Source organism: Adiantum capillus-veneris, chromosome 22 (genome assembly GCF_014529385.1).
Source record: "Adiantum capillus-veneris isolate H3 chromosome 22, ASM1452938v2, whole genome shotgun sequence".
NCBI lineage: Eukaryota > Viridiplantae > Streptophyta > Polypodiopsida > Polypodiales > Pteridaceae > Adiantum > Adiantum capillus-veneris.
In genome coordinates this window covers 21,406,727-21,478,815 of record NC_140952.1, presented here as the reverse complement: position 1 = coordinate 21,478,815, position 72,089 = coordinate 21,406,727, and the positions used below count along the sequence as shown (strand labels likewise).

General features: G+C 41.8%; 1 protein-coding gene across 2 annotated transcripts; it reads right to left on the bottom strand.

The window, feature by feature from the left end:
• Positions 1 to 26,969: 26,969 nt before the first annotated feature.
• On the bottom strand, positions 26,970 to 47,665 carry LOC147429011 (ubiquitin-conjugating enzyme E2 36). Of its 2 annotated transcripts, none has more exons than XM_086494877.1 (9): positions 47,510 to 47,665; positions 47,400 to 47,427; positions 46,708 to 46,794; positions 30,053 to 30,111; positions 29,520 to 29,561; positions 28,965 to 29,038; positions 28,782 to 28,879; positions 28,623 to 28,701; positions 26,970 to 27,019 (listed from the first exon to the last, which is right to left on the bottom strand). In XM_086494877.1, exons 1-8 carry the CDS (start codon positions 47,546 to 47,548, stop codon positions 28,664 to 28,666), a joined length of 465 nt encoding a protein of 154 aa, XP_086351003.1. In that variant the 5' UTR covers positions 47,549 to 47,665; the 3' UTR covers positions 26,970 to 27,019; positions 28,623 to 28,663. The 2 variants fall into 2 exon arrangements, with proteins under 2 accessions (XP_086351003.1, XP_086351002.1); XM_086494876.1 differs by lacking the exon at positions 26,970 to 27,019 and adding an exon at positions 27,959 to 28,104 and having other exon boundaries at positions 47,510 to 47,664.
• Positions 47,666 to 72,089: the final 24,424 nt, after the last annotated feature.

The window sequence follows — 72,089 nt, the reverse complement described above, 5'->3', positions numbered from 1 at the left end:
TCATGTACGCAGAAAATGAGCTTTTCATTAATTTGTCAAAAGCAGGAGAATTTACAAAGGGGTATGGTACAACCACACTCACTAGCATCTATATACATGCTCTTTCCCCTGTAGGTGAAGTAGATACTCCTTTCAGGGAACTTCATGTTGGCAGCCATGTGATTGAACCTTGGTACCCCTAGGATTGCATCCTCAGTTGGAGAGGAGAGATGAAAAAGTCTTCTTTATCGACATAGATTTGGACATGAAGCCTCAACTTCCCATTCAAGGGAGCAATGGAGGCTTGTTGTCCCTTGAAAGTGGTATCGGCGTAACAATATCTCCCATCTCAAAAGCTTGAATGCCCGACTTGGTGGCCAACTCCATTGATATGAAGTTATGAGTAGAGCCAGGGTCGAACAAGATGAAGACATCATGCTCCCTTACCTTTCCCCAAGCATAGGAGAGAGGTGATCCTTTGCAATGAGCATCCTCTTTTGGAGCTTCAATAGTGGAAGCTCTAGAAGTCTCATTGCAGGCATTTCTTTTGGGGCAAGAACTGTAGCCATGTCCTTGCTTCCCACACTTAAAACATTTGTGGTCCTTGCAAAAAGCTTTAAGCTCTTCATGAAGAGAGTTTATTATTTTTAACTTTGTAAACTCCCTTCTCCTTGGACCGATTGTTGTTGTTGTTGGAATTACCTTGGGAAAAATTTTGGGCATAGGTTTTCCTCTTTGCATCACTCTTGTCTTTGCTTTCCATGGGCTTGACATTCCATCTAGCCCCTTGTTGGAAATTGATGTGCAAAGCAACCATAGTGTGGTGGATTACTTCAATCATAGAACTAGGCCAATGGGAATTTACGTACTCGGCCATTTCTTCAGGTAATCTCGCACATAATTGTTGCTTTTGCTCGGTGAAGTCTATCTTTTGAAAGACAGTAGCCTTGAGATGTAAATCCCAAAACTTGTCTACATATTTGTGGATAGACTCATGAGAGAGAAGCTTCAAACTCTGCCATTCGGTAAGCACTTTGTCCTTGCATTGCTTGCAAGGGATTGCTTCATAATGGAAACTCGTAAAGTTTTCCATGTCTTTGGGGCTTCCCGTTGCCATGAAAGCTAGCCCACCATTGATGAGCCGATTTCTGGAAGTGCATAGCTACATGGTGTACCTTGGAGGACTCCACGAAGCCCTCGTTTCCAAAGGCCGCATCAAATTGTTGGATGAAGGCCAACACTTTGTTGGTAGCACCAAAGGTGCCATCATAGGTGAGAAAAGAGATACTCTTTCCTCCCTCTTTGAACTTCTTGAGCTTTTGTGACCTTCACCTTGCAAGGTAAGATTTGCGATGTCCTCCCCTCTTGTATTCTCTGGGAGAATATCCATAGCTTTCGTCGAAAGAGGAGGAAGGTAAAGAAGAAGGAGAAGAGGGTGACCTCTTTCTTGCCCTTTTCTTACTTTGTTTCCTCTCTTCCCTTTTGGAGTGATGAGGAGAGGGATTGTGGGTTATCGTTTCCTCTTGGGAGGAGTTGGCGACCGTATAAACCACCGTCTTTGTGGAACCACATCTTCATAGGAACTTAGGGATTCATTACTTTCTTGTTCTTTGGATTCCTCCTCTCGTATGGGAGAAAGTCTTCTTTTGGGGGTCTCATCAAGAGACCTCCTAATTTCTCTCTCCTGTTGGAGAGGAGGGGAAATCCCATAAGCACGAAGTTGTTGAGTAACTTCGGCTTGCAAAGCAAGATTTTCCATAGCTTGCTACAACCTAGTAACAAGATAATTGACAAACATGGGGGCATCATCATTAGCAGCTTCATGTGCAAAATCAAAGTTATCAATGTTCATTCTACTCTCGTGGTTATTGTTAGTCATGCTAATTATACTTATGTAGGGAATTACTTTGTTTGGTACCCTCAAAAACCTTAGTCACTACTCTTCTTTACCTTTGAAAAATCAGTTTAGACACTATTGATTGCAAAGACTAGTGGAGAGGGTTTAACATTGCTCGGTTGATTATGGTTCATGTTGAGCTTGCTCGTAGCTCAATAATGATAAACCCAAAGGGAAGCCCCAAGAGGCTCCATTATGAAGACTATAGTTCCCAACGGTGTACCTCGAACTAAGTCCTAATGGAAATGGCCTATGAACTTTGAGAATAGCGGAATTATAAGAATTAAAGAAAGCATTTTTGTGAGACTACTTTGAGAACATAGAGGGTGAACTTAATTGATAGTAGCGACATAATCTAAGTACTTAATTAACTTGGCATGAACAATACTTTTGAAAGAGAGAGAGAGTTTAGAGAATTTGACAACAATTTATGTGGAGCCAGTCCCCCCTCCAATATCTCCCATCAAGAGAGACTTGGTACAATACAATCTTTGGGTTCCTTGTGACCTAGGTGATGCAATGAAGATGGAAAAATTCATCCATCACGAGCATCACATAAACTTTGTAGAAAGCATTAACTCCCCCAACCTCAGCCCCAAGGCCTCAAACACCTTCAAAGGTGGAGAGAGCTAGCGGGGAACGAAGATAGGGAAGAGGAAGGAGAAACATTCATAGGAGAAAGAAGTAGTTCCTCACTTATCATTACTCTTCTTGATAGCATACATAATAACATAGTAATGAAGATGGAGAAGATGGCAAGCTTAAGCATTGAAGCACGGCTCTTGGTTGGATTTGCATTCCATAGTCAAGAGTGTTGGTGTAGGCTCTTAGCTTCTCTACTAGCTTGGTGAAGGAGATGTAGCTCTTGCACTTTGCACTTCACAAAATGAGTGTGTGTGGGAGAGTATACCCCCCAAGCAACCCCCCTTTTTGCTTTGGTCGACCCCCTCTTCTAGCTCAACATGGAAGCTCATTGGACCCCTGCAAGCCTGGCCAATCACATGCATAATGCATAACAAGCAACAAAGGTAGCCTTGGGACAAGTGTCCCCCTTTCCCCTTATAGAGAGAGAGAGAGAGAGAGAGAGAGAGAGAGAGAGAGAGAGATTGTAATATCCTACTCAAACTTTATGTAAATCTAATTGTAGGGGGGCATACTCTATGGAAGGCCTAGGGTAATAAACCTAAACATTATATGGGACCGACTCCATGGAGGGGTCACTCGTCCTAGGCATCACAATGTGTATATATATATATATATATATATATATATATATATATATATATATATAGAGAGAGAGAGAGAGAGAGAGAGAGAGAGAGTTTTAGAATAGAGTTTTACAAGCACCTATAGAGTCATAGGATCACAAACATGCCTAAGAGAGTCAGGATCAAGATCTTAGGAAGCATAACATAGAAAAAGATGCAAAAAAGGACTAGTATTCTTATGTAACAATAGCTGATGTACCGCCTACTAGATATATAGGCTAAGGTCATAGAAGAGGATTAGGTTGTGGATTGACTACTAGGTTGCATATAGCTTAGTGCAAATGCTTGTTAAAGTTTAGTGATACTTAAATGAAGCCAAATTTTGAAGTTTTGGTTCATCTTGTCCTATGTTCAATTTTTGCGTTTATGCAACTGTTGTTGAAAGTCTCAAAGTTAACCCCATTTTGTGGCGTGAAAAACGAATTAAAATAGAGAGATAGAGAGAGAGAGAGAGAGAGAGAGAGAGAGAGAGAGAAGAAGAAGAAGAAGAAGAAGAAGAGAGTTTTAACGTCGTAGGAAACTATCCCAAGAGACCTTAAAGATCTAGCCGACGAAAAGAGTTGAACTCAAGACCTGTTATTCAAGAGGGAAATGGCATAACCAATCTACCACACTTGGGTGATAGAAAGGTCATACGATTTTCCTCTTTTTATTAGCACACACACTCACACCCACACACACACCCGAGAAGAAGAGAGTTTTAACGTCTTGGAAATGGCATAACCAATCTACCACACTTGGGTGATAGAAAGGTTATACGATTTTCCTCTTTAGCACACACACTCACACCCACATACACACCCGAGAAGAAGAGAGAGAGAGAGACTCTGTATGTTGATTTGTGCACGTGTGTGCACCCGTTAGAGAGTGAAAGAGAGACTTTGTATACCAATGTGTGTGTGTGTGTGTGTGTGTGTGAGAGAGAGAGAGAGAGAGAGAGAGAGAGAGAGAGAGAGAGAGAGAGAGAGAGAGAGAGAGAGAGAGAGAGATTTTATTATCATCCTCAAATGTCAAATATGACCTATGGGACCAAAGTTACATGTGATGTAGTATGTATGTGGTCGACAAGTGATTCTTGATGCTCCAAAATTGTGGTGATGAGAGTTGCAATGCAGAGCAAACATTGTGGCCGGGAGAGGAAAGTGTGTAGGTCTAAGTCATGGCTAAAAATGTGAGGAAAGCAAGTTCGGATGTGAACAAAAGCTGAGCACTTTAGTAGTGTGGTACTTAGACTCTTGAATTGCAGTGAGCATAATGTGCACAATCGATTTGACTCTTCTCCATTGCCTCAACACCCTGTTTGCATCGAAGGGAGTGGGAGCTAAGCCGAATGGCTGCAATAGTGTGTATCACTGACAAGGGGATAGGCTCAAGCATGTAAGGATGAGTACGGTTTTCTCTTTCAGTGAAGAACATGGTTTTGTAGTTTGGGGCAATATGGGTGGTGTAATGTATGAAGTGTGACCCACTAGATTCCTCCCAAGTTGTAAAACATTGGATTTGTAGAAAAGCTTCATTCACTTGGGAGTCTATTGAGGCATCATTTAGCAAGTGTAATGCATCCCATCTCCCAAACCACATCTTTATGTCTTGCATCTACTCCATGTTCAAGATCTTGCTTTTATACATCTTCTAAATTTTTTTTGCTTGCTTCCCATGCAATTGTAGGAAGTCGATGTGTGGGGTTTTGATGCATTTTTATCATGTACTCCACAACCCTTTCCATGACCATAACCTCAATTAGAAGAGATCCCAACTCAAGAAGTAGGAGCATATATGGTGTTTTTGCCTTAACTTGGATAAATTTTGTAAGAAAATGCTTTTGGACATTCTCAAACGCTTTCCAAGTAGACTTTGAGATGCTCTCGCCCCACACTTCAAATCCATAAAGAAGAATTGTGTCACCAATGTGTCAAAAAGGTACTTCTTGAGAACCCACCACTTGATGTTTCCCACATTACACATGTTCTCAAATGCATAGTATGCTCTCTTTTCGATTCCAAATGACGCATAGCACATTCATGCCACTTGTGATTGGCCGAAACCTCAAGGCCAAGGTACTTAAAGCTCTCAACAACTTCAAGCCTCTCATTGTTGTACACAATGCACAACTTCTCCTTATGGTTGGTTTTCACAAGCATAACCTTTGTTTTAGATTCATTCACAATCAGCCCACTATGCAACCAAAAATTCTTGATAACCATAAGCTTTTGTGCATCCTCTACAGTGTGTGCTAGAAGCACTATATCATCCGCATACAATAAAAGCATGATTATTGCATTGCAAATAGTGACCTCTTCAATGCCTTCTTCTTGCATAAAGTCAAGTACCATTTGTTCCAATTGATCGGTGCATAAAACAAAGAGAGTTGGTGACAATGGACATCCTTGTTTAACCCAATAGTGCTTGCAATTTTTTTTGAAATTCCTCTTCCCATATGCAATTGGCACATCACCTTCTCAGAGATTTGAGAAATAGCAAGCATAAACTCACTTGGCACTTGGAGTTCTTCCATCCTTCTCCATAAATTGTTACGTGCAATCATATCAAAGGCTTTCTTAAAGTCCAAAAAGCAACAATACAATCGCTTGCCTTTTAACCAACTTTCCTCCACGAGAACACAAAGAGTGACAAGATGATCAATTGTGCTATGGCGTTAACATAAATTGCTACGTGGAATCATATCAAAGGCTTTCTTAAAGTCCAAAAAGAAACAATACAATCGTTTGCCTTTCAACCGACTTTCCTCCATGAGAACGCGAAGAGTGACAAGATGATCAATTGTGCTATGGCATTAACAAAAACTTGCTTGGCCTTTTGCACTCTTTCCATTCTCTTCAGCCCAATCACTCAATTGTATCTCCATTATGCACCCAAACAACTTTACCATAAGAGATCCAATCGTTATAGTCCGGTACCTATTTACATTCTTTACATCCCCTCCCTTATGCGGAGGCTTGACCCAATTAGTACTCCAATCACAAGGCATATCATGTTGAAGTGGAAGGTTGAACATATCACACATCCACTCATGTATAAAATCTCCCGTCCATTTAATCATTTCCAACTTGATACCTTGAAGATCTCCCGCTTTATGAGTGACCAACTTTTGGAGGCCGCCACACACATCCTCCATAGTAAAAGAAGAGGACATACATGGGAGTGAACCATAAAATGACATTTTTCAGCATTTGGTTGCTCATATAGTTGCCTACAATGCATGTACATATCCACAAGACTCAAGTTACCAAAAATCTTAATCCGCTTGCCTCTCAAATTTCTCCAAAATCTTCCATATGCAGGTGCCTTTTTTTGGACTTGAAAAAATTGATGCTTTACTTCCCATCTTCTTCTCTTCTTTTGAATCACTGCCTTGTATGTATGCAAATGACTTTGATAGTTGTTTTCTTCTATAGTTGCATCAAGCTTTATCAAGGACTTCCGAGCATCTTTGCATTCTTTATCAAACCACCTTTTGCATGATCTATCTTTGTTGATACCATGGACATGCTTTAAGGCAAAGCATTCTTCGGCACAAGAACAAATAACGTTCTTGAAAGCTTCCCATTTAGTTCAATGGTGCATCATATTGAAGATTTGTCATCCATAACTTTTATTGAACCATGTCAATGTACATTGGTGCTCGTTTGAAATGCATACAAAGTGATAACTTCTCTTCGCTTTGGCTGAGATTATCATACTTAGCTGCTTCTCCACATGCAAGCTCAATACATAAGGTCCGATGGTCTGATTTTTGGGGGTCCACTGGCCAAACGTAAAACTCTTTATGCAATACATGATGGCTTTGGAGAGTAGCAAATAGTCAATCACACTATCCCCATTATATTTTCTACATGTAAATCTATTGGTTACACTCCACACAAATGCACCATTGGTAGCAATGAGCATACCCTGCTATTGCACATGTGTAAAAGTTACTTTCCATAGTGATCTGGCTCTTTCTTATCCATTGAAGTACAATCATACAGGTGAACTTCCTCCAGCTCCTTTGCAATGTATGGCATATCAATTTTTTTAGTATCGTGTTGCAATGTTTTTGTGCAAGCATTCATATCCCCTAAGACAATAACATCACCTTTTCCTTTAATATAAGCAATGTCCTCCTCTTTAAAAAAAAAAGTCCAATCTCTATCCATCAAGCATAAAAGAGGGAATCACGACGAGGAATGTAGCAACCGGCTACAAAAATGGGTGCTCTTTTTGGTGTCATGATTTTCAACCATACATAACGTTTGTGCTTATCATATTTCACATTTGATACAAAATCTTCCAATCCTTTCTTAACCATACATGCTACCCCTCCTTGCCCTCTTCATTGCTTGAGATTGTTTGACCACATCAATGAATGTACATTGTAACCCTCCAACCTGTTAATCCTTTTTGTATCATGCTCCCAAGTTTCAACAAGAAGTATATTGGTTTTGCTTGTTAGTTCATCTATGCCAACTCCTGCATTCCATGGGTATCCATTGCAATTCCAAAAGCATACTTTCAATTGTAACTCGGTCTCATAGGTCGCACATTCCTATTTTCTTGAGTGACTTGTCTCCTCCTTGGGCACATTTTCTTCATGAGAGATCTTCTTGTTTTTCTTATTCCTCTCCTCATATGCCTTGCAACACATATTTTGTTGCTTAATAGTGCGATCTTCATGTATAAAACATTTTGTATCCCTCAAATAGATCCAACTATTATCAAGGATAATCTTTCATTTGATCGCATCCGGCATGCTGTATACAATTGGCCATTCGCTCGAGCGAGGAGCTCCTTGCACCTACCCACTCTATGTGCTCCGTAAACCATAACTCCATCTTGTCCTATGTTCAATTTTTTTTGGTTGATGCAAGTGTTGTTGAAAGTTTCAAAGTTAAACCCATTTTATGGCATGAAAAAATAATTAATTAAATAAATAAATAAATAAATAAGAGAGAGAAAGAGTCTATATGCCAATTTCTGTGTGTGTGTGTGTCCATGAGAGAGTGATACTTTGTATGCCAATTTATGTGTGTGTGTGTGTGTGTGTGTGTGTGTGTGTGTGTGAGAGAGAGAGAGAGAGAGAGAGAGAGAGAGAGAGAGAGAGAGAGAGAGAGAGAGAGACTTTGTATGCCAATTTGTTTGTGTGTGTGTGTGTGTGTGTGTGTGTGAGAGAGAGAGAGAGAGAGAGAGAGAGAGAGAGACTTTGTATGCCAATTTGTGTGTGTGTGTGAGTGTGTCTGTATGTGTGTGTGTGTGTGTGTGTGTGTGTGTGTGTGTGAGAGAGAGAGAGAGAGAGAGAGAGAGAGAGAGAGAGAGAGAGCCTTTGGGCAAACACATGCTCCATGGAAGGGCCCATATGTAGGTGTAAACTTGGGCATTATCGGACACACAAAGAGAGAGAGAGAGAGAGAGAGAGAGAGAGAGAGAGAGAGAGAGAGAGAGAGAGAGAGAGAGAACTTTTATGCAAAGCCATTAATAAAAACCTTCAAGCAAAGTCATGTACAATACGACATTAACAAAATTTGCAGACTCTTTCTCATACAAAACACGACAACACTCATGTCATCCAAAACATAGCAACAAATCAAGAGATTTAATACAAAAAAGCTTCATCAATGCATTTGACCTAAACCAACTTCATTAATGCAAGGACAGTTGCCGCCCCAAGGGTGCCACCATTGCAACTCAAGTGTGATGCAGAGTCCTCATCCGTTGACACCTCCTTGCCTTTATCACCTTCCCTGTCCCCATTTGTTGATGCCTCCTCACCTTTATCACCATCCACATCCCCTTCATCACTTCCATGTGCATTGTCCCCATCATCCCCACCACCATCGTCCTCTTTATAACTATCACTCCTGCTACTATCTCCATCATCCCCGCTACCCTGAGTCCCTTTGCCACTTCCCTCTCCATCTCCCCCTTCTTCTTCATCCTCTTGACCTTCTGCATCCCTCCCTAGGTCATCATCATCTTCTTTATCATCCCCACCATCATCATCACTGCTACCATCTTCCTCTCCTTTATCTTCATCCTCACTTGGGGGACTTGAGCCCCAAACACGCCGAGATGTGCTCTATCTACAACAGCGTATGGGCTAATGGGCATAGAAATGTATGTGCCCTTGAGCTCATCAGTATGAACTCAATTGAACTAATGTGATGTCTATGAACTCTGATTTCTTGTTGTATCAAAGGGTCAATGTCATTGGAGAAGGTGACTCGGATGTAAGAATGTCCATCAAGGTCAACAAACTAAGGCATGACTCCTTTATAGATTAAGAAATGTAGCACAAACTCAATATGGTGCTCTCAGCTTGTCATGGAAACTCTATCCTAATGTGGTACTTGCGTGGTGTCTTTTGGTGGTGATCTATGTTTTGTCAGCGTACTTGATGCTTGTGATCTAGTAAGCTCCGTGTCTAGTGTGCTTGTGGTATGTGGTGCGGTCTCTACAGCCTCTCTAGCATGTGTACTATTCGTATTAGAGATCAAAGCACATGATGTGGTTGTCTCTAGGCATGGTAACTCTGATGGTGTGATGGTAAAGCTATGGCTCCTACGCTCCATATCTTCCATCACCTTTTCTATGATCTCAACAAAGGTTTGTCTTTTAGATGGTCTCAATGATGTGAATCCTGAAGGTGATCTAAATCGTGTTGGGTGCGTAGGTGGTATGGTCATAGGGTTTACTATAGAATCAACATCACTCCTCCGAGGAGGGAAATAGCATAGTCCACACGAAAATGTATAGGTAGCCTCATCATAAACGCTCATATAGGTGTCTCGTAAGGAACCTGGTGGGATAGCACTAACTATGTCGTAAGGAGGGTACCCTCCAGGTCTAGCTATATCTCTCATGTACATCCTGCGATTCTCATACAAGGGCCCAATGTCAAACATGTGCAAAGATACATTTGTGGCAACTCACATGTGTCTATGAAATAAATAAAGAAAAGCAAACAATAAATGCAAAAATAAAAAAGAGATTAAAGAAAGAAAAAAAAGCCTCAAAAGAAAAAGAACAATATGTTTTTTCTTAAATTTTTTAAAAGATTTTTTATTTTCTTTTGGGTTTTTAAGATTTTTTGGTATTTTGGATGTTTTAATTGATATTTTTGTAGTTTTCTATAGTTTTTATCCTATTTTTTATGATTAGATTTGATATCTTTTCCAACTTTTTTGGTCATTTTTATTTGAATTTTTGGTTTTTATTTGTCTTTTTCTAATTTTGATAAATTTTTTGTTTTTTTGAAATTTGGATTTTTTGAAGTTTTGTGAAATTTTTGGGGGGGTTTAATAAATAATAAATAGATAAATAGATTCTAAACAAAATGGAATTGAAAATTAAAATAAAATGAAATAAAAAAACAAAATAAAATAAAACTAAATTATAACTCAAAGAAAATGAAATGAAATGTAAATGAAACTAATAAACAATCTAAAAACAAGATTATATTAAACAAAACTAGAGTGGTTTTTAAAAAAAGTCAACATGGTGCCATTAGTAGTGCCCAGGCGAGTGAAATCAGGCACGCATAGAGGAGGGAGGGGAGTGGGGCCACACGGGAGAGAAGAGGGAGAGCCGGCATGTATGCAGACGTTAAGGAGAGAGAGAGAGAGAGAGAGAGAGAGAGAGAGAGAGAGAGAGAGAGAGAGAGAGAGAGAGAGAGAGAGAGAGAGAGAGAGACCCCTCCCCAGGGGTCTATGCACAAAATATACAATTTATACTTTTATACAATTTTCAGTATACATCAGAGTTGCGGAAGCATTTGCATAGGGGAGGAGTTCTCAGCGCCCGACCAAGCATGGAGTTTAGGCCATGAGCCGGACTGCACCTAGAGGTACCTAGCAGCTAGTGCTACCCCTTAATAATGGGTGTTATGGATGAAAGCGTACTCATGAAAAAGTATAACATTGTGGAGGGTGAATATATGTGTACACCACGTTGCGGGAAGAGAGAGAGAGAGAGAAAATATAGTGGAGGGTGAATAGAGTACACAGAGACATGAGAAAATGACAACAGAGAATCTTTAAATGCCCTGTTTAAGTGGAACAAGCAACCGTGTATTAATGCAATGACAAAATCTGGGTATACCATAACATCAAAAAGTTTATGACATAATAACTAGCAGAGCACCGGACCGTGTGTAGGGATCGACCGGCGGTCCACCTATCCACATCGGCTCTACTATAGACAGAGAGAATTTCACTTTGCCAGGAGCGAGCCAGAACACCTCCAACCTACTTGAGTCAGACATAGCTTGAGGCCCTTCGCCTCTCGCCATGAACGCGAGCTCTAAAAGGATCCCAAGTACCAGTAGGTGGTAGGGTATCAACACCAATCATACCAATTTAGGTGCCACGCCTCTTGGATGCCTAGCACCTGGTGTTTAGGCAAAGCCAAGGCAAAATCCCCCACGTGTTAGTCGTGTAGGTCATTCAACCCCTGATGCACTAACCTTGTAGATGAGATTAATAAAAAGAAGAAGACCTAGGCAAACACCCCGATCCAACAAAGCCCTAGGTCAACGACCCTTGAGTCTAAAGCTAAGCGATGGAGGTGATCGTACTCTTGTAGCGACGCTACCATGAGAAACATAACACATGAGTCCAATCACACTTCCCATATGCACAAACAATCTTTTCCAAAAGCAGTTAGACTGTACAGGGTCTCTACCCTTACACGTCTACCATGAACCATCTAGATCACTTCATGATCCAATCCCAAAAACCATAGACCATAATCCAATCATATCACACGGGTGAGCACTCCACCCAACTTGGGTGAGGCACGACCAATCCTGCATAACCACTTTAGAACATAACATGGCTGCAAAAATTTTGGCAGCATAACCATATCCAGAAAAAAAAACCATGAGCCACACTAGCTTCCACCATAAAACCACAACCATAACCATGAGGGAATCTCAGTCCTTAACCACCAATCATAATCACACTGAACCAGCTCCCACACTTGGAGTTTGACATAACCTTGCAATCAATTGGAGTCCACACACATATGACCCTTAAGAAATGATTCTTTCATTCATAAAAAGAGTCCGACCAGCAACTAATCATGATATAAAGATCCAATCTTGACTACATCCAACCATACAAAATTGATGCATCACATCTGCACTTCACCTCCCTAGCACATAAAGCTAATTTTTGACCTAGAAAGATGGAAAGCAGTCATAACCATGCATATGAGGCATCCGCATCAATCCATGAGTTCTTGTACATCATATGATAACATTCCATCACCATAAACATGATGCAAAACAGTTCCAACTTTTAGGTCAACCATAAACCATAACTTCACACATATGCAAAAAACAGCTTTTTGACATTTTTGGGAGCGTGAAAATGTGCAAATGAGAGTACCCCAAACCAATGCATCAAGCTCAGCTCCATAATATGGACTACCACTCTATCACATCACTTCACCCATATGGTACTCACACAACAAACGGTAACCCAAAAAGAAAGCCACTATAATCAAATCTGCCTATGCGGTCCGGGATGTATACCTTCATATAAGTTTATGAGTATCTAATAACTAAAATAAACTCACCAAAACAACCCATATTCATACATAAACAACTCCATTAACTCACAATGTCATATGGTACTCCCCCTTGGTAGCACCCCTCTATGTGTAGGCAAAACCGGTTATGAAATGATTAATAACTCGCATTCCCAAGTGATAACGGAGACCTAAATTCATTTATCATCAAGTTTCATCAAGCTTTTCAATTGGTTAAGTGAATTTGCCCATCCGGTGAATCTATATAGTGGTTCTCCAAGGAGCCTGGAGTCAAAAAAATTTGTTGTGTAGTGGGCAGCAAGATATTTTTTGACCATATCTCTTAGCCCATGCGTGATTTTCACATGATACCAAAGAGAGAAAATGTTGTAAATGATGTGTTTTATCTCTGGTACAAAGGGTTCGGGCTGATTCATAACGGTTTGTGAGTTATGACCAAAACAGTGTTCCTACTGCCTTTATGACGTGAAACAAAAAGCGCTTTTTATGCATGCACGTGATCATAAACGCATCATGTGTACAAATCAATGTGTTAAACATGATGAAATAATCATGGGGCAACTTCATACGTACTCGGTTAATCCATACATGTACTCATATATGAAAAAACAATCACCGAGAGGATGACTACTTAGAAAAACGACATAGAGAGAGAGAGATGATGGCTATGGAGTTTAAAGCTTCTCACCATGCTTTAGAATCGATTAGGGACTGTCGAAAGGCTTCTTGCTTTGCCGCAAGAGAGTGGTGATGAGAACTACGTAGAGGTATTCACTATGAAAGCTTTCGAAGAGCGCGTATACCGTGAAACGAGAGAGAAGATAGTAAGCAAGTAGAGAGAGAGTATCCTTCTTCTTCCTCTTCTTCTTCTTGAGAAAGAAGAGGTTATAGGGATGGTTATGAAGAGCTTGCACCACTCCGTATAATAGATACGTATAGCTTTGCAGTAGTACAGGCAACAGACGGCACTGAAAATTGAGCACTAATTGGCAATTTATAGATTTTTCAATTGCCCGGAGTGTGCCCCAAGCTACAAGTAGCGGTATCTTTCAGCCAGGATTAGCTTCTTGCTTTTGGGAAAAGACTCCAGTCTTTTCTAAAAACATGGTACAACTTTTGGTGGTCAACTCTCTCACTTACCATTCAATTTTTCCAATAAAACTCACCAATTGAACAATATCTGGCCAACTAATGGAACCTTAGCTAGACTATGCCACACCGTAATGTCCCGACATAATTATGACTTTCTCGTACTGCCCCGACGTATTTACGGTACCACTTTTCATAAAAATAATTTTTGTAAAAATCTCGTTTTGGTCCCGTTTTTGCTATGAGCGATCATTTTTAAATCCGATGGAGACTAAAATTAATATTTTTTATATTTAGGTCATCATAAAAGCACATTGCTTTTCAAAAACGTCCAAAAGCACAAAAAGCTAAAAATAACGTAAAAAGAAAAAGAAGCAAAATTTTTTAAAAATTGAACCGCGGATTCCCCTTGTCCCACTGGAATAAGAAAGCGTACTCGCTTTTCACTAAAAAGTATTAAAAATCATGAAAGGCTAAAAATAGTGTGAAAAGCATCAAAAAACAGATTTTTACAAAATTGAACCATAGCTTTTTTGGAACACGTAGATCAAGGATCCGACCTTGCTTTTTGCAAAAAAGCACCTAAAAGCATAAAAGTAATAAAAAGCATGAAAAAAGGTAAAAATAGTGGATTTTTCAAAACTGAACCAAACGTCCGTCTAAACTATTGGAACATGAAAATGGCATCGCTTTTTACTTTAGAACCTTCCAATACTGTCAATTAAACATCTTATATCAAAATTTGACAAAATAGACGTTGAAAGCTAATTTTTCTTATTTTTAAAAGAGGCCCAAAAATTGGGGATCGCTCACACACACACACACACACACACACACACACACACACATACACACACACAAAGAGAGAGAGAGAGAGAGAGAGAGAGAGAGAGAGAGAGAGAGAGAGAGAGAGAGAGAGAGAGAGAGAGATGTGCCTGTGTATTAGAGTGTGTTGGTGTGCGTGTCTTTTATTTTTATTTTTTTCTTTTTTTTAGTTCTTTTATTTTTTATTTTTCATGAAAAATATTTAAAAATGCTTTTTAGAGGGGAGATTTTTTTAAAGCAATACAAATCTAAAAATAAAACCAAAAATATAAAAAATTAGAAAAATATTTTAAAAATGCGAAATAAGAAGAAAGAGATTGGTGGCTATGGGTTTGTTTTCTGAATTTTTTTTTCAAAAATCTACAAACATGCAAAAAAGTTAAAAATTTTTACTTGAGAGTGAAAAAACTATCCAAAAATGCCAAATTAATCAAGTTTTTTGAAAATCCATTGATTTGTAATGCATGCTCTAGATTAATTATTCATATCAATTTTTTTTCACTTGCATTATTTTTTAGTTTTTAAAAGCAATTTTAGACAATAAATTACCAAAAATATGTTAAATTTTAAGAAAACATAGTGAAAAAATTACCAAAAAATTTCTAAAAATTATGCAATCAGTTTAACTCAAAATGTAGCACTTATCAATGTAACTACACCTTTCCATCAATCATTTGTTAAAGCTAATCAAAATTGGATAATTTGGATTGTTTTTATAAAATTTTCACCCCATTTTGATCGAAAAAATTGTTCAATTAAGGGTTGGCACAATTGTAAAAATACTATCAAATTAGCGTATCAATCAAGTCCATTTTTGACATCAACTCACACATACAAATCAATTTTCAAGTGTGTAAACATGCACATCAAACACAATCACATAACAAGCTTACGTGCGCCCGCATACACACAATTCTATCGCAATTTTGTTGGAATTAGGGTTGCAGGGAAACATACACAGGTTGAAGAAGATGAAGGTAGCTCAAGGCACACAAAAAAGAGTGTATTACTTAGTGTGCAATGGAAAGATAGATAGCCCTAGAGTGATGGGCGTATATACAATGCACGAGGGAAAAAACCTCCTAAAGAGGGAAAAAATGCCCTGGCAGTCCTAGTGTGTTCACACACATCACTACCACATGTATATGGTAACAAATCCCTCCTGGGAGTGATGCGGTTAACGAGGGCTGGCACAAAGAGTAAAGGGGAGTGCCATGCCATGAGGAAAGGATCAATCCACAAAGGGGAGCAAGCCCAAAGCTTTGCGGAAAGCTTCGAACTTCTTACAACATAATACCTTTGTGAAAAGATCTGCAAGGTTGTCCTGTGTTGGAAGCAGCATTCAAATCACCTTTAAATTCAGCAATATGTGTCTCATTGGGACTAGTGATCAACAAATCATCCACATAAAGAACAACAATGAGAAGTACATCGCCCTCACTCTTGACATACAATGTGCTTTCTGTTGGACTGTTACGAAAGCCTCGTTTGACCAAATGAGTGTCAGCTTTCTCATACCAAGCACAAGGAGATTGCTTCAACCCATACAAATCCTTCCTACATTTGCACACTTTGTCCTCTTGTCCTTTCTTGACAAAACCACGAGGCTATGTTACATAGACTTCCTCAAGAATGTCACCATTCAAGAAAGCAGTAGTAGCAATATCACATTGATGTACATCCCAACCAAAATGAGTTGCCAATGCACATAGAAAATGAACACGACAAGTGGGAGAAAAAGTTTCTTCATAATATATGCCTTTCTGCTGCACATGGCCTTTTGCAACAAGTAGAGCCTTATGGCGATCAACCTCACCATCCGGCTTGCGTTTCAATTTGTAAATCCACTTTGTACCAATGGCATTTTTGCCAAGAGGCAAATCACATAAAGTCCATGTGTCATTTTCTATAAGTGCATCATATTCTGATTGCATGGCAGCCTTTCAATTTTTTGAATTTTGTGCTTCATCAAAAGACAGGGGTTCCTCTATATCACATAAGCTAGACATAGCCAAAGCATAACAATCTGATGCATAAGAGGCATGGTGAGAACCTGAACGAGTACGACTAGACAAAGGTGCATCCAATTTACGGTTATGCAAAGTGTGCACAAGCCATTTTGGCATACCTCTAGCCTGCTCATTTTCAACCCTTTCCTCATCAAGTACATCATGTACATCTGCATCAGTAATAGGCTGATCAATAACATTTTCAAAAACCCCCATAGGCTGTACATTTTCCTCATTTGAACTTACGCTCGAACTTCCACCACTGAAAAGAGGCAATAAACTATCATAAATGTCCTGTGAGCTTACATTACTATCTCTAGTACATGACAACAAAGGCTGAACAGAATCTTCCACAAACACAACATTACGTGAGACCAAAATATACGTTGTCTGCAGATGGTACAACTTGTAACCTTTGCTTTCAATACTATAACCAACAAAAATACATTTGACAGCCTAATCATCCAATTTTTTCCATTGCGCTTGTGGCAGTAAACCATAAGCCAAACAACCAAAAACAGGCATGTGCTCAATAGATGGCTTTCTATCATGCCATGCTTCATATGGAGTCATAGAATGCAACACTTTTGTAGGACACCTATTGAGTACATAAGTGGCACACATGACAGCCTCAAGCCAAAATGAATGTGGTAAAGCTTGACTCTTGACCATATATCGTGCCATTTTCTTAAGCGACGTGTTTTTCCTCTCAGTAACACCATGTTACTGAGGCATATATGGCGCTGTACATTGGTGTTTTATCCCACGACTAGCCAGAAATGCATTAAATTCATAAGATATATACTCCCCCCTCGATCCGAACGAAGGGTACCCATAGTACATTTCGAGTCATTTTCAACCATAGCAAGAATTTGCTTGAAGCACATAAACACTTCAAACTTGGCTTTCAAGGATATACCCATGCATGCCTGGAGTAGTCATCAATGAAAGTTACGAAGTACAAGTAATTTCCCAAGGACGCAGTTTGCATGGGGCCACAAACATCACTATGCACAAGCTGCAATCTGCATGTAGCACGAACCAACCTATCCTTTGGAAACTTAGCACGCTGCATTTTACCCAAAATACAACCTTCACAAACATGTTTGACAGGTGCTTCAAGAGGCAGCAAAGAAGCAACCATATCATATTTCTACAAATGCAGCAAACTGGCAAAATTCAGAGGCCCAAAACGTGCACGCCACAGTTTTGCATCTGAAACAGCCCTTGAATTTGCAACTGCATTTGCAAAATTTTGTCCACACTTGTCATACAAAGTGAGCTTATACAACCCACAACACAAAAGGCTAGATGCAACAATTTCATCACCAAAACTGAGATCATGAATTGTACATCTGTCATCCACAACTTTGACTACGAGACCAAGTCTAGCAAGTGCAGATATAGACAAAAGGTTCTTTTTGATCCTAGGTACATACAATGCATCAACAAGTGTGAAAGAACTGCCATTTGCAACAATAAGCACAATCTTTCCAGCCCCTTGAACAAGATAAGAGACATTGTTGGCACAAGTCACCGTATTCCCATGAGGAACAGACTCAATAGAGGTAAACAATTCATGATGTGAGGTAATGTGCTTTGTAGCACCACTATCAAAATACCACACATTTGAATCTGCAGCAACTGACAATAGGATCATGGACAATAGGATCATAAGTGCACTCTGCACTAAATGCCCATTCTGCATAAACATCAGCATCACAATCTCCTTTGACAAAAGACTCTACAATTGTTGCACTTGTATTGGACCCTGTAGTGGATCCAACCTCTTTCTTCTTAGCCTCTTTTGCCTTGAATTTCGGACACTGCTTGATCAAGTGATCATTAGCTTTACAATAATGACAACGTATTTTTGTTTTGCCCTTATCACCAGAATTGCCAAACGAAGTATTGCCAACAGAAGCATTAGGAACAGAAGTTTTGCCACTCGCAGCAGAAAACTTCACAACTTCAGGATTTCCTTGGGTCATAAGTCTCCAAGTACTAGCAAAAGTCTGGTAAGAATCTGGCAAAGCATCAACAACAATCTGCACAAGTGAATTGTCAGAAATGACTTCTCTTGCAGAAATTAGTTTCTCATTAACATCCATGATACTAGCAAGGAAAGTGTCCATTTCATCTTCCTCTTGCATAATCTTCAATTTTAGCTCTTTATGCAACAATTTTAGCCTCATTGCGGCTTGCATAAAGACCTCCTAGAATATCCCAAGCTTGTTTTGTAGATTTTTTTGAACGGATGTGAGGAGTGATAGTGCACTTCACAAACAATGTAATCAATGCATGAGCCTGTGCATCTCTTACATCCCGACGAGCCTGCTCAGCCATAGGCAAAACAGCTCTGACAGCAACAACCCTGGTAGCAAAACCTGGAGCACCCTCAACATCGCATGCATCCACTGGACCAGGATGTACATCAATGCCCTGCACAACGTTCCAAACTCCCTTTGATACAAGTACATGTTGCATCCTATTGTCCTCGGCAACAAACATCTTGAACACATCTGTGTTGTTGTGAGCCATGGAAAATGCATGCACCTGATGTAAAAACTGCCCGAAAATGAGGAGAAACTGAGTGAGACCAGCACGTGCTATATAGAAAAAGCCTGTATGGGACCTATTATGCAATAATAGGAACTGACAAAAATTTTTCACAAAATGACAAAATTACCTTTGCAGACCTGGATGTAGTGGAAACGGAGCTCGAAATGAGCCCGAAATGAAATTTTGAGCAAACATAGCACTATGAGCTATCCTAAATTTTTTGTTGACCTGTTGATGCTCGCCAAAGCTTGTTGAAATATGAACAAACAAGCAAGGGTGTTCTGACGACGCTCACGACTAAGCCCGAGAGGACGTGACCTGCTCTGATACCAATTGTTCGAATTAGGGTTGCAGGGAAACGCACACAACTTGGAGAAAATGAAGGAAGCTCAAGGCACACAACAAAGAGTGTATTACTTAGTGTGCAATGCTTACGTGTAGCATCAATCCATGAAAATTAAAAACATATCATTGATGGACACACATCCAATTTTTGATTATCTATGGATAGCATTAAAAGTACATGCAATGAGTGAGTAATTAGAGAGGATAATTAGTGAAAAATCCCTTAATTACACACTCAAAATCATTCAAATTTACATGATTTTTTTGCAATTTTTTTTCTTCAAAAAGTGATATTTCGTCCTCTAATTAGGCATACACACATGTGTAGCACTCAAATTGTTAGTAAACTAGTAACAAATTAGTGAAAAATAGGGGGTTTCTACACCTAAACCTACTCTTAAATATTTATTCTTACTAAAAAAAACTCCTCTAGCTTATGTTATTGTCCCCAACAATGGTGCAAAATGCTGGCTTGCTTGTAGCGTAACTCCAATGAATCAACACAATTGTCAATCCGGAATTGATGGTGACTCGGCTAGGGCATGACAACATCACACATGGGTGAGTGTGTGAGAACAATGAGTAGAGAAAGTGTGGAAAAATCATGAGAGGCCATCTAGAATAGGAAGAAGAGAGAACTAATGGAAGGGATTAGTGGTCACACACAAATTAACCCTTATGCTAATCATGTAGTGCTTCTCATTGTATTCTCAAATCTCTACTAATCCTTGTAGGCACATCTAAACACAAGCTCACCCAAGCTCATGGGGTGATATATACACAAATCCTAATGTAAAACACTACACTAATCATGTACACAATAGAGACTAGAGAGCAATTAGTCCTTACATACACATCAAGACACTAGCACACAACTTTGATGAAAAGAAAGAGAGAAGCAAGAGGACTCAACTTCAATGCATGCATTAACCAATTTGTGAAGCAAGTACATGTGGCTCCAGGCTTCCACCTCCATAGCCTCCTTCTTCTCCTCCTCTAAAAGTTATCCTCATAGAATGATCTCTCTCCTTTCACATGACTGACAATTCACTTATATGCCTAGGGTTTTAAATATAAATGGCTCGCCCCCCAAGGCACATAAAGTAGAATAGGAGATAAAAATCAAAACTTGCAGAGAGCCCATCTATCTAAGCATAGAAAATGGAAATTTGTGCTCATAGAGAAGATGAAAAATGGATACTAGTGTTGGATGATTCGAACACTACCTCCATCTCTTAACAAGCACACCACATGACAACAAAGTCCTAGTCCAAAGAAAACTTGCTTTTGTGTGTGTAACCGATTTCAAATCTTGGTTGAAACCTTGATCTTGATCATGTATGTGTGTGAAATCTTTATTTGTGTGTCCTAGTTAATCATTTTTCCAAATCATGCATCAATACCACTTGTGTTATAGTCACAATTGTATGGATAAAGCACAAATCAAATCTGATTCTAGTCTTACTTCATTTGGGTTGGACTTCATTTAAAAAAAAAAAAAAGCTATCAAGGGGTCACGTTTTAGGAGAAACAAGTAGCACAACTTTTTTGGTGGTTAATCAAAGGTACCTTATAGGCAAGGTGGCATTCAATCTACAATCAATGGAATTAGTAGCCAACAACTGATGCATAATCGTATTTTGAAAATTACTTTGCAAAAAAAAAAAATCTGCATATTTTGGCTCCATAGCAATGGGCATGGATCTTGGAATTCTCAGCTATGTCTAGGGCATACACAATTTGCTTATTTGGGACATATTGAAGGCACACAATTTTTGCTATTTATAGGTTAGCTCCTAATCTTGGCAGCTAGCACAATTTTTTTAATGGGTGTACTTCTCAATAATGGGAAATCAACATCTGTGACAACCTATTGCTTGAGGGAACCTGCCTCTCCTACTCAGCAACAATGTTCACAAAAAACTGGGGAACACCATATTAGTGAATTTTGGAATTTTCCAATTCCCACTTTTAACAAGAGATGAAGATTTGACCGCATGGTCTAATCTTAGCCAAAGTTTTGAGAGCATGGCATGGAAGATCTTTTTAAGTACTACCTTGCGAAAGGCTTTGCTCTTAAAAATTAGTTTGAGATTTTTCCATATGGACAAATCTCAAAGACACTATTGATTCCCAAATTGGCTCTAAAGTCTCAAACTCTCTAATATGGTGTTGGGGTTCAGTGTATCTTTTATTGGCTAAAAATACAAAATCCATGCTAGATTGAACATCAAGCAAGATATTGGGTTCTCTCAAAATTGGTGCTCACAACTATTTATGGGGAAGCAGTTTGGGATCTACAAAACTGCCTTGCTAGTAAGCACTCTCCACACTATTTTGCTACCAGCAACCCTATTAGGCTACATCGGACCTTCAAACTTGGTGCACTTATTTTGATGGCTATCGTAGCACACACTAGTCCACTGAATTTGATGCACATAACTGCCTAGCTAGTAAGTACTCTCCACACTATTTTGCTATCAACAACCCTATGCGGCTACATCAACCCTTCAAACTTGGTGCACATATTTTGATGGCATGCACAACTTGGTATCTTGATAAAATTGATATCCTTATTAGCTACATGGGCATCACCTTTCAACTTGCAAATTGCCAATTCAATCGACACGAGTGATATCAGCTCCTCAAAGATTCCACCAACATTCGCTAGCATCTTGTTGCCCCCACATCCCACACATTAGTAGCCATTTTATCAAAGAGACGGTGGACCTTTTGGCATCATAAAATTTTCTTATCAAGTTTTTATTCTAAGAGGCTCCCCCACAGGACCTCCAAAGGTACCTTTGGAGGGCCCTCAAGAAGCCACATGTTTAACCCATAGACATCCACCTACAGGAAGAGCCACCAACCTAATCGGTAAAGAAGTGCATATTTTTTGCTCGAGGAAGATTCAACCACCCCTAACATGAATCGAATGCCTTTTGACCAGATAGTAGCCAGTATTTGCAACAAGGGTGCGAGGTGCTAATCAAAATGCCAGTGTGTAGGCAAAAGGGCCCTTTATCTATGCATGTCTATGGGCGAGTGCTCTAAAGGTGCCAGGTAAGAGGCCTTTCACACCCTTGGAGCAATTTGACACAAAGTTTTCTCTCACACACTCCACAAAAATTAAAACACTAAGCCAATTTTGTAAAGAATGAAGTCACCATCAAAAGACAAGACCCTCTCTCACACACACTTCAAAGTGATTTGAATGTTATAAATGCAATGGAGCAAGAATATCTTGACAAGAGTGCGACATACAAGGAAAAGGTTAGTTATATGCCAAAGAAAGATTCATTTGAGTACTTATTGGCCCTTGTTGACTACACCTAAGATTATGAAAATGTGCTCAAGGATACTAAATCTCTTTTTTGTAAAGCCGGGTTAGGAGCTTGCACATATCGCCAATCCTAACAATGGCGATGACTTATTTTGCAAAGCAATTTCTTATACAAGCTGGAATGAGAAAGCAAACAGGTTCACCCTACCAAAACTTGCGGATATTGCATGAGCACAAATGTACAAATGAGGAGCAAGTGTTCACAAGTTGCAACATTGTCTACATTATGTAGCTTTCATTTCTCTAATGATTGAAATGTTGAAAATGCAAAAAGTGTTGATTGCTAGATATTCTATCTCAAGGTGATGAGGAAGCAATCAAAGACAAAATCCCTCTCGCAAACAAGAATTTCTTTTTATGGCTTCAAAGCCATACAGATTGTTGGCAACGACTAGAGTTTACTCTAGAGCTTGTTGCAAAGCAAAAAAAAAAAGGATTATTCTTGTGTCCACCTTAAAGACCTATCATGTACACTATTTTGGGAAGGTCTTCAACAAGTGGAAGGGTCATATGTGTGCCACCAATGTCCTAGAGGAACAATCACACATGGCATGCACAATAGGCCGTTTGCTTTGCAGGTAAGTTGTGAATGAAATGTTGGTACCCTAAACTAACCTTTCTCAAAATTTTCTTCAAGTTGATTGCAAATTATGTAGATCCCATAGAGAGTTTTTAGCAAAAGAAGCCACCAACTGCAATGCTTAGTAAACATACCAAGAGTTGGTCATCTTTATTTTACTTGAGTCAATTTCCTCACTTCACATAAATAAAATTTTGCAATGTTTCTGCATTACAAATTTTAGAAAAAGACTCACCAAGAAAAAAGCCATAGCATAGTGAGAATAATCGAGAAGCTGAGGACCGTTTAATGGGAAGCACAAGAAGGAGACAAGATGCGAACAAGATACTGACACCGATGAGGATCCAATAGTGGGCCATGGAGGAGACAACAAAGAGAGTACCACCATAGCACAAGCTAACATGTGGAGATCGATGAAGATGGGAAAGTGAAGTTACATGATGAGGAGGGTGGTTATACAACATCGCATGCTAGTTCCTAGGAGAGGTCTTAGTCACATGCCTCCTAGCTAAGCATAATACACACCATTGCCAGCCGGAGCACGATGATGAACATGTCCATAGTCCACTAACGAATAATAACATTGAGGAGATGTTTAATTTAAGTAAATGCAGAGTCTCTTTTGCCCAAAATATTTGCTATTGGCATGTATCTGTCAATTTGGTTCTGATATAGTTATATGTTTGTTTTTATTATAGATGGTAGAGATTGTGGTGCAACATCAACTACATGCAATTACACTTGCAGGGTAAGAGGTCACTAACTAAGTAAAATTTTGTCTTCGAGTGTAACATAAAACACATAGCAATGGATGCATATTTGATACGTTTTTCACATGATGCAAGCAAATGAGTTTGTAATGATTTTTGGGCTCCTTGACTTCCATTAGTGCTTACATTGGAATGTGCGGTTGGTGTAGGAAAAATTTTCAGCTCATTGTGCACTATGTCCACTAAATCCGCTAATCCCTGAATGAATCTTTTTTCTCTAGGGACCATATTACACTATAGTTGCGATGCTTTGGACAGAGTATTTAGCCATGGCTAAAGTAGAAGTGGATCAATGTGGATTCAAGCTTTGTTTCACACTATGCTTAGCTAAACTTTATCCTTATTTCTTGGCGTGTGATGATGGACGAGAGCATGTGATACACCATTGTGGATGCTATATATGCATTGACAAGCAATAAGTTCATTGATTATTACATATGTCCTTTCTCACCGTCACCGTGTTTACTTAAGCCAAAAGCGATAGACATGTCCATACTCATTTTGATTGAGAAGCTGACGACATTGTTGTCAATGATAAGGGTTTTGAGTTAGAGGAGGACATACTTAAGAAGTCAAAGCCTGTTGTTGGGACACAACCATATAACAAATACAACACTAGGAATCCTATTTGGTTCCTGATCAAGTATAGTGAGATTTTCTGTCTAGCACAATCATTCACACGGGGACACAAGAATTTGTTCAATTTTGTCTATGCTATGTTTTGGATATATATGTGAGTGGATGCTAGGCACTTTCACCCAAAAAGAGAGATATAGTACCTGATTCTTTTTCCAAGATGGACACTATGATGAGGGTGTGCAAAATTCTCAACTGGCATTGCATTAGCATAGACATGGAGAAGAAATGTTTCTAGAAATGCATCTCTCTCATCATGCACTACCCTACATTGGGAGAGTAATCTCATATCAATGAGGTCTCGTGCTCTATATCATAGCAACCACCATTGGCTCTGCGCTTATATGCCCATCCACCCATGTTTCCTGGTGGCCATTCATCCATGAGTCCTCCACGTCCCACCATGCTACCCGATGTTCCATTGAATCCTACACTTGCAACTCAGTACCACATAACTGGATGTTTCTTCTCGCCTCCATCAAAGAGTGTTCCTCCCATTCCATTTTTGCATGGATATGGAGGTTTTGCCCCATAATACCAATGACCATATGGCATTCTGTCGCAAATATTGCCACCATTTCCTTGCCCCTCACTGTTGAACCCATTGTATACATGGTTTAGATTCAATGGGTATTTTCTTGTACTCATTGTTTTGCTCTCTTTACGGTCAATACAAGATGTCTTTGTAGAAGAGATGAGAGTAAAAATCTGTCTTTCATTCATTCATGGTCTTCAATGTACTTGGGATATTTTTTAAAAAAGGAGATAGTATTATGAACATAATTTCTTCCTATTCCTTGTTGTTGTTTGATATTCCGACATTGGCTACACGTAAGACCTCAATTGAAATATTAGTCCACAAACAATGTTTTTCATGTATCAAAGTTTCATTGGTAGTGTTGTTGTTACAACAATGTAGCATTCCATTTAGTTTGTTTGAAAGTTCATAAGATAGAAACAATGAGGGAGGGAGAGAGTTTGCATGAGGGGGAAAGAGAAATATGAGAGTCAGAGAGAGAGAGAGAGAGAGAGAGAGAGAGAGAGAGGAGGGGGGGGGGGGGGGGGGGGGGGGGGGGGGGGGGGGGGGGGGGGGGGGGGGGAGGGGGGAGGAGAAAGACTTGGAGAGAGAGAGATGTTCACAATAGCCAAGTCAGTTTATTATGTAATGCCACACCCCTTAAATATTGGAGCATAGGCGAACAAATTTGCTCAAAATAAACGAAAGTTTTGAATAAAATAGTTTAGTGATATTTTTGCTACATTTAAAGGTTCTAGCATAAATTTACACCAAAATCTTCCAAAATTTGCAAGTATTTTTACCTTTGAATATCTTTATTTAAAGAGGTAAAACTTAAAGATGTGAGGACACTAAATCTAGGACCACTATGATTCTAAGACCCTCGCTTTGCATATCTGAAGAAACAAACAAGCGTCAAGATTCTTTTCGCGTTCTCCACCCCCATTTCAATACAATAGGCCTTTGGTGGCAGCCCAACTTGCCCCAGGATGTACGCCTCGTCGTAGTGGATGTGGCTACTTTTAAAGCAATTCCAATACAATAGGGCATTGGTTGCAGCTCGACTTGCCCCATGATGTACACCTAATCCTAGTGGATGTGGCTACTTTTACAGCCACGCATCAACAAGTCAACGCCAGCAAAAATGCCTAAAAGTAATGCATAGTATTTAGAAATAAAATTGCTATATATAACCTATGGGGGTGTGCCATTCAACATTACCTAGAAGGTTTAATATTTTAAAATACGCCCATACAAATTTCTACCAAAGAATGTCGCAAGGTGTTCAAACTCTAGTGTCCAACAAAGTTACATGAATTTATCTCCCAAAGCCAACAGTATTAAATGTAAGACAACAGTAACACACCCCTCTGTAAGAAAAAGCAGAAAGTCAAACGAACAAATTTGCTGACAATTTGATTTGCACAGCATCATAAATACAAAATATATGCACTAAGTGTTGGCTTTTCATATGGTGATATGCTTGCAATAAAGCAAGCCTGTGTTGAGCAAAGGAATGCTCTTGATTTGCTGGTAACTTGGGGAGCTATAAAGATGTCTTACATAATTGTGCTTCTAGGAAAAAAAAGTCTTGCGATCTGCACGTATTTTATTGAGCTATTAAAATCACTTGCCTGTTTTGCAGAGAGCATCCTGTGCCAGCAAACATGAGCATCTTAAGTTCATTTGTTATATTTCCCTGAAAATGTGCAATGCTTTGGATCCTCCTAAGTGTTAGTTTAGTAAAGGTATAATTCAATCCAACGCCACAAAGACCTATCCAGCGGCTTCATTCATTGTTCTGGCTGTTGCAGAGTAGAGAACCTGAGTTCAAATGATGCTTTTGAGCAGCACTTCTCAGATGTTGTTTTCATATCCAATGTTGTTTGTTCAAGTTTCAACACAAGTGCCACCTCAAACATAGAATGGCTTTTGGTATGTCAGTTCAAAATTGTTGCAACCACGTGCAAGTGTGAAGACTGAGTGCTACATTAAGTTCCTTCTCAGAGAGGAGGAGGAAGGAGAGGCCGCACTCCGCCTATGACAGCACACAATAAATTTGACAGTAATAAAAAATATTTGGCCAGACTACAAGGTTATTCTCAGCAAACAAGCTTGGCACTGCCATGCTAACACTGTCCATTCGAAGAGGGTAGTACATGAATGTGACTCCCTACAGAACAACGAATTTGTTGCCCCCCCAGTGCCTTCGTATTTAGTATATGTATATTCAAACTTGCATATAATGAGAAATTAATAGTATACTCAGAAATCCCTTCACACTCACCACACACACACACACACACACACATACAAACCTCAATTACATGTAGCACCTCCAACAGAATTCTGCCTAGCCAACGGGGTTGGGACCTAGAAAGTAAGAGGGATTGGGAGACCCAGGTTGTTCGATATTCAGTGACATCTTTCAAATTTCAATCGTATCTCAAAACAAAAAAGGAAGTCCTGAATATAGCCTTTGTACTCAATTGATACAAATACCCTCCAAACAACTTCTACATGCAGGAATTTCTCCATAATACCTCCTTCGAGAGAAAGGTCTGCCTATGGAACGTCTTGCACCCCTCTAGGTTTTTGCACCCTCAATCGCTGTTTCCATGCCATGCTCATTCGGAATGGACCACAACACGCACATATAACTTTGAATCTCTTTTTGTCAGAATTTATTGACTAGCATCATACTATTCGGCCATACAATAATTGCCGTATGACATACCCTGTGGGCAAATAAAGCACAAGAGAGCATGCAAGTTGTAAGTCACAATAAATAACTAATTGAAGCATTGGAAGCCAAAGATAAGGGGCTTCTGTATGTATAATCATAAAAAGGTTATACTATGCATCTGTTTAATAATGAGAGAGTTTCATGATGGAATTTGGGAGTGAAGTCAGAGTTGAAGCAGGTGCGTAGCATCAATGTTGTTGTGTGACAAGAGCGCACAAACATGGCAAAGATGTAGCTATTTCCTAATTCCCATACCAAAAACATCAATGAATTGGGGATGCGTCCTAGAATACAGATGTAGAACTCCTTTCTTTGGTAATGTCTATCCATTTCCCTATGCCCTCAAGTAACTTAAGATTCCTTTCCATTGAAAAAAAGTACAAAATGAATTGGACGTCGAGACCCTTTCTCAAAAACACTGCAAGCATCAGCTTTGTGCACAAAGAGCATAATGAAATGCAAGAAGCTGCAAAGATCTTCTAAGAGAATACATCAAGCAGCACGGCTTACATCATAGAACTCGAGTTCTACATCAGGTGATTTCCATAGCTCTACGCTCCAGATGCGTACAGCCTCGTCCACTCCTTAGCTGCTTTGTGCACATCATATCCAAGTTAGCAAGCATCCAGATTAGCTCCTCCAACAGAGAAAAATTGCTAACTTTCTTGCCTGTTTCAACTGCCTCGCTTTCATTAGTTTTCCAATGCTTTGCAATGTTCTCGGAGAGTGGGTCCTCAGGATTAGGAGCGCTCAATAATGCCTGAATGCTGATCACAACACTCACAAACGGCACGGTTAATAGCATAAACATTACACAGAAAATAAATAGTACCAGAAAAGACCATGGAAAACCTCAAGAGGACAGTCCGAATCTGCAGAGCAGGGCTCCACTTGTCCTTTAGAATGTCCAAACAAATTCGACCCAGCTGACCATAGCAGATAAATTTTAGAACAAGCAGCAGAGATCTGGCAGTTAAACCCCCCCCCCCCAAACCTCTCCACACACTCCGACCTCTATGCACTAGCCTTACTCGAGCACTTTCAGAAAGCCCCTGATGCTGTTGATTACTGAGGTTCTCACTCTTTATCAAGGTCTCAAACACTTGCACAAATTCTAGTTCCTTTCCTTACCAAACTTTCCCCCCCTAGATTCTAAGAGCACACAATATTTCAACACCATGCCTCCTTTTAGTACTGTGACTCAAAACTAATGAAAATTCTGTGCAAACCCCTCTTATATCATCCCATTCAACTCAAACATATACTCTGTGAAGCAAGTCCCATGTCCGTACCTTGTGGATGATGTGCCAACAGGAATCTCACTTTTGTGACTAATATGGATGCAATCCAAAACAAATACTGGTGTCTTGTAGCCGTTAAATAGAGACCAACATACATATTGCATACCTTATCAATATTGGGATGGTAAATCTTCGTCAGAAATCGCACCTAGACCAGACCAAAAGACAAGTTTCAGTAGGCAGTTCTCAATCGTTGAACCTTCTGAAGCATTGACCCCAAAGATCAACAGTTAGGCTACGAAGGTCCCATGCCACTAATGTATATTCTGTTGCAATCGTTTTGTTCTATTAAAGTTAGCAATGCCATGACGAGGATCCTTCGTGATGGAAACAGATTAAGGGTCCCTCTAATCTGGTGTGAGAGGCAGTTTAACTGTGCAGTAAAAATCAAACCTGTTGAAATGCCATCGATGTTGAAGCAATACACAAGCAAGACATCAATTAAGATGTCAGAGTCGTATTCTGGACATCATAGACGCTTGTGAACTTTTGGATTTCATCATTGCACACATATACGAACAATCCTCCCATTCATAGAACAATTATTATGATCCACTTGGATGATTCAAAAGAAAGGTAGCCGTTAAAAAAAGAGCAGCACTCCAAGAAAACCTCTTACTAAACCAACCAAAAACAAACCTTGGGAGCAGCCATAGGATATTCTTCTGGTAGGAATAACTCCAACTTAAACACTCCACCTGAATCAATCAAAAAACTAGTTGTTAACTTGCAGAAGAGACCTACAGTAAGCAGAATAAAAAAGCTAATGCATACACAGTGCTTGAAAGCTCGGTATCAACCTATTCCTACCTAAGAGCAATTCTCTCCAAAAAAAAAAAAAAAAAACTCTCCATGATATCACGATACCCAAGTAGCACAAAGTGCAACTCTCTCTCTCTCTCTCTCTCTCTCTCTCTCTCTCTCTATATATATATATATATATGTATATATATATATATACACACACACACACACACACACACACACACACACACACATACATATACACATACACATACACATACATATACATATACATACATATACATATATATACATACATACATACATACATACATATATATATATATATATATATATATATATATATATATATGTGTGTGTGTGTGTGTGTGTGTGTGTGTGTGTGTGTGTGGTATGTGTATATATGTATATGTATGTGTATGTGTATGTGTATATGTATATGTATGTACATATATATATAGATACATACATATACATACATACATATATCCCATGGGTTACGGTGTGGCATTGATTAGATACGGACATCTTTGCACCAGCTCAAGATTGAGACTGGTAGATCCAGAGGGATACCAGCAGCCAGCAGGATATGCTCCCTATGCCACACAGAGCCAGAGATAGAAATGCATTATACATGTCAGTGCACACAGTATTACAAGATACTGGGTCCCTTCCATTCTCTATTCAGAGAAGGCTTTGGACCTTTCTCAAGAATCATGAGCTATCAGGACCAGAGATGTCTTGGATGCTAGAGTTACACGAACACAGAGACAGCTTACATAAGACATCTGGAGAAAGACAATCCCAAAGACAGATTACCGAGTTCTTCACACCAGACACTAGACAGATAGAGCAGCAGCCACCACTGCAGAGCTCAGCTCAGACTCACACCCACGGCACTCTCATTGACCGAGCATGGAGTTAAGGAGATCGAGACACCCCCAACTGAGGGGAGGAGCTTCACAGCATCGACGGAGACTACAACAGAAGATTCAAGCCATACTGTCTCGACATCCAGAGTGTAGATGAGGATGGATTCAGTGATCACTCATACCCGACAGTTCCACACGAAGTGCTTCCTTGGGAATCTCAACTTCCAGATCCCAACTCGAGATCTCCTCTACCACTCTCAAATCCGTGGATCTACTCTCAAACCAGGGTATCAAACCCTAGGGCTGATCTGGATCTATTTCCTCATAGCACTTTCTCTTGCAGAGGCTTATGCCTTCCTCTGCTCCTACTCCCTCGCGTAGAGGAAGTACTCCTGCAAACAAACACTCCAAGATCAAAACATGAAAAATGTTACTTTGAAGTCTCGACACTCGGAATGCAACTTGGTCCTCAAAATAAGCAACTTCCCGAAAGAAATCTCTTCATTAAGAAACCTCTCTTCCAATCCTACACATAGAAGAGGTGTGTTCTCGTGTTCCTTCTCGTAAATCAACCCCGTCTATGATGTCTATGGGCTGAAAACAGAAAAAACAGTAGCTTGTCGTGATGGAAACGATCTCCGTAGGCACTTCTTCGCAATGGAACTCGCCTACTTGGTCTTGGCGTCATTCGGTACCCTCGGGGCAACCGCGAGCATCAACGGCGGCGTCAATTTGTGCGACCGAAATCTGTGGCAGCCTCTCCTTGTATCTAGCGCTGGCCTTTTCTTCTGCCTGAGAGTGAGAAAGAGATCGTTTTTATAGCTCCTGGCAGCCTGGCAAGAATAGGGCCTTTGGTTGCTTTTCCCCCGCAAAGATAGAGCAGATAGAGGCGCCTCAATTAGGAAGAGAGAGGAATCGCTTTTGCTCTGCAAGAATAGAGAGAGAGAAAGGGACACTGGGATTTTGCTGCTTTAATTACCAGGTGGCTGCCCACTTATTAAGTGGGTGGCCGACCTCTTTAAAATGGTCTGAACCTGTTAAAAACTCAGTAAAACTTTATAAGCTGAAAACAATGCTTACACAATCACAACGCAGGCGTCCCTCGATGCAGTCTCATGCACAGATGCAATGCTAGCATAGACCTCTTTATCGAAAAGCATATGATTTTTCAAAAAGCAACCGGCTTTCTCAAAAGCATCTATTTTTTCTCTGAACCCATCTTCATTCAAATGCTTGCTCATGCACAATTCTAACACAGTTTGGAATTTCCTCTTGACTATGGATAATCCCTTTCCAATCGTCACCCACCTTGTGACGCATCAAGAATACCCATCACCTAGTCCTTTCTCATCGGATTTACGATACAATCTCCTTCGCGATGCGCTATGTCACCCATCCTATGACGCATCACAGATGTCTGCTCCCGTGTGGTCGAATGCTTCTTCCCGATGCTCCCTGTCACCCATCCGATGTGACCCATCAGAAGTACTCGTTCTTGGTGGCCTTACAGAGATTCCCGTTCATAGTGCTCCCGTCAGTCCTTTGAATGACGCACTAGAAATATTTGTACTCCGATATCTCCAGTGAGAAAAACCCTCTTGTCACAAGCTAATGACGTGGCAATACTGCCCGCGCGCGCACGCACACACACACACACACACCGTACGAACCCTGACGTGGCAGTGACTGTACAGACGTCCGTAAATTGCCTAACAAGCTGATGACATGGCAGCTCCGCAAAAGGCACTGACAAGCTGTACAGAATTCTACAATTCACGCTGATGCTTTTTGGGCCAGATTTTGGGACCAGTAGCTTTTGGAACTGTTTGCTTTTGAGTTTAACTGCTTTTGGGGCTCTGCTTTTGTCACGTGCACATCTAACCCTATGTGCAGGTGGACAAGCTACTTCAGGTCTAGGGTGTAGGTCAGCTTAGGAAGTGTTCTGGCACCTTTGTGAGCCTGTGAGCAAGCCGTGCATGTCCACACACTTAGAGTAGTCGCATATCCTCTGGTTGCACACAACATGATCATCAGCATTACAGTCAGTATCCATCATGAGCATTTAACAGTACACAGAACCCATTTTCCCTATTTTATCCATTTTTCACTTATTATTAATAAGTGACATTGTTCGGAAACTGGGTAGGGAAAATTTGCTAAGCTCTATAAAAGAAACCTAGCGCTAGCACTTCTGGCAGAAGAGACAGAAGAAGTACCTACACTTGCAGTGCACCTTCTCAACAAGACCGGCAGAACTCCCTAGCATATTCAGCCATCAAGACCAGCCAACATTTTCTGTTGCAGATCAGCCTTGGCGTTTTGCTACAGAGTGACCAGCGTTTTCAAATTGCAGATTACAAAGCAGCATAGCGTTTTTGATACAACTACCTAGCGTTTCCAGCTTGCAGTACCACTTAGCGTTTTGCAATTCCTCGCGACAATTCAGCCCAAGCACTTCAGCGTTTTCAGTTTTCAGCACGTAGACTCCACAGGTACAACCCCTAACCTTGCAGATCTCACCTTCCCGCAGCAAATCCTCGCCACGCGGTCAGATTAGCCAGCGTTTTCAGTTTCAGCCCGCCGTTCGCAGATTTCAGCATCTGCATTTTCAGCGCATCGTCGTCGCCATCGCCGTCCTCGCCGACATAGAGTCAGAATTCAGCAGTTGTCAGATTTTCAGATTTCAGCCCGTCTCGTCGCCGTCATCATTGTCGTCGACATCGTCGGCAAGCCCCTTGCATCTAGACCATTGTACCAGATTTGTGCAATCAATAGCATAGACTTGTCACCTCTCTCGCCATAGAGAGTGGGGCCCTTGGAGGAGGGTTTGACAACATTCTAGTGTCGTATTCATTTCTCTCTCTCTCTCTCTCTCTCTCTCTCTCTCTCTCTCTCTCTCTCTCTCAGCACCTTCATTCACAGTGTCATTCACTTTGTTTGTGATCATTTGCACTGTAAGGTGCAGCGGAATGAATGTTTGAACTTTGCTCAAGATGAGTGCTCCATAATGTGCTCAAGGTTCCTTTTTGTTCTTATGGAAGGGAGAGCCTTCCGTTCTTAATGAGAGAGTACAATGATGACAACAAAGTGAATGGACACTGTGCGTGCAAGTGTGTGAGACTGAGAGATAGAGAGAGAAGAGAATACGACACCAGAGACGTTGTAAAACCCTCCTTCATGCGGAGATCCATAAGCTTCTTAAGCCAATACACTTTACTGGCAGCACTCTGCTGTGCACACAACTCGTCTAAACGCTTCCACATGCCCCATGCTGTCTGCTCATTCTCTACATTGAAGAGTAAATTGTCAGACACCGAAAGCATGATCGTGGAGCGAGCCAACTCGTCCACTTCTTCCCATTCTTCAACCTCCATATCAACCGGTTTCACGCCCTGTAACTTAATAGGTTTCGCCTGTTTCTTCTGCAACAACACATTATAACATTGCTTCTTCCATATAGCAAAGTTATGGGCCCCTTCAAGCTTGCGAATGTGCAACAAATTGCCACTTTCACTACTAGAAGCCATTCTGAGTGATTGCAAACACTGAAACCCTGTTTTGCCGACCTAAACACGCCCAAATGTGCGCAATCGGGCAAAAAACAGCTTGCTGTTACAGAAAAACAGCGAGCAAATTTCACGCGAAATCACCCCAAAACGGCGTACATTCACTGCCAAACCCTTACCAAAGGTTTCCACAAGGTGTATACATCATTTGCTTGCTGAAATTCCCTGTTTTAGGGCAAAATCAGACCTGTAAACACCTGTTTTGTTGAATTTTCAGAACCTCGTTGGTGGAAACACCTGTAAGATTGACCTGTGAGACTTGCCCTAATGAAATTGCATCAAATTGACCCCGAAATTGGTCAATTTCAGCAGAAATAGGCTGCTGTTCGCCAGTTTTTGAAACCCTAATTTTGGGAAAACTGTCACCGGAGGTCGATTCTACACGGTGAGAGGATCCCTTCGCAACAGAGTTGATCGAAAATGGTTGAATATCCTTCCCGCAGCGAGCAAGAACAGAATTCTGATCTGTGTTGCGAAGATGGCTCTCTTGGAAACCCTAAAGCTCTGATACCATGTGTGGGGGAGCAGGAGAGAGAGCCCACTTGCTATCCTATGCAATGAGAGTGAAGGAGAAGAGGAGAGTGGCGCAGAAGAAGCTCACGCAGAGAAATTACGTGAGAGAGAGAGAGAGAACGCTCGTAGAAATCTGGGAAAAGTCACGACTCTTCATTTTGGGCTTGACCTTTGAGTATATGAGTAAGTGACTAGGGGGCCATTCACACTTGGGCCCCCTCACTTATAAGTCTTTTAACTTATAAGTTAATAAGTACAAGGCACTTAGGCCTTTATTCCCTAACAGGGTCTGCTGGCGATGACTTCTTGCTGAGGAAACGCTAGGGTTGAGAGGTTATGGCAATGGGTGCTTGATGCAAAAACGCCAAGGCTGTGGGTTCTTGCTTGAGAAGTTGCCTGTTGAGCCAAGCTCCTCCTGTTGCCTCTTCCGCCATTTAGTGCTAGCTTTGGTTTGCTTATATACAAACTTACTCAATTTGCCCTACCTACTTTCCAACAAAAGTCACTTAAAAATAATAAGTGAAAAATGTCAAAAATAGGTAAAATAGGCTAAATGCACTGGAAAATTCCCCTGAAGGATTCTGATGGAAATCCTTATGATCATGCTGTGTGCAACCAGAGGATATGCATCTACACTAAGTGACTGGGCATGCACGGTCTACGAATAGACTCACAAAAGTGCCAGATCACTTCTAAATCTAGACTGACGCAACTGACTGAAACCCTTGTCGTGCTGTAGCTTGTCCACGGACACATAGGGTTGGATGTGTCACGTGACATGCACTCTCTCACTAAAGGAACCGAAGGCTCTCCCTTCCGTAAGTAAAAGGAACCCTTGAGCACAGTTCGGAGCACTCATCTTGAGCAAAGTGCAACATTCACTTTTGTTGCACCTACAACTTTTGGCATCCCTTATAAGAATAAAAGGAGCCCAAGGGGCCTCACTCTTCAGAGCATCTGGACGCAGAGTCTAAGAGCAGAGGACCCATCGGGTGTTGTACTTTGCTCAACATTAATATAAAAGATATATCGAAATGGCGCCAGCCAATCTCTCTGGGCACGGAACTACGTCGGGCCGTGTCCGCCAAAATTGAATTGTGATTTTAAATTTTGAAGTATTTTAAGTGATTCTCTCGTGTGTCGTGTTGGATTCCCAACTTGGGGTGTCCAAGTCTGTGACACCTCTCACTTATAATTCCAATAATTCATTAGAATTATTTTTCTTGGTGTCTCAAGCGAGAAAACCCTCACTTATAAATCCAATGATTCATTTAGAATTAATTTTCCTTCAGATGAAACCAATTTAGCAACAGTCTCATAGATGGACTACTGCCTTTTCAAGGCATTAATAAAACTCTCTCTCTCTCTCTCATGAGAAAAGGGGTTGTATTCTTTGCACAAAAGACAGTGGTCTATCACCCAAAGGAATTACAAAAACGAGATAAGAAAGTGTAAGCTATGTAAACGTCAAGGTGGTATGTAAGATGAGTGTAAAACGAAGCACTGGGAAGGAGCATAGTGCCATGGGCATGATCCCAACTTAGAAGAACTTAAGATCTCGTCCATGTGTGAAGAAAGGTGCATCTATGAGCAACCTATGCTAAACCGAATGCTTCAAGGTAAAGTTCCAAAATTTGAAGAGTATTTGCTAGGTCCTCCTCCTCCATCCACTTCGCTTCAGACAGTTCTTGAATTTAACCAAGAACCACCTGATCACTTTACCTTTAATCTTTTTGTCCTTGTGTGCCAATATCTGTTCTGGAACAAGTATCTCCTCCCATTCCTCCACTTCGGGTTGCTCATCTGGCTCCCCATCATCGGGCACATCGCCTTTAAAAGGCTTCAATAGACTCACATGAAATGCATTGTGAATCTTCCAAGTATCGAGCAACTTCAATCTAAAGGAGACATCATTTATCTTTTCTTTTATATGGAAAGGGCCATAGTACCTCATGCTAAGCTTTCGAAAAAGCCGCTCCTTTCCCCTTTTCTTTCTCAGGTGTGCCTTCTCAAAACGTAAAAGCACCTAATCGTCTTTCTTTAATTTCAAATCGCGACGGTGTCGATCTGCTTCCTTCTTGAGTCTTTCCTGAGATTTTGCTAAAGCCTCCCGAACCTTGGCAAAAGCAGTGTCCCAAGTCCCTCGTGTATTGGTCGGCTTCAAACTCTTATCTTTCGTGCTAAGGAAGGATGGAAACTTTGAACCTAGGCAGTAAGCCACTCCCAGCTCATTCACGATTTGGTGGCATTGTTGGTGGCGTTGTTGGCACGGATTCTGTTTTGGTTGACATCGGAAGATTGGAGGCAAGAGATACAAGCAAGACGGCACAGACATCTTGGTCTAGCCACTTTTCTCTTCTTAGAGGATCTTCACAGCGCAGACTATTCGGTTTGGCTTCCCTACTTCTACAGTATGATCACGGTGCAGAGGCCCTTCACAACGCAGACCGTTGAGTTTGGCTTTCCCCTCATCTTGGATTACCCTACCTATTGACAGGACACCATCCGGTGATGGTCCATGCGGTCTCCCAGTGCCTGTTGTTGCAGCTTACAGTAGCTTCTACAGTGCAGACTGTTTAATCTGGCTTTCCTTGTTTTGGAGGACGTTTACGACACAGATTGCTATATTTGGCCTTCTTGGAGTTTTTCACAGCTTGGCCACCTGGCCACACTAGGTTACAAGTTCATGCATTGACAGGCTTCCGTGCATTCTCATGACGGTTCCTGGGCTTTCCCATTTTCTCCAAATGGTTTGACTACAGACACCACAGATCCTATGGGCAGGACACTTGCAGGTCTATTGACACTTCTTTTATGACAAGGAGTCGTTTTCACACGCAGTTCGGGACCTTCATGCAATATCTTCACCCTGTATCGACGGAGTACAGCAGTTTGCTACACTGCTTGTGACGGCACTTTACGACGAAGATTTCTTGGCAGTAGGGACACCCCAAACTACTGCTACACTCCGAGAGTTCACCAGAGTCTTGTCCTTCAGCAGACATCTTCATCATTTGCCTCACATCATCGGCTTCACGCGGTTTGTTCTGCATCAGGTGTTGAGAGGAGGTGTTAGATTTACACCACTCTGCTGCTTCACATAGGTCTAGGGCACTTCCTTGTACGCCTAGTGTCTCCGGGCTGGCCACCCATAGCATAGGTTGTAGCTTTTCCACCGCCCACTTGAGTTGGGCGCCCACCTTGGGCACTCATATATATGGGGCCAAGGGGGTACACATTTCATTATCATCTGATCATTGTACGGGTCTTCTTGTTCTGGTAGTCATGGGGGGCTGATCGCCCTCCTCTTCCCCACATCTAGCGTTTGTGTTCTCTCTCTCTCTCTCTCTCTCTCTCTCTCTCTCTCTCTCTCTCTCTCTCTCTCTCTCTCACACACACACACACACACACACGCGTGCACACTCACATTTCCGACTCTTTCCTCGAAGGTGGAGCTCTTGAGAGTTGGGAAATGATTCGATACCAGTATTTTATGCCTTTACCCTCAGTTTTTTTGCATTCTCTTGAAGCAGTCAATAGCAATACCTGCCGCAAATGCTAGTTGTGGTCTAGGGGATTCTCATTAGAGCTGGATTTACTTTTCAAAAAACTGATTTTACTTCCCACACGTCTTTCAAGAGTAGCGGCTGGATTGGATTTATTACAAGATACTTTTTTATTGTGGAGTTTGTTGCAGATATCCTCGTCCTCGAAACCATCTCTTTACAGTTGCATATTGCTAACTCCAGCTTCGTGGCCTGTCTTCCTTTCCATGAGCCGAGACAGGGTGTTAAGAGTTATAGCATCTCTTAGGATTCGTCCAGTGTAACAGACTTGGACACCCCAAGTCTGGAATCTACCACAACGCACGCGAGAGCAGCTTAAAATCGCCTAATAAACTTAAAAACACTTAAAGAGAGATGATACGGCCCGGTGTAGTTTCGTGCCCAGAGGTTTTGGCCCCAAAGTGAGGCGCCTTTTTTGGTATTTCTTTTTGTATTAATTTTTTGAGCAAAGTACAATGTCTAAGGGTCCTCTCTCTGCTCTTTGCCCCCAAGCCAATCTGAGGGAGAGAGGCCCCGACAATTCTTATATAGACTCTCAAGCCTAAAAGCAGTACATGAAAAGCTTCAAGTTCCAAAGGCATCTGGTCTCTCAAGGTAGCGCCAAAAGTTGCCATTGTAAATCACGCCACAATTCGCGGACAACCGTACAGCCTGCCACGGCAACAGTCGGCACGAATTTCGGATTTCCGTACAGCTTGCCACGTCAGCAACCCCACGCTAATGTCCGTCCGGGTGGTCATGCCACGTCGTCACTTTGTGACATACTCCCCTTTTGAAAGAATTGTAATGGCTCTCCATTACGCCTGCAAAATCAAACATAAGCCAATCTGAGGGAGAGAGACCCTGACAACTCTTATATAGACTCTCAAGCCTAAAAGCAGTACATGAAAAGCTTCAAGTTCCAAAGGCATCTGGTCTCTCAAGCTAGCGCCAAAAGCTGCCATTGTAAATCACGCCACAATTTGCAAACGTCTGTACAACCTGCCACGCCAGCAGTCGCCACGAATTTCGGAGTTCCGTACAGCTTGCCTACCCCACGCTAGTGTCCGTCTGGGTGGTCATGCCACGTCGTCACTTTGTGACATACCCCCCTCTTGAAAGAATTGTAATGGCTCTCCATTACGCCTGCAAAATCAAACATAAGCCAAAAACCAGTTCAATAGACACCGACTCTAAGCACTGACGCGCTAGACAACACCTATCCAGCACTTGCACAAAGACAACAGTCACTGAACATTCAAATCACATTCACATCACTCCGTCCATCGAGATATTGGATCATGATTAATCGGCAGCGTATTTAACAATCACATTTAAATCTATCCCAGATCTCCACTGATGTCTCGATTGACTACATCTTGTTACTATCATGTCCATCTCATCTCTCTAGAAATACACAAGACCGAAATGGTGGAGTCATTTCATCTTTCAAACATGCACTCAAACACTACTCACATGAGAGAGCACACGTAAATAAGATTCATTTCGAGAATTCCCAGTTCATAAAGTCGTACAACAAAATACTATCAGCCCATCAGAATCTCTCAAATCTAAAGGGAAATCAGTGACTTTATTCCATCTAGGTAATCTATGACGAAGGAGCGGAGTAACTCCCCTCTTGTGTAGCCCCGTCTGCACTCGATTCAACCCTGCTCATCTCTGGGATCTCTCGGAATAGTCAAAGCTAGACCAAAAGCCTCAAGGTAAAGTTCTAGTATCCGAGGAGTATCTGCGAGGCCTCCTCCTCTATCCACTTCGCATCCAATGCCGAATAGTTCTTGAATTTAAATAAGAACCGCCGTATCACCTTTCCTTTCCTTGTGAGCCACACTCTCTCTCTCTCTCTCTCTCTCTCTCTCTCTCTCTCTCTCTCTCTCTTCCGCACACGCACTCACATGGTATCAACAACTTCAGGCTCTCCATGGGACAAGCGCTTCTGCAAAGGTTCTCTCCCCAAGCTTCAACAGCCAGCGTTTCTGGAAAAGGAGCACAAATCAGCTAGTGTTTTTGCTGATTTGCCATCGTTTTTGTTTTTGCAAACAACCTGGCACGCGATCGGACAGCTACATTTTCATCACGGAGGACCCCCCTCCACCTGCGTTTTTTGCAAGGTCTCATCAGCCTTGCTTGCATTTTTGCTACTAGCTGCTAGTGCTAGCCTCTATAGGCCTTTTTCTCGCCGGAAATGCCCCTTTTCCATTAGCTTTTTTGTCTGCCCCTTGCGTTTTTCGGGGAGCTGCGTTTTTGGACAGTTGCTGTGATTTTTTGCAGCAAGAGGGGAGTGCTAGCTTTTCACACATCAGATCTTGCCTACGACACACGGCCTTGCATCCAGTGCATTGCCGGTCTTGTTCCCCCTCCTCTTCATTTGCTACAAATCTCAGCCAGCATCCACATCCGTTTTCTCCACTTTTAGCCCACATGGGGTTGTGACATTGATTCCCCACACCCTTCGGACCCTGCCGAGAATGTACGAGCACGCTGAAAATTGCTGGACAGCAGCGCTTTCATCACCTCACAGTTGCCTTTTTGGGTGGACAGAAACCTCTTGGCTTGTGTTTTTCACAAAGGATGAAGTTACCTCCTGCCAGGACACCATCCGGTGGTGGTCCATGTCTCTCAATGATTGCTACAGTACACGGTATCTTCGACATCGGCTTGATCATACACGGGCGTACAATCCTTGGAAGCTCCATTCATTCAAGCCTTTCTTTGGCGGTTGCGCACTCTAGAGGGGGTGGTGACTTGTGGTTTGCTATGGACACACCTATGCACTCATTAGAGGAGTTCACACAACATATGGCCATGCTCATGGCATATGGGATCACGACAATTCCCCAAGAAGACACTACCATCTTGGGTGGACAGACACTTCCCACTTGACCTGGACAAGTCAGATCACTTGCTTACACAAGAGCATCTACATGGACTTCGAGAGAGGATCTTGGATCTCTTCTTGGACAAGTTCATTACTTGGAACTACAAACTGGAATGGGACTTCAGTTCTTTAGACTCTCTTGGAAAGTTTACCCACGAGATGCGGGAGATCAGGCATCCCGCGACTACATCCGGAGTCACTCGGAGCTTGGCTTGGATAGTAATGCAGTTGCTCTTCTACACCCCTAATCATTTGGATTGCTACCTTCAGAGTCGCTTACACTCACCCTCCATAACCTTACGACAGACTTATCCCTCGACCTGGGCAGTAGGCCACTCCCAACTCATTCACATTGAGAGCCACACCGAGTTGCGGTTTGGTGGTGGTGTTGGGTGCGGATTTAGTTTTGGTTTGACACCGGAGGATTGGAGGCAAGAGACACAGGCAAGACGACGCAGATCGATTGGTATGGCCTTTCCTCTTCTCAGAGGATATTCACAACGTAGACTACTCACTCTAGCTTCCCTTCTTCATACAGGATAATTATGGTGCACACAACTTGGTTTGACCACACCTCTTCTTAGAGGCCGTACACAGTGCAGGCTGTTGAGTCTGACTTTCCCTTCATCTTGGATTACCCTACCTACTGACAGGTATGGCCTTTCCTCTTCTCAGAGGATATTCACAACGTAGACTACTCACTCTAGCTTCCCATCTTCATATAGGATGATTATGGTGCAGACAACTTGGTTTGACCACACCTCTTCTTAGAGGCCGTACACAATGCATGTTGTTGAGTCTGACTTTCCCTTCATCTTGGATTACCCTACCTCCTGACAGGACACCATCTGGTGGTGGTCCGTGCAGTCTTTCGGTGACTGCTGCAGGTTATAATAGCTTCTACAATGCAGACTGTTGAGTCTGGCTTTCCTTGTTTCAGAGGACGTTTACGGCGCAGATTGTTATATCTGGCCTTCCTGGAGATTTACAATTTTACACAGCTTAGCCACCTAGCCCCACTGGGTTACAAGTTCATGCATTGATAGGCTTCCGGTCATTCTCGTGATGGCTCCTAGGCTTCTCCATTTCTCCAGACGGTTTGACTACAAACACCACATATCCTATTGGGCAAGACAATTGCAGATCTATTGGCAATTCTTTTACGACAAGGAGTTGTTTTCACACTCACTTCGGGACCCTCATGCAATATCTTCACCTTGTATTGGCAGAGTACATCAGTTTGCTACACTGCTCGTGACAACACTTTACCATGGAGATCTCTCGGAGGTCGGGACACCCCAGACTGTTGCTACACTCGCGGAGTTCGCCGGAGTCTTGTCCTTCGTTGGACATGGCAGCAGACATCTTCATCATTTTCTTCACATCTTCCGCTTCACGAGGTTTGTTCATCATCCGGTGCTGAGAGGGGGGTGTTAGACTTACACCACTCTGATGCTTCACATGTCTAGGTCATATATATACGGATAGTGTGCCTCCGGGCTGGCCACCCTTTGCATAAGCATATAGGCTGCATTGTCCGGCCGCTCGAGTTTGGCACCGACCGCCCACTCGATTTGGGTCCCCTTGGGCACTCCTATATATGGGGCCAGGGGGTACTCATTTCAACATAGATTATCTTCTGATCATTGTACGGGTCTTCTGCTCTAATAGTCATGGGGGGTTGATCGCCCCCTCTTCCACATCTAGCGTTTGTGTTCATTGTCTCTCTCTCTCTCTCTCTCTCTCTCTCTCTCTCTCTCTCTCTCTCTCTCTCTCTCTCTCTCTCTCTCTCTCTCTCTCTCTCTCTCTCTCTCTCTCTCTTCCGCATACGCGCATTATGATAAAAACAAACTAGTGAATCGAGAATCTCTGTCCGAAGCAATGGACTCAGGCATCCATGTAATAGAAAAATCTATAAGAAAAACAGTTTCGCCAAATGATCGGGCTTAACTGTCTTCTTTACTGGAATGAAATGGGCTTGCTTACTGAATCTGTTGATGACTATCTAAATGCCATCACGCCCACTTTGAGTCTTGGGAAGATCAAAAATAAAATCCATGGCAATGCTTTCCGAGAGACAGGAGGGTATGGGTAAAGGCTGTAGGAGTCCTGGTGCCTTATGCATGTCCAACTTGACCTTTTGGCATACTAAGCAACTCCAAACAAACTCGTCCACATCCTTTTTGAGCCTCCGCCAGTAACGCTCAACACCCTGGGTGGAATCTATGCCGCGGTGGCCTAAAAAAGATGGACAATAGCACTCTGTCAAAACCTTTTCCCTCAAAGGCTGTGTAACACACACCATCGTTTTCCACATCAAATAGCCGTCCCATATGGAATAGCCCCCAACTATCTCCCCACTCTATAACCGGTTAAAGATGTCTGCAAAATCAAGAGCGGTGGCGTACTGATCTACCATATCCTCGAAACTTCTATGATGGATCGCAGAAATAGCCAGAACCAAGGGATTGCGAGATAACGCATCTGCCACTAAATTCCTTTGTCCCTGAACATGGACAATTTGGAAATGAAACTACGACAAGGCCACCTCATCTGCTTTTCCGCAAGCTGCTTCTAAGACGGGAAGTAATGTAGACTCTGGTGATCATTGAACACAATAAAATCAGCTAAGAGTAGAAAAATGTCGCCACTGTGTAAGAGCATAGATAACTGCCAAAAGCTCTTTTTCATAAATCTGTGCAACCCATTCAAGACGTGAAAACATTCTACTCTCGTAAGCTATAACATGGCCCTCCTACATCAAGATTTTATGCATTTTCTCCATTATTCTAGGTCGTAGGCAACTGTAGATCTGGTTGACCAACCTAGTTGGAGATATATATGCAAGGGGTGGGGTTCCCATAAGGAGTGATGCATCGGCACCCAGAGGGAGTGTGAGGCAGCCCTAGGTGGGCAATGGGCGGTGGGGAGGGCATCTAGCTGGCGTTTTGTTCAACATTGCTCAGTGTTTTCCACATTCAGTCCTAGCATTTTTCATCCCCAACAATAGGGCAGCACTTCGGCAATTCATGGGCAGCACGGGATTCTCTCCTTGCGTTTTTCCTCTCAGAGCACCCAGACAGAGACTGTGATCATCTTGATGCAGAGCATCAAATACGGGGTGCAGCAGTGGAGGAGATGTCCTATGCTCTCCAGATGGCACCATCCCATGAGGTATGTTCCTCTCCATCCGGATTAGTTTTCTTGTTAGGAGGAGATCCCGTCATAGCCTTGCTTTCTCAAAAGGCTAGGGTAGACCATGTTGAGGCTATATCAGTGATCTCGTGTGCATGTGCAGACGGCAGTAGCGGTCGCAGTTGTGTGTGTGCCTCGGATCTATCCATTGGGCATGTCAGATCTATGTCGGACAACCCTTGGTCACTTGTATGAGTAGTTTGTTATCAGCATAGAGAGCCTTCTCCAAAAATCTCTCTCTCTCTCTCTCTCTCTCTCTCTCTCTCTCTCTCTCTCTCTCTCTCTCTCTCTCTCTCATTCTTGGATGTCTTGTCTCTTTCTACCTCAGTAATCTCTCCTCCTTTGGTATCTTGTTCATGTTATGTGGCATTGCAGGTGTTCTAGATCGGAGTCAAGGTGTCCACCGGATCCCTGGCTAGTTCTTGTCTTCATTGCGTCTTCCGTTGCCTACTTTCACAGCGTTGTGCTCAAAGGTTCAACCCTGAGCATTCTCACTAATTGATGTGTAAGCACCTACTTTCACAGCATTGTGCTCAAAGGTTCAACCCTGAGCATTCTCACTAATTGCTGTGTAAGCATCAATTAGTGAGAATTGTCTTCATTGGCTAGTTCTTGTCTTCATTGCGTCTTCCGTTGCCTACTTTCACAGCGTTGTGCTCAAAGGTTCAACCCTGAGCATTCTCACTAATTGATGTGTAAGCATCCTCTCAAGCCCCTATCCAACCTTTGAAGCCTCAGAAGGACTAGTGCAAGCATCAACCCCCAAGCTCTCAAGAGTCAAGACACTCTCTCTCTCTCTCTCTCTCTCTCTCTCTCTCTCTCTCTCTCTCTCTCTCTCTCTTCTCTCTTCTCTCTTCTCTCTTCTCTCTTCTCTCTTCTCTCCAGCTTCCAAGTTCCATCCTCTCATCGCTCTTCTTCCATTCTCTCATCTTTCCATCTCATCCCTCTTATCCAACTTAAAGGGTGGACCCTTTCACATAATGCAAGAGCGTCGGCCTTCAGGAGGTTCTTCAACGCCTATCAAGCCTCAGTCCACTGAGGTCGAGGAAAGGGATGATATACACAACCTTGAGGCTACCACTGCTTTGGACCCAGTAGTAGCTAGTGTCATGAGGAGCAACCTCGACCCTATGTAGAGCCTATGTGCCAAATCCGTAATCATGTACTCGAAAGGCACATCAATGCACATAAGAAACATCTTAAAACAAAGAAAGAATAGCCCCGATGGCTATCTACCACAGTGAAGTCCACCATACAAAAGTTCACAACTCTCAAACTTACAAAGATTTGCTCCTAAACCTCATACAACTTTCTAAATGTACCACTTGGTTCCTTACATGAAGTGATTCCTATAAAACATTGCCTCCCCTCAAGGAAATTAGACATACAATGGACATTGACATTGGAACTAATAGTCCGATCGTCAGGATAGTACACGGAGAGAGAGAGAGAGAGAGAGAGAGAGAGAGAGAGCATTGTTTAAAGGATGAGTGCAATGGTTAATGGATAGCTTTTGTTTTCTTAAGTTCAAGGTTTAGCTGCTAGCATCAAAGGAACAAACAATAATCTTAAGGATCACCACTTAAACCCATCCTTGGCTTAAATCCAATGCTTGACACTAAGGCCTTTGCCACTCGCATGGCAAAAAGTCTTCTAAAAAAGATGATGTGAGAAGCTTTTGACCCATGAATCATTTCAACACATTGACTTGAAACCCCTTGTCTCTGCATTGAACCAAATTGCAAGGCTGTGTTTTCCAAGAATACTCATCCAGGAAATGGTTTCTGCAAAAATTTGCACCACACTACTGCCACCCCATGTAAGATACAAAATATGTCATGAAAAAGTTTACCTTCGAGAGGAAATGCCAACAAAAATTCACATCACAATACTGACACCCCATGCAAGGTGAAAATTCAGTCCAAAAGAAGGCAGTTACCTTCATAAGGAGACTGAGTAGGCCCGAGAATCATCACATTGAAATATCGCAAGTTGTCTTCCGAAGGAGAGGCACTGATACCAGGAGCTGAAAATTGAAATCAAGAAGATTAGGCCATGACCATATAGGTGCCTGGGGTTTGGTGGGAGAGTACATTTTTTATTCTTTTTTTTTGTGTGTGTGTGTGTGTTGGGTTGGGGGGGGGGGGGGGGGGGGGGGGGGGGGTGGATGTCTTAAACATTTCAAACACGCTTTTTGCATAATTCAAAGTGTCCACAAGGAAATCAAGACAAATAACTGACTCTATAGATTTAACTAAATTTGTGAATGCTACTCCCACTTGAAACAAAGGATGTAAGTGTGAAGCCGCACTTTGATTATGTTGATTGAGCCATGCAGGCGCTCAAGTTCGATGAACTAGCTCAAGCTAGATGAACAGATATGGCCATGATGAAGTAACATGCTCAAAATCTTGTTAAAGTGGGCATTGAAGCACACTGGTGCCTACAACAAATGCAGGCAAGCCTTTCCCCTGGCAAATATAGCCCAAAAACATGCAAGCGCAGCATATGATCAGGGCAGGAGCCAAGCGTAGTAATCCAACAAAGGGACTTGCTATAGAGCCATGGCAGACAAAAAAGGATCTACTGCAAAAGCAACACTTGACGGAAGGCAAGAAGATGGCATCGTACCTGGTTCACTTAGAAGACGTTGCGTCTCCTGAAAGAGCAAAGCAAGCAATAAGAGGGTTGTGCAACAGAGCAAAGGGTGGGATTTTCTGAGTGTGAGTAGGGTTTCGAACCTTGATAATGCGACGAGGAAGGTTGGAGTTTGCTGACATCTTCCCTCTGACGGATCGAGCAAAAATCGTTTGCAGGAACTTCGACTGAGGACTTTTTGCTGCTAAACGAGTTAGCCGACAACTTACCAAGATTATACGGTCGTAGCGTGAGGGACGATGGCACTGAATTATTGCTTGTGATAAAAATCCAAAATACCCCTCAAATTTCAAAAATTCCCAAACTACCTCTGGTTGTGAGATTAAATTTCTCCAAAGATTAAATATTTTGTAGCTTTTCATAAGGAGACCGATTGTTACGATACTAAAACTAGAATTTGAGTTGGTTATGTAGTCTTTGGAGATGAATTGCTTCCTTATTTCTAGACATAATTTCCCTTTTTTCGTGTTGAGAGAAGAGCTAGATTGCAAGAGTGTGTGTGTGTGTGTGTGTGTGTGTGTGTGTGTGTGTGTGTGAGAGAGAGAGAGAGAGAGAGAGTATTAGAAACATAAGTGACATTTGTGTGAGTGCAAGAGGAAAATAACACGTGCACGAATGAGTGAGTGCAAATGCTTGAGTAAGTAACGAAAATTAGAGTGAATGAGTGTGTGTGTGTGTGTGTGTGTGTGTGTGTAAATGTGAGTGGGTGGTATGTGTTTGAGGGTAAGCAGGAATAGACTAATGTTTTTCTTTTTTAGAAATGTTGTGGTTGTGGACCGTGGTTTTGCTATATGCAGATGATAGAGCGCATTTGGCTCACGCTTAAATAGATAAATGTTGTGGTTTTGTTGCATGCAGATGATAGAGCACATTTGGCTCATGCTTAAATAGATAAACAAAATCTCATGACTATGTCGAAAAACCTTTGTTTATGTAGTCAGTTGATGTGAGTGTTTCAAAGACAAAGGCTACACCACACATAAATGTAACATGTTTTTTTGTTAAATGTGGAGATATCAAAGGTTGGATTCTCAAGAAATATCTCTTTGACATCTTCATAACAGATATGTTCTTCATGGAGTCAAAAGTATAAAGTGGTAGCTTTGGTGTCTCCATTTGGAAAAATCTTAAAAATGTTCAAAAGCATTTAGCTTTCTTTTGACACGTAATGCATCGTAGCCTGTAAAAGTGTGACTGCGTTTAGTGAGGCCATAGGGAAATTGGTCTGATTAGATAGATATGCACTTGGTACCTTTCCTTCCCTTTTGTGGTAGACGATGATCAGATCCTTCTTACCCCTCTTACAGTATGGATGTGCTGTAGATTTGCATCCTTTTTTTGAGGCACCACATCAAGGAATGTTACAGTAGGTGTATATAATCTTGGAGATGTAGCCTATAGATCTCATAGTCGCTTGGCTTCTACGAGCTACTACAGGAGGTCTTTACAATAGATTGTTACCATATACATGTGGTAGTGATGTATGTGAACACACTAGGACCACCGGGGCATTTTTTCCCCCCGTGCATTGTATATACGCCCATCACTCTAGGGTTATCTATCTTTCCATTGCACACTAAGCTATACACTCTCAGTTGTGTGCCTTGAGCTTCCTTCGTCTTCTCCAAGTTGTGTGTGTTTTCCTGCAACCCTAATTCCAACAATTGGTATCAGAGCAAGTTGCGTCCTCTTGAGCTTAGTTGTCAGCAGCTCCAGCACACGCCTGCTCACTTTCTCCAATTTCTGTGAGCTTTGGCGAGTGTCTCGCAGGTCGACAAAAATTTCAGGATAGCTCGTAGAGCTGAATCTGCTCAGAATTCTTAATCAGGCTCATTTTGACCTCCGTTTCCACTACAACCAGCCACGTCTGCATAGGCAATTTCGTCATTTTGTGCAAAATTTTTGTCTATGCCGTTTTCTGCATAACAGGTGCCTTACAGTCTTCTACGGTTTGTGCTATATAGCACGTGTTGTTCTCGCTTCATTTCTCCTCTTTTGGGCAGTTTTCACATCAGGTGCATCATTTACCATGGCTGACAACAACACAGATGTGTTCAAGATGTTTGCTGCTGAGAACATATTGGATGGGGACAATTACCCTATGTGGGCTTACATGATGCAACATGTTCTTGTGTCAAAGGGCGTTTGGAATATCGTGCAGGTCATTGATGTACGCCATGGTTGTTCTGAGGATGTAGGTGATGTTGAGGATGTTGCAAGTCTTGCTGCGCGGATTGCTGTTGTAAGAGTTATTTTGCCTACGGCAGAACAAGCTCATTGGGATGTAAAGGATGAACATGCTCATGCATTGATTGTGTTGTATGTGAAGCGCACCATTACTCCTCACATTTGTTCAATGAAATCTGCAACACAGGCTTGGGATATTCTTGTTGGTCTTTATGCAAGTCGCAATGAGGCTAAAATTGCATTACTGCGTAAAGAGCTGGAGTCGAAGATTATGCATGAGGAAGATGATATGGACACTTTCCTTGCTGGTGTCAAGGATATCAATGAGCAACTTATTTCTGCAGCTGAAGTCATTTCAGACAGTTCCCTTGTGCAGACTGATCTTGATGCCTTACCAGACTCTTACCAAACATTTGCTAGTACTTGGAGACTTATGACCCAAGGAAATCCTGAAGTTGTCAAGTTTAATGCATTGTGCACATTGTTGTTGCAAGAGTCACTTTCCATAAAAAATAGGACTAGACAACGTGCAGTTGAACAGGCTTTTATTGCTTCTCAAAGAAAGGGTGGTAACATCAATGCAACCACTTCTTAGGGTTCTTCTACGAGTCATAAAACCATGCATCAGTTAAAGTGTCATTCGTGTCACCTACTGGGTTGTCTAGATTTCCATTGTCAACATCGTCTTAAAGCTCCAAGTGTTCTACGGAGTCATAGTACTCATCTTATTCTTCGCCATTTGATTTGCCACATTCTTTTGTTTGCTCTTCATCTTGGGAACTTGTTGATGCTTGGCTCTCTTTGTTTTCTTGGATCACACTCACTACAAAGTAAGGAATGATATTGTTGCCATATTTATCACAAAACTTTGTTGTTGGACCGTCTTGAATAGCTCACACATCTAGAGTAGCCAAGCTTCCCATTCTAGTGGCTCTAGTGCTTCTTCAAGAAATGGTTCTGGGATATAATCCTTATCTTCAATCGCCCTTTCTAAAATACACTCCTCTCACTTTAAGCTTCTGCATTGCAAAGCTCCACACATACACAATTATTTGGTCTAACCCAACCATGCTGGAAGTTTTGATCTTGCTATCATAGCAAAATCAAACTCTTCTATAGGGGTTCAGTTCACGTCCTTGTAACTATGGTCCTTAAGATTTGTCATAAAATCTAATATCTAACCAGCCAAGATGATTTTCTTTTATTAAATTGATCATTTAATGTGGGATAATAAACAAGAACAAGGGTTAGAATATAGACATGTGCTTATTGGTCTATCTCAACACGAGGCCAATGGTAAAGGGGTCCAAATGAGAGATGATCTGTCAAAGAGAAAGGCTAGCTAATGGAGCTTAAATAACTTAGGGTTAGCTTCATTAAAGACCTCCAATGGTTATTGTTAAAGTTCCTTTGACCTTAGTCATGCTAGGACTGAGCTTGAGGTGGGAACCCGACCCAAGCGCTCATCGTGCTTGCTGACTAAGCTGCTTGAGGTGCTTGTCGTGCGTGCGGACTGAGGTGCTTGTCATGCTTGATGGATAAGGTGCTGGAGAAGCTTCCCATGCATTGGGGGGTAAGGTTCTTGAGGGGCTTGAGTAAAAAAGAGACTCTACAAAGGAGGGGGAAAGCCCCAAAGTTAGGGGAATCTTTGACATAACCTCCCACTCACCCAAAGGGCACCCCCTTTCTCAAGGGGCACATGGACACTTGTCAAGATCTCCCTATGATTAGCCACATGGTATGCTTGAATCCTATAGGCTGGGCTAAACAAGGGTCCAACAAGCTTTTAGTTCAATTCAACAAATATCTAGATATTTTCAAGCTCTCTCTCTCAAAGGGGTAAGGAGGACACTTGTCCAAAGACTACCCATTTTGCTTGAAATGCATTGTGCATGTATTGGCTAGGCTTAGAGGGGTCCAATGAGCTTCAAGCTTGAGCTACAAGGAGGGTTCGACCAAGGCAAGCAAGGAATGTGCTTGGGGGTATACACCCTCTCACACACTTGTTTTTTACGCATTCTCACTTGGTGAAAGTGCAAGAACTCCATCTCCTTCTCCAAGCTTGTGAGAAGTTGAGATGTTAGGAATGGGATCATGCTAGCTAGGGTGGATGAAACAAAAACATAATGCAAGTGTGTGAGTGTGTGTGTGTAAGCAAGATTATCACTCAAGTGAATTAGGTTCTAAGATAGAATTAGCTTGGACTCATAGACACAATCTTGAGTATTGACTTAGCTTAGCACAAGCTCACCATAGACAAGCATGTAGTGCAAAATAGAGTTGTGTTTATTCATTCATGAAAAGAGCTTTAATTAGCTCTACAACCTTGCTCCACGGCACGTGGGATAAGTCCACTCTTCTCTCCTTCACTCACACTTTAGGACAAAGCTCACACTTTACATGAGAGCCTACACCAACACTCTTGGCTATGGAATGCAAATCCAACCAAGAGCCATGCTTCAATTCTTAAGCTTGCCATCTTCTCCATCTTCATTAGTATGCTATTATGTATGCTAGCAAGAAGAGTGATGATAAGTGAGGAACTATTTCTCTCTCCTATGAATGTTTCTTCTTCCTCTTCCCTACCCTCATTCCCCGCTAGCTCTCTCCACCTTTGAAGGTGTTTGAGGCCTTGGGAGTGAGGCTGGGGATGCTTAATGCTTTTTACAAAGTCTATGTTATGCTCATGATGCATGAAGCTTTCCATCTTCATTGCATCACCCAGGTCACAAGGAACACAAAGATTGTAGTCTCTGTTTATGGGAGAATCTATAATACAAAAACTTATTGGAGGGGGGTTAAAAGGGTGGCACATGATCGGTCTCTTACGGACCCAAAAAGTTGATCAAGGTAGGTTTGGCGTCTTATTTGAAGTCCATGATCGGATGATGAGCAAGGCGTTCGCGGCCGATCGCTGCACAGACAATGAGGACTGCTAGATGAAATATCTGGTTGGACTCCCAATCGGTCGGTGGCAAACCCGGTGGCAAACCCGCCTTCAACAAAAAGGTCAAATTCAACGCCTGCTAGGAATCCGCCCACGAGCTCAATTGCTAGCAAGGGACTCGACCCCATAGCGGGCCCCTTTAGTATCTTGAGACAGCGAGGCTAACCACAAGGGCTTGCCCTTTCGATTGTGGTAAGGACAACAAAATATTGACTTTATGCTTAGACTGCAGAGTGCACACATCCACACACCACTCCACACATACCTATTATAGGGGGGGGGGGGGGGGGGGGTTTATTGGGGGCTAATGTCCTCCAATTTGGGTGATCAAGCAGTTAATAAGAGGCTGAAAACACAGAGATTTCATAAAAAATTGAAGGATCAAGCCTTGAGCAAAATTGGCATGCAATAGCTTTACGAAATGGTGTTGATGAACACTTTGTACACACATGAAATGCGTGAGCAATTGAAATTTACGGCGAGGGTAATGTTAATGCGAAACTTGTTGAAAGTTAACGCAAAAAGATGCACACTAATTTAAAATTGCACTCATAACCAAAGCTAAAAGTGAATTCCTCCTCACCTAATCACCAAACGATAGTGGAGCATGCTCGTGCCCAAGTGATGATTGGGGATTAGGGATTATTAAGCTAATGCAAATAGAAGTTAGAGAATTCTAATCTCACAAATGCATACTTATAAACCTAGCTAGCATAACCTAATGCTCTGATACCACTTGTTAGGATAATGGGATCGTGCTAGCTAGGGTGGATGAAAGAGAAACATAGTGCAAGTGTGTGTGTGTGTGTGTGTGTAAGCAAGATTATTACTCAACACCATAGACAAGCATGTAGTGCAAAATAGAGTTGTGTTTATTCAATAATGAAATGAGCTTTAAGTAGCTCTACAGCCTTGCTCCACGGCATGTGGGATAATTCCACTCTTCTCTCCTTCACTCACACTTTAGGACAAAGCTCACCCTTTACATGAGAGCCTACACCAACACTCTTGGCTATGGAATGCAAATCCAACCAAGAGCCATGCTTCAATTCTTAAGCTTGCCATCTTCTCCATCTTCATTACTATGCTATCATGTATGCTAGCAAGAAGAGTGATGATAAGCGAGGAACTATTTCTTTCTCCTATGAATGTTTCTTCTTCCTCTTCTCTACCCTCATTCCCCGCTAGCTCTCTCCACCTTTGAAGGTGTTTGAGGCCTTGGGAGTGAGGCTGGGGATGATTAATGCTTTCTACAAAGTCTATGTTATGCTCATGATGCATGAAACTTTCCATCTTCATTGCATCACCTAGGCCACAAGGAACACAAAGATTGTAGTCTCTCTTTATGGGAGAATCTATAATACAAAAACCTATTGGAGGCGGGACCGCCGGCTCCACATAAATCCGGTCCTCAACTGTTGTCAAGTTCTCTAATTCTCTCTCTTGCAAAAGTATTGTTCATGCCAAGTTAATTAAGTATAATGGTTATGTTGCTACCACTAATTAAGTTCACCCTCTATGTTCTCAAAGTAGTCACACAAAAATACTCTCTTTAATTCTCTTAATTCCGCTATTCTCAAAGTTCATAGGCTATTTCCATTACAATGGTATCAGAGCTATTGGTTTCTCTTCTCTTGCTTAAGAAGAGAGGTCCTTAAGTTGTCCATGAAAGCTTGGGCCTGTTTATTGCTATAGGGTAAGTGGGACATGGATCTATTATCCTTGTTGAGTTGGGAACTATAGTCTTTAATAATGGAGTCTCTCGGGACTTTTCTTTGGCTTTACCATTATTGAGCAACTAGCAAGCTCAACAGGAACTAAAATCAACCGAGCAATGTTAGACCCTCTCCACTAGTCTTTGCAATCAACAGTGTCTAAACCACACGTGTGGCTGCTTGAGAACTAATCTTCAAAGGTAAAGAAGAGTAGCGACTAAGGTTTTTGAGGGTACCAAAGCACAAAGTAATTTCTACATAAGTTTAATTAGCAAGGATAACAATAACCAAGAGAGTATTGATAACCTTGATTTTGCACATGAAGGTGCTAATGATGATGCCCCCATATTTGTCAATTATCTTGTTTCTAGGTTGCAGTAAGTTATGGAAAAACACTGCTTTACAAGCCGAAGTTACTCAACAACTTCATGCTTATGGGATTTCCCTTCCTCTCCAAGAGGAGAGAGAGCTTAGGAGGCCTCTTGATGAGACCCCCAAAACAAGACTCTCTCCCATAGGAGAGGAGGAATCCAAAGAACAAGAAAGTAATGAATCCCTCAGTTCCTCTGAAGATGTGGCTCCATGAAGACGGCAATCTAAATGATCGCCAACTCCTCCCAAGAGGAAATGGTCAACCCACAATCCTTCTCCTCGTCACTCCGAAAGGGAAGAGAGGAAACACAGGAAGAAAAGGGTAAGAAAGAGGTCACCCTCTTCTCCCTCTTCTTCACCTTCCTCCTCTTTCGACGAAAGCAATAGCTTTTCTCCTAGAGAATACAAGAGGGGAGGACATCGCAAATCTTACCCTGCATGGCAAAGGTCCCAAAAGCTCAAGAAGTTCAAAGAGGGAGGAAAGAGTATTTCTTTTCTCACCTATGATGGCACCTTTGGTGCTGCCTACAAAGTATTGGCCTTCATCCAACAATTTGATGCGGCCTTTGGAGACAAGGGCTTCATGGAGTCCTCCAAGCTACGCCATGAATTTATGCACTTCCAGAAATCTGCTCGTCAATGGTGGACTAGCCTTCATGGCAACAACGAAGACATGGAAAACTCTACGAGTTTTCATCATGAAGCAAATTCCTTGCAAGCGATGGAAAGGACAAAGTGCTTACTGAATGGTGGAGTATGAAGCTTCTCTCCCATGAGTCTATCCACAAACATGTGGACAAGTTTTGGGAGTTACATCTCAAGGCTATTTTATTTCAAAAGATAGACTTCACCGAGCAAAAGCAAAAATTGTGTGCGGGATTACCTGAAGAGATGTCTCAACCTGACAAGCTAAAGAGATTGCCTATGGGTGCCTATCGTGTCATCTATGTCCTTGATAGACATTATGTTGATCTAGGTAGTGTTGCGTGCACTTTATAGGTGGTGTGATTCGCTCTTGCAACATTAGCGCCTTTGCCGGGGACACAAGGACCAAAGTGTTCAAAAGGGGTGTTTTACCCTAAGTATACCTTGAGACTTCAGTTTTGTCCAACCCTTGGTACCGAAAAGACAAACGGCGAAGTGTCGAAAACGAAAAAAAGAGAAACGTGTGATTCCGAGCATATTTTTGCATGAAAATTGGTAAAGGTGCTTGAAAACTAGTGCTGGAGACTTGGCGATGCTTGTGGTTAAGTTTTGGCCAAAAATCCATCAGTAGACAATATACGTGTATGATGTCTGAAGGGTAAGTTTAACAACAAAGTTGACTTTTTGACTTTACACCCGTATTTTGCATGTTGTTGAGCACATACATCAAATTTCATTTCATTTGGACTTATAGATTGAGAATTGAGGAGATTTTACTCTTTCAAGGGATTTCCTTGTTAAAAAATGGTGAATTTGTGCAATTTTGACATCCAAAATTTGTTTTGAGCACATGAGCATGTAGTGTATATCAAGGAGCAGCTATGGTAGAAACAAAAGTCCATTTTGACTAGATTGACATCATACGTGTACGATGTCTTAAAGTTCAGATTTGAGGTCAAAAGATACATCTAAGTGCACCCTTGTGATCTAGAGACTCTAGGGAGCAAATAGGCAAAGTTCCATTGAATTTGAAGCATTTTTGGGCTTGTAAAGGCCAAGAGACGGATTTAGGCAAAGTGAATGCTTTATTTGATCATAAGTTGCACAAAAAGTGTTGAAATTGAAATTTGAAAGCTGCTGTGAGCTGCTTGTGAGGTGGGAGACCTCTGGAGTGAGTTTCACTTCAATTTGACCATCTAGAGATCATACATGTATGATGTCTAAAGGGCAATTTTAGGGACCAAAGTTGACATCAAAGCATACTAGGGTGTTTAGCACCACAAAACAAAGCTTAGAATTTGATTGCATTTGGAGCACATAGACATTGTACGCGTATGATGTCTCTTGGGCCAATTTTAATACAAAACTGACCATTTGACACTATAGGGTGCTTTGACACCTTGTTTTGAGCATCTTCACCAAGTTTGAATCATTTTGGACATATATCTTGAGATAAAAGTGTGATTTTGCACTTCATGGAAGGTGACAGGTAAAATTTGTGTTTTGAAAGCAATTTTGAGCTTTAAACTTTGATGTGATCATATATTCTTGTTGCTTATGATAAGGGGACCTATGGTGAAGACAGTTCAAAAATTTGAGCACATAGGCACCATACGCGTATGATGTCTCAAGTCAAGATTGTTTGAAAAAATTCATCTCATTTGGACACATATCTTTGAATTTAGGGGATTTTTTTGCTCACAGAAGTGCTTGCATCACAAAGTAGGCCTAGAGACCAATTTTCATCCAATTTGGATCACTTTTGGCTTATCTAACCTCCCAGGGAAGTTGCAGGCAACCCAAAAAATAGGAGTGATAGACCTTTCTAAAAGTGTCAGAATCACAAACTAAGACTTGGAGTGGTTAGAGTACATCATGGAGAGTCTACAGTTAAAGTTTGGAGAGTCAGGAGACATCATACGTGTATGAAGACTCCAGGCACAAGTTGAGGACAGACAGGAACTTTGACTTGTCAAAGGTCTTCCTTTTGACCCTAGAATCCCAAAGATCATTCCAAAACCAAGTTTGGACACCTGTAAGTGGACCAAAGCATGCATCTAGTATTGACACTCTGAAATTGCCAAAATTGACCTACAAGAAGATTGAATGCGATAGAAGACTGTTTTGGCCATAACTTGAGCTCCCGGTATCGGATTCAAAACCATTTTTTTTTCAAAATGAATCTCTAGAGTGGCTCAACATTTAGTGCACCCCATTCATTGTTGGTGAGCACTAAATAAAAGACATTGTTTAAGGACTCAAAATGCATTCGAAAGTTAGGGGTGTCTAAAAGTGTTTGAGAGAATTGTGAGAAAACGATCACGATTTTGGACATAGTTTCAACTTTTTCCTAACCAAAGTACTTGAACACATTGGAAAAAGTCTTCTTACACCAAGCTAGATTTGTTAAGTCCAAAAATCATGCATACTTTAGATTCAAACTCAGCTTACACAAGCTTCGAGATCCCAGCAATAGAGAAGCATCCACCCATAATGGATCTTCCAAACTTGCAGTTGATAAAGACCAATTTTGTTAGGAGAGTTTGAATGACAAATAATGAGAGTGAAGGACTGTATACATACATTGATGGCAATGAGGTCAACCTTTATAGGTGCTCAAAGCCATACCCATATAAGCTGATGCATTACAAGCTCTTATATGTCTATACATGTGGAGTCGACTCTCAATGGAAATATATAACTGTTGACAAGTATAGATGAGAATACAAAGCTTTCGAAAGCACAAATCCACATGCTGCATTCAAAATAGGTGGATATTTGATCAATGAAGGACCACAGATACCCCCACCAAACACGAGAATTTCTACGAGAATTCCAAAAAGGGAGCCACCTCGATTCCCTCCTAGAGTGATAACAAGAGAAGGATTGGGAGAGTCTACGGTTAGAATTCTAGACAATCGGCGAGTTAGATCGTCCCAAGTACAGAAATGGGTAAACATGAAATACTCCAAAATTAAAGATCCAAGAGATCATGTAGCAGCTTTCAAAAGAGTAATTAGAGTAGAGGAAGTTTTGGATTTTGCGACATACTTTGCAAGATTCGGACTGACTCTAGAAGATGCCGTGGCTACATGGTTTGACTCGGTGGAAATATGGAATTTTGAGACTTTAGACAAGTTGTTTGAGGAATTCATCGAAAAATTCTTGTTGCAAAAAGGCATAGCTCACAATACGGTTTGCAACTTCACAGATTCAAGTGGAAAGAGGGTGAATTAGTGCGCAAGGCGGCATTATTGCTCAAGAGATATGTCAAGTTGTGTTCGAGAGCGAAATAACCTATGCAGGCATGATTGCTACTGATCTTTATCCAGGGAATGAGACATGTGGGTCTTCAAAAGGATTTGCATATGATAAGGAGCATGACACAAAACGAATTGATCAAAGAAGCTCTTTATCTCTTGGATAAATATAAGGAATATAAAGAAAAGGATTATAAGAGTCAAGAGGATGACACATCCTCTTAGCACAGTGATTCACATATGACAGAGTCCATTGCAAAACCAGCAGCACCTATCGATCAAGAAAAGTTTATCAACAAAATGATCAAGGGGATAACTCCTCTTGTAAATTTTGATGCGAGGGAGCCTAAGTGGTGTGAAATTGAGAGAAAATAAATAAACCATACGAGGGAAGAGTGCTACTATAGCATGGAATATGCTATGGAGAGGTATGTACAACCTATTCCAGTAGCACCTACTCCACCTAGATATGTCATGAGGAATGCGGAAAGTTCAGTAGGAGTTTCAAGGTCACATCCTGTCTTAGGACAACAACCTCCACTACCGAGTGCTAAAATGCCTGTGAGATACACACCAATGATGGAAGCATCTAATAAAAAAGCCCTAGTACCGACTACAATGTATTATAACAACCAAAGCGGGTACTCCCCTTCGAAGCGATAGAAGATGAGAGAAACACATGGAGTGGTGAGGCTAGTACAACCTATTCCAGTAGCACCTACTCCACCTAGATATGTCATGAGGAATGCGGCAAGTTCAGTAGGAGTTTCAAGGTCACATCCTGTCTTAGGACAACAACCTCCACTGCCAAGTGCTAAAATGCCTATGAGATACACACCAATGATGGAAGCATCTAATAAAAAAGCCCTAGTACCAACTACAATGTATTATAACAACCAAAGCGGGTACTCCCCTTTGAAGCGATAGAAGATGAGAGAAACACATGGAGTGGTGAGGCTAGTACAACCTCCACCTCCTGCGTTTTGACCTGAAGAAAGAAGGCATTGAATGGATAAAAGGACATTGCAATTCATTGTGAATAGCACTTAGGTAGGTCAGAGACTATTTATAGCCATGAGGATATGCACGAAGAAGTTCCTCAACTAGAGATAGATTGTCACAAAAGCTGTGACAACCACTTGGTCAAACAAGGTCCTCATACAGAGATCACTCAAGTAAATGTCTATTTTCTTGATTGTGGCGTCCTTTACTTGATCCTCGACTGTCCAAAGAACCCAAACCAAGTCATCAAGATCACAAAAAATGTCTCTCAGGTATCGTTCAACCACCCAGTAGCTTGAAAAACAAAAACGTTGTACAATTCAAGTAGTTACGAGAGCGCAAGCTCAAAAGGAAGCTGATGAGAACCCAGAGATAGAGAAAACAAAAACTGACGCTAGAGCGAGACAAATGATGAACCAAAGACCGATGCACCTAGCCACAAAACCAAGAGTAAATGGAATAATTGGAAAGCTAGAAAGGCTAGGATGAAAGCACGTAGGGAACAAGAGCAAAAGTCCCTAGATGAGGAGCTTACCCAAGCTAAAGAGAAGGTAAGACAACATGAGGAAAGGGTTGTACCTTCTCTTACGGAGACGTCTCAACCTCCAGAAGAACCATCCACGGAAGAGAAATCAAGAAGTGCTAGTTCCGAAAGACCAGTGTGTTGGTCAAGAAGGTTAATGAGCCATTAGATACCCTCTTAAAAGCTTATGAAGTGTGGCTTAAAAACAACCAAATCCAAGAACAGAGGTGAATGACATATCCCTATGTGGAACTAGAAAAGCAAAAGCTTGAAACGTGCCAAAAAATGATTCAAGCAGCCCAAGCTTTACTAGAACCACCAGCTAGAAAACCTGAGGATGTGGTCCTTGTCCCACCTACACCAATAGTCCCACCAAACCAAGTATAAAAAAGCCAAATCCCAATTACGAGCATGTACCAAAGCTCAAGGACCCAGCATTAGAACCAAGAATAGTGTTGAATACCACGGATAACTCTTTCGAGGGATTTCACCTAGCTATACGTGAGGGTTGTAAAGAAATAGATGGTCTTGAAAAATTGTGGAAACAAATCAGAGAGGCCAATGAAGCCAGTGAACTAAGAAGACGAGTAAACCAGACGGGTGATGGAAGAGGAGTGTTTCTTCCACCAATAGAGGAATTTGGGAATGGATCTCAAATGAATCTAGAAATGCAATTGTATGGGGGAGACAAAGGATCTGTACAGTCTATGGACAGTTAGCCCCATTCGCTAAGAGCACTAGAATCCTATATGTGAGAGCACGATGCCAAGTTAGATGTTATTGCAATCCTATCACAAAGACTGTCTTCGAACAAGGTCATCAATTCAAAAGGGTTAATAGATATTCCATCTACCCCAGTCACCTATACGATAATGTTAGCCGAGTTTCTCAGAATAAGACCAAACATGTGGACTACTGTGGGAAAATGCCTAGAGAAATTTGGCATAAAAAACCCGACGACTCAAAACGAGGAAGGGATCAAAGAGCTTGAAATGCCTCAACTAAAGACTAGGCCAGTGCCATTAAACAAGGTAGGCGAGTATTATGAGGGAGAAGATAGGAACACCACTCTTCTTGTGCAATTCCAAGGTGTAAAAAGCATGGCAATCCTTGATAGTGAAGCTGGTGTTTCCATCGCAACAAAAGAGATATGGAAACAATGGGAAAAACCAGCAATGAGTACTACCAGGTTGAACCACAACATGCAGACGAACACATAAAAAAGCCCATAGGGTTGCTAGAAAAATTAGTTGTTACTTCTTGTGGCATTGAATATGAGCATACCTTTGCTATTGTTGACTTTGGCAAGAAAAAGAACTATGACATCATTCTAGGAAGACCATTCAAGCAACAATTGGAAATGGTCCAGGACTAAGGATACGACCATGTATACCTTAGACACATAAAAACCATTACAAGAATAAATCTTTTAATAAAATGGTCTATGAACTTTGAGAATAGCATAACTAGGAGAATTAAAGAGAGTATCTTTGTGAGAGTACTTTGAGAACATAAAGGGTGAACTTAATTAGTGGTAGCAATATAACCATTGTACTTAATTAACTTGGCATCAACAATACTTTTCCAAGAGAGAGAATTAGAGAACTTGACAATAGTTGAGGACCAGATTTATGTGGAGTCGGTCCCCGCTCCAATAGGCTTTTGTATTATAGATTCTCCCATGAAGAGAGACTTGGTACAATACAATCTTTGTGTTCTTTGTGACCTAGGTGATGCAATGAAGAAGGAAAGCTTCATGCATCACGAGCATAACATAGACTTTGTAAAAAGCATCAACCATTCCCAGCCTCACTCCCAAGGCCTCAAACAACTTCAAAGGTGGAGAGAGCTAGCAGGGAATGAGGATAGGGAAGAGGAAGAAGAAACATTCATAGGAGAAAGAAATAGTTCCTCACTTATCATCACTCTTCTTGCTAGCATACTTAAAAGCATAGTAATGAAGATGGAGAATATGGCAAGCTTAAGCATTGAAGCATGACTCTTGATTGGATTTGCATTCCATAGCCAAGAGTGTTGTTGTAGGCTCTCAACTTCTCAACAATCTTGGAGAAGGAGATGGAGTTCTTGCACTTTCACCAAGTGAGAATGTGTGAAAAAAAAGTGTGTGAGAGGGTGTATACCCCCAAGCATACCCCTTGCTTTCCTTGGTAGACCCATACTTGTAGCTCAAGCTTGAAGCTCATTAGACCCCTCTAAGCCTAGCCAATCACATGCACAATGCATTTCAAGCAAAATGGATAGTCTTTGGATAAGTGTCCTCCTTGCCCCTTTGAGAGAGAGAGCTTGAAAATATCTAGATATTTGTTGAGTTGAACTAAAAGCTTATTGGACCCCTCTTTAGCCTAGCCAATAGGATTCAAGCACATCATGTGGCTAAGAATAGGGAGAGCCTGACATGTGTCCATCTGCCCTTTGGATGAGTGGGAGGTTAATTCAAAGATTCCCCTAACTTTGGGGCTTTCCCCCTCCTTTCTAGGGTCTCTTTTTTACTCAATCCCCTCGAGCATCTTGTCCCCCCCCCATGCATGGGAAGCTTCGCAAGCACCTTAGTTAGAAAGCACCTTGCCCCCCCATGCATGGGAAGCTTCACAAGCACCTTAGTCAGCAAGCACGACAAGCACCTCAAGCACCTTAGTAGCACCTCAAGTTTCGGTAGGGTTTCCACCTCAAGCTCAACCCTAGCTTGCCTAAGGTCAAAGTACTTTCAACACTTACCATTGGAGGTCTTTAATGAAGCTAACCCTAATGTTTTTAACCTCCATTAGCTAGCCTTGCTCTTTGACAGATCATCTCTCATTTGGACCCTTTTACCATTGGGCCCGTGTTGAGATAGACCTGTAAGCACATGTCTATATTCTAATTCTTGTTTCTGTTTATTATCCCACATTAAATGATCAATTTAATATGAGAAAATCATTTGGGTTGGTTAGATATTAGATTTTATGACATTACCTCTCTCTTGAAATCATAGTCGTTGTCGACGATGAGGTAGAAGAGATAAAGCCTTAGTTAGTCATTAGTTAATGTTTCTTAGCAGGTAGAGGATCCCTTTTACCCTACGACATCATTCCAAGATGGATGACTAATCCATTTGGTGCTTGAGAGACTTAGTTGCCGCAAGCATGTTTGCTCTTGAGTCCATATCATATTTCCAAAGTAGAGTGACAAATTCTACTTGGTGTTTGAGAGATGTCGTCACAAACATGATTCTAAGTATGAATACTATTTAAATTTGTGCACAGTAAAAAGAGAACTAGTCTTATAAGAAAAAAACATTCTTCATTTAAAATGCATTTTCATTTGCTTACTCTAGCGTAGCATTGTAAGCATTGACAAGGTTCACATTATCCTTAAGCTAGGTTCCTTGCATCCATATAGCATCTTTAAAAGGATTTGTTTTCTTAAAAAAATAGCAAAACTCACAATTGTGAGTGAATTATATTGAACAACCCAAAAAATTATAAGGTCTTGCCATGCTCTTGTTGAGCCATGACATCGTCCAGGGACTATAATTACATCGGCTATCAAGGCAGCCACCCCCACCACCCCGATGCCTCCTCCTCAATACACAAGGTCCAAAAACTTGTCCTCATGAAATCTTTTATTTACCGATGGCCAAGATTTTCCCCCGTCCTAGGCATTCCATCTGCTGACAGCAAGGCACAAGTAGTCCTAGATCAATCCTTCGAGTGTTGCTTGCGCCCGAGCGTCCATATTAGCACTTTGCTTTCTTGAGTAATTTCTGCGAAGCTTGCCACCTCCAAACCTCCTTCAAACACACAGCGGTTCCTTGTCTACCATACATTATGTAAGAAGAAGTATCTGACGATTTGAGTGTTGACGAGGAGGGCAGGACTTCCTGTATTCTTGCCTCCAAGGAAAAGGTTAGTCTTGAAGAAACTAAAAGGATAATTCTTAAACTTAACAAGATATCATTGGATAATCTTACCGTTTCTTAATACCTTGTCTTCATGTCGTAGGATGGACTCAGATTGAGGTACCTCTTCTTGATCTTTGATTTTTGGAGGTTCTGCTACTATTGCTTCTTTTGATGACGCTCCTTTGTAAGGCTTAAGTAGGCTCTCATGAAAAACATTATGCATGAGCCAATGGTTGGGCAACTTTAACTAATAATCCATCTCATTGATTGACTTAAGAATTTTTTTTTAAAGGACCATAGTATCTTTTTGCTAGTTTAGCATAATACTCTTGGCGATGTCGAGGATAATGGGCTCCCGAGGTACAACGGGTCAGCACGAGGCTGCTCGCTCTGGGAAACAAGAGAGACAAGATACACGACACCAAGAGTTGACTCTTGAATTACTTAAAATGGACACTCATAATGCCTTAAACTGCTATTGGTTAGCCAAAGTGGGATTCAATTACAAATGTTGGCCGTTAACGGCACTGCTATGCCATCTCGAGCTTGTGAGAGCTTAATCCTCTCAAGAACCTGCCCGAGAGATATGAAATTACCCTAGTTGCACCTGTAAAGCTTAACCCCTTTGGTATCCCTACTATTCAAGCTAAAAAAAAACTTGTATCCAGTTTTCCTCCTTCCCCTCCTACTTGCTTTACCAAGTCAAGAGACTCAGAGAAAGTTCAAGAGAGTGCATCCTCTTTCCTTGTCGAAGCCGAGATAGCTCGAGAGAGAGCACCTTCGATGAGAGCGAGAGAGATCTCTCAAGCTCGAAGCCAAGCTTTTGTTTCCTCTTTCTTCTCCTACTTCCTCACACTTATCTCACCAAGTCGCGAGAGCGCGCGCACACGAGATCCCTCCTCTCACAAAACCTTAACAATAGTTAAAAAGCCAAAATCTCCTCCTTTCTTCTTCCTTTCTCTATGAAGAAAGCCTATTCTTTTTCTCAGCTGGTTGGCGCCTCTCTCCCTTTCTTTTCCTTGCTCAAGCCTTTTCCTTTTTTACTTCATTAGCGTAGGAGCCTCTTTTGAAAATCTGGAAGCACCTTCGTCCACGTGGCTGGAATTTTGTAACGGCTGCATTCATATTATTAACATTTGCAAGCTTTTTTAATCGCAGGCAGTGCTTGCTTTTTAGCGCTAGCTTTATTAATTGCAAGAGGCAATCGAACATCCTCTCCGTGATGTCATCTCTTGGAGCACGTTCATTGCAGGATATGCCCAAGCTGGCCATGGAAAGGAAGTGCTGGGCTGTTTCTACCAGATGCAAAGGAAAGGTCTATTGATCCAAGCACACATATTGAAGGGAAGACCTTTGCAGAAGGCCGAGGTGCCAACATAAGTGAGAGAATTCTCGATGAGATTGCTAGTCAGGGGCCATTGCCTAATGTTGTCATGTTTGGCAGTTCTTTAGTTGATATGGATATGTAGGCCAAATGTTATGCCCTCACGGAAGCACAAAAAGTTCAGATGGGCATCCTCTTCGTGATGTCATCTCTTGGAGCACGTTCCTATGCTTGAACCTTGAAGATGTGTGGCCTTATTCGAGGCCTTCAAATGGGTGAGAGAATTCACAATGAGGTTGCTAGTGAAAGATTGTTGGCGACACATGTTGTGCTTGGAAATGCATATGCCAAATGTGGTGCCCTTATGAAAGACAAAGGCTATTTCCCAATGATGTCATGTTGTAGGTCTGTGCGCCAGGGTACAAGACGCCCCTTCATGGTGAGTGGTTCCATTAGTGCCCTATGAAGGCTCTTTTACGCTGCGAGTTGACCCAACAAGGAGGCCATGAGTTGTGAACTGTCAACCAGGTTCATGGAGCAGATTCGGTGTAGCAAGGCATTAGCCTCTCACTATCATTTGTTTCAAGATTTGGTGCCCGCATTGGGCTATGATAGTGACCCCTCTCATTGAGGGTCATGTTGCCATTGTTGTTGGGGGAGATGTAACGCAGCAGGGTTGATTATTGCAAGGATCAGATGCGAAGCAAAGACCTCTCTATACAGGCAAGCACTTTGAAAGCATCACGCTTCCCAAGATGTTGACATGGGTGAGATTTCATGATGAGAGTTCTAGTCAAAGGGCTGTTCAAAAAGATGTCGTTCTTGGTAGGAAAGACCTCTCTCTAAATGCAAATCTCATATGCCTGCACCTTAAAGGCCTGTTGCCTTCTGTAAGATGTTCACATGGGAAAGAGAATTCACAATAAGATTCCTACTTAGGGGCTGCTGGACAAACATGTGCTTGGCAATGCTTTGGTCGATATGTATGTCAAATGTGGGATCCTTATAAAAGCACATAAAGTTCTTCATGAGCTTTCTGTCCAAATGGTCATCTCTTGGAATGTATTTGCTGTAGGATATGCCCAGCATGGCTCTGGTGAGGAAGCGTTAAGATGTTTTCACTAGATGTGAAGGAAAGTCCTTTCTTCACGGCTAAGATGCTCACTAGATATGCACAACATGGTTGTGGCAAGGAAGCATTGAGATGTTTTTGCCAAATGCAAAGGAAAGGCCTTTCTTCAAATGCAATCACCTATGCAGTCGGGCATTGTGAGGGGGCCCTTGGAGACACATGTTGTGTGTGGAAATATGCTGGTTGATATGTACACTAAATGTGGTGCCCTTATGAAAGCACAAAAGACTTTCTTGATGGGATTTTTCTCTGAAATGTCGTCTCTCGAGACATGTTGATTGTAGGATATGTATAACTTGGATGTGGCGAGGATGTTGTCTCCTAGAGCGAGTTGGTTGTTGCAGGATATTTTGATCACGGCTAGCCAACAATCATAGTGGTGCTATTAGTGAAAAATGTTGTGCCTTGCAGCGCATGAAAGGTTCTTGAGCTCAAGTTCATGCCAAAATTCAGAAAGATGCTCATGTTGAAAAAAGATGTCGTGCTTGATATTGTCTTTGTCGATATGAATGCCAAATGTGGTGCAGTTGAGAACACAAAAAGTGCTTAAGGAGCTTCGTGTCCGAAATGTTGCCTCTTGGAATACACTGATTGCGAGATGTGCACAACAAGAGAAGGGAAAAAAATTTCTAAGCCATTATCAACTGATGCAAAGCAAGTGTATCTCTCCAAATTCAGTCGCCTATACTTTTGTCTTGAAGGCTATGCTTACATCTTGAAGGTATGTGGATCTATGCAAGTGCTAGAGGAGCTTCTTGTCTGGAGTGTGGATTCTTGAATGCACTAATTACAAGATTTTCACAAAGGGGCAGGCCTAGAAATCTCTAATCTGATTTTAGTATAGGCGAAGCGAGGGCGTCTCTTGAGTTGTTTTAGTTGGATGCGAAGTGAGGTTTCTCGCTAAATGAGGTCTCTTGGAGTGCTCTTATAAGAGGATATGCCCAGCAAGGGTTGGACGAGAAATCTCATAACTGTTTTTGTTGGGATGAAACACGAGGACAACTCCCCACAACAACTGTCTTTCTCAGTGTGCTCATTGCATGGATTGTTGCTTAGCCGCTCTCAAGAACATGTTGTACTTGCCAATTCTTTGGCTCATATGTATGATGTGGTGCCCTTGGTCAACATGTATGCCATGGAGCCCTGGACTGTTTCTACAGATGCAAAGTGAGGGCACCTCTCCAGATGCAATCAACTATGCTTTCGTCTTGAAGGCATGTGACACTGCCTTGATGTCTAGAATGTCGTCTCTTCAAGTGCATTTGATTGCTGGATATGCCCAATAGTGACAAGACCAGGGACCTCTGGCTGGGTCTCTATTTTCAAGATGCAAAGCGAGGAAATTTCTCCTGATGTAATCACCGATGCTTGCATCTTCAAAGCATGTGGCACTATGTAGGAGCAAAGATCACGTATGCGAAATGTGTTGTTCTTTCATTTGTTTCAAGATTTGGTGCCCGCATTGGGCAGTGATAGTGATCCCTCTCATTGAGGGTCACGTTGCCATTGTTGTTGGGGGAGATGTAATGCAGCAGGGCTGATTATTGCAAGGATCAGATGCGAAGCAAAGACTTCTCTATACAGGCAAGCACTTTGAAAGCATCACGCTTCCCAAGGTGTTGACATGGGTGAGATTTCATGATGAGAGTGCTAGTCAAGGGCTGTTCAAAAAGATGTCGTTCTTGGTAGGGAAGACCTCTCTCTAAATGCAAATCTCATATGCCTGCACCTTAAAGGCCTGTTGCCTTCTGTAAGATGTTCACATGGGAAAGAGAATTCACAATGAGATTCCTACTTAGGGGCTGCTGGACAAACATGTGCTTGGCAATGCTTTGGTCGATATGCATGTCAAATGCGGGATCCTTATAAAAGCACATAAAGTTCTTCATGAGCTTTCTGTCCAGATGGTCATCTCTTGGAATGTATTTGCTGTAGGATATGCCCAGCATGGCTCTGGCAAGTAAGAATTAAGATGTTTTCACTAGATGTGAAGGGAAGTCCTTTCTTCACGGCTAATATGCTCACTAGATATGCACAACATGGTTGTGGCAAGGAAGCATTGAGATGTTTTTGCCAAATGCAAAGGAAAGGCCTTTCTTCAAATGCAATCACCTATGCAGTCGGGCATTGTGAGGGGGCCCTTGGAGAAACATGTTGTGTGTGGAAATATGCTGGTTGATATGTACACCAAATGTGGTGCCCTTATGAAAGCACGAAAGACTCTCTTGATGGGCTTTTTTTTCCTAAAATGTCGTCTCTCGAGACATGTTGATTGTAGGATATGTCTAACTTGGATGTGGCAAGGATGTTGTCTCCTAGAGCGAGTTGGTTGCAGGATATGTTGATCACGGCTGGCCAACAGTCATAGTGGTGCTATTAGTGAAAAATGTCGTGCCTTGCAGCGCATGAAAGGTTCTTGAGTGTCATGCCAAAATTTGGAAAGATGCTGATATGGGCACACAAATTCAGAAAGATGATGATAAAGATGTTGTGTTTGGTATTGTCCTGGTCGATATGAATGCCAAATGTGGTGTAGTTAAGAACACAAAAAGTGCTTAAGGAGCGTCTTGTCCGAAATGTTGCCTCTTGGAATACACTGATTGCGAGATGTGCACAACAAGAGAAGGGAAATTTTTTTCTAAGCCATTATCAACTGATGCAAAGCACGTGTAAATCTCCAAATTCAGTCACGTATACTTTTGTCTTGAAGGCTATGCTTACATCTTGAAGGTATGTGGCTCTATGAAAGGGCTCGAGGAGCTTCTTGTCCAGAGTGTGGATTCTTGACTGCACTAATTGCAAGATTTTCACAAAGGGGCAGGGCCAGAAAGCTCTAATCTGCTTTTAGCACAAGCAAAGCGATTGCATCTCTCCAGTTGTTTTAGTTGGATGCAAAGTGAGGTTTCTCGCTAAATGAGGTCTCTTGGAGTGCTCTTATAAGAGGATATGCCAAGCAAGGGGTTGGCTGAGGAAACTCAGAACTGTTTTTATTGGGATGAAACACGAGGGCAACTCCCCACAACAATTGTCTTTCTCAGTGTGCTCATTGCATGGATTGTTGCTTAGTGGCTCTCAAAAACATGTTGTGCTTGCCAATTCTTTGGCTCATATGTATGTTTTGGTGCTCATATGTATGATGTGGTGCCCTTGGTCAACATGTATGCCAAATGTGGGACTCCATGGAGCCCTGGGCTCTTTCTACAGATGCAAAGTGAGGGCACCTCTCCATATGCAATCAACCATGCTTTCGTCTTGAAGGCATGTGACATTGTCTTGATGTCTAGAATGTCGTCTCTTCAAGTGCATTTGATTGCGGGATATGCCCAATAGTGACAAGACTAGGGACCTCTAGCTGGGTCGCTATTTTCAAGATGAAAAGCGAGGACATTTCTCCTGATGTAATCACCGATGCTTGCATCTTGAAAGCATGTGGCACTACGTAGGAGCAAAGATCACGTATGCGAAATGTGTTGTTCTTGGGAAAGCACCAAAGAGTGCTTGAGGAGCTTTCTGTCCTGAATGTTGTCTCTTAGAACGCACTGATTGTGGGATATGCTTAACATAGAACGCTCTGGGTTGTTTTCAGTGGATACGAAGTGAGCGTCTCTCTCCAGGTTTGCAATCACCTATGCTTGCATCTTGAATGCATGTGGTAATTTGGAAGATGCTTGCATCTTGAATGCATGTGGCATGTGGTTCTATGCAAGGTGCTGATAATGGGCACATAAATTCACAATTTTATTGTTATTCAGAGGCTGTTGAAAAAAGAAGCGATGCTTGGATTTTTCTTGGTCGATATGTGTGCCACTTAGCAGATGCAAAGCGAGGGTCTCTCTCCAGATGCAATTACCTATGCAGGATGCCGAAGGCATGTGGCTCTACGCAAGGCGCTGACAGGGCACAGAAATTCGGAATTATATTGCTAATCAGAGGCTATTGAAAATAGAAGTTGGCACTGTCTTTGTCGTTATGTATGTCAAATGTGGTACGCTTGAGAAAGCACAAAAAGTGCTTGAGGAGCTTCCTATCTAGAACGTCGCCTCTTGGAATGCATTGTTTGCAGGATGTGCTCACGAGAGCAGGGCTAGAAAGCTCTAGGCTACTTTTAGCGAAGCGAGGGCCTCTCTTCGGGTGCAATCACCTACACATGCCTCTTGAAGGCATGTGGCTCTACTCAAGATGCTGATATTGCTGTTCGGAATGTCGCCTCTTGTAAGGCACTGATTGTGGGGATATATTGTTAGTCAGACGTTGTTGAAAAAAGATGTCGTGCTTGGCACTATCTTGGTTGATATGTATGCCAAATGTGGTGTGCTTGAGAAATCACAAAAAGTGCTTTCTCAAGTTGATATCTATGCCAATGTGGTGTGCTTGAGAAAGCACAAAAAGTGCAGGAGGAGCTTCCTGTCTGGAATGTCACCTCTTCCAAGGAATGCACTAACTGCGAGATTGCGCAACAAGAGCAAGGCCAGAAATCTCGAAGTCCAATTACCTACACAGGCATCTTGAAGGCATGTCGCTCTATGCAAGATGCTGATATGGGCACAAAAATTACATTGTCAAAAAATATGCCGTGCTTGACTCTGTCTTGGTCGATATGTATGCCTAATGTTGTGTGCTTGAGGAAGCAAAAAAATTGCTTCAAGAGCTTCATGTTTGGAATGCCAGCACTGATTGTGGGAAGTGCGCAATGAGAGCTGGGCTCGAAAGCTCTAGGCTATTTTCAGCAGATGCAAAGCGAGGGCCTCACACACAATAGGAGCAGGGTCAGAAAGCTCGACTGTTTTGAGCGGATTCAAAGCAACGGCCTCTCTCCAGCTGCAATCACATACGCATGCATCTTGAAGGTATGTGGCTATACGCAAGATGCCAATATGGGCTTTAAAATTTACTCTGATATTGTTAGTCAAGGGTTGTTGCAAAAAATTGTCTTGCTTGGCAATGCCTTGGTCGATATGTATGCTAAATGTTGTGCACTTCAAAAAGCACAAAACGTGCTTGAGGAGCTTCCAGTCTTGAATGCCTCTCTTGGAGTCCATTGACTGCGGGATACGCGCGACAGGAGCAAGATAGAAACCCCCTCAATTGTTTTCAGTGGATGCAAAAAACTATGGGGTGTTTTAACCAAATACGAAGGGAAAGCCGACCCCGCCTCTAGTATGCATCTACTGTGCTCAAAACCAGTATGCACCTACGCACTCAAAATGGTCCTCTACCATTGTAAAAAAGAGCCCTCTTGGTGCTTCCATACCAAAGCTTGGTAACGCAACTTTAGAATTTGCAATGTCCACTCCGCCTCCACTATCATGTTTGTTTCGAGCAGTGTTGTTATACGGAAGCTTAAATGCAACCTGCATGCCTCGAGGATAGTCAATCTTTCGTACTGTGAGTAACCATTACCATTTCTTGATTTTTGACACTGAGAACGCAATTAATGGACTCACTGAAAATGGCGCGCTGCCGTGGGAATGGCACGTTTCCTCGTATTATAAAAATTGGGGAGGACTGTGCAAACTCTCCCATGCAAGGAGATTTGCATGTTTTTTTTTTTTTCCGAATCATAAAAATGGGACAACAAACAATTAATAACAATAACATCTTGTATGATTACAAATATCGAGCTTGATAAAACTCTAACGCTCCTTGTGGTTTTTT

Bases quoted from the DNA above. Each gene is read 5' to 3' on its own strand.
- LOC147429011 (XM_086494877.1), bottom strand. From the start codon at position 47,548: ATGTCAGCAAACTCCAACCTTCCTCGTCGCATTATCAAG. The intron at 30,112-46,707 runs GTAACTGCCTTC...TGATTGATTCAG, and splicing joins TACTCAGTCTCCTTATGAAG to GTGGAGTGTTTAAGTTGGAG. The intron at 28,880-28,964 runs GTTTTCCATGGT...TGTTGTGATCAG, and splicing joins ATTCGGACTGTCCTCTTGAG to CATTCAGGCATTATTGAGCG.